The 53,748-nt window shown below is 47.6% G+C and overlaps 3 protein-coding genes across 6 annotated transcripts; 2 read left to right on the top strand and 1 right to left on the bottom strand.

Moving 5' to 3' along the window:
* Positions 1-1,247: 1,247 nt before the first annotated feature.
* On the top strand, positions 1,248-27,954 carry LOC103064028 (SEC14-like protein 2). Its single transcript, XM_088143870.1, has 12 exons — positions 1,248-1,304; positions 9,150-9,225; positions 16,780-16,823; positions 17,687-17,746; positions 17,960-18,148; positions 18,390-18,485; positions 19,644-19,704; positions 19,824-19,907; positions 20,787-20,893; positions 21,485-21,624; positions 23,501-23,670; positions 24,462-27,954. The coding sequence occupies exons 1-12, from the start codon at positions 1,251-1,253 to the stop codon at positions 24,596-24,598; spliced, it is 1,218 nt and encodes a 405-aa protein (XP_087999996.1). The 5' UTR covers positions 1,248-1,250; the 3' UTR covers positions 24,599-27,954.
* A 2,439-nt stretch (positions 27,955-30,393) lies between these two features.
* Positions 30,394-37,073, top strand: MTFP1 (mitochondrial fission process 1). 3 transcript variants are annotated; one of them, XR_015796685.1, is made up of 5 exons: positions 30,394-30,737; positions 33,192-33,322; positions 33,972-34,204; positions 34,510-34,623; positions 36,382-37,073. XR_015796685.1 is itself a non-coding variant. In XM_088143869.1 (4 exons), the coding sequence occupies exons 1-4, from the start codon at positions 30,671-30,673 to the stop codon at positions 36,452-36,454; spliced, it is 504 nt and encodes a 167-aa protein (XP_087999995.1). In that variant the 5' UTR covers positions 30,508-30,670; the 3' UTR covers positions 36,455-37,073. The 3 variants fall into 3 exon arrangements, 2 of the variants coding, with proteins under 2 accessions (XP_087999995.1, XP_025030487.2); XM_088143869.1 differs by lacking the exon at positions 34,510-34,623 and having other exon boundaries at positions 30,508-30,737; XM_025174719.2 differs by lacking the exons at positions 30,394-30,737; positions 34,510-34,623 and adding an exon at positions 32,568-32,716.
* Positions 37,074-37,791: 718 nt separating this feature from the next.
* Positions 37,792-50,523, bottom strand: LOC112542272 (uncharacterized). 2 transcript variants are annotated; one of them, XM_025174715.2, is made up of 9 exons: positions 49,668-50,523; positions 46,961-47,071; positions 45,793-45,966; positions 44,339-44,519; positions 43,902-44,004; positions 42,503-42,594; positions 40,835-40,926; positions 40,355-40,426; positions 38,201-38,722 (listed from the first exon to the last, which is right to left on the bottom strand). In XM_025174715.2, exons 1-9 carry the CDS (start codon positions 49,783-49,785, stop codon positions 38,436-38,438), a joined length of 1,230 nt encoding a protein of 409 aa, XP_025030483.1. In that variant the 5' UTR covers positions 49,786-50,523; the 3' UTR covers positions 38,201-38,435. The 2 variants fall into 2 exon arrangements, with proteins under 2 accessions (XP_087999994.1, XP_025030483.1); XM_088143868.1 differs by lacking the exon at positions 45,793-45,966 and having other exon boundaries at positions 37,792-38,722.
* Positions 50,524-53,748: the final 3,225 nt, after the last annotated feature.

The raw sequence follows: 53,748 nt of genomic DNA, 5'->3' as shown, positions 1-53,748 counted from the left end.
GAAACCCAAATGGCCAGGTTGACACAACATGCTACATTAAAACCAGTCAAACCCCATGAAGGATGAGGCTCGCCCGTGGGTGAACTCAGCCTGCAAGTCCATCTGGTCCGGTGGGGACTTTTCTTAGAAAGAGCTCATCAGTCTTTAAAGTGATCGTTCTGAAAATGGGCTACTCCAGAAGTGAGGGCAGAGCAGTTCCTGAGGTCGTGCAAATGTCCTGGGTCTCTGGCTGGCCACCCTGGCAGCAGGACACTGGAGAGGAAGGTTGGTGGTCAGGTCCATCCGGATTCCTTCTTTAGTTCTTATCCCTACAGGATTACGTGCAGTCAGTGCAATTCTCTAAAGCAGTGCTTCTCAACCTTGGCCACTTGAAGATGGGTGGACTTCACTGGGTTAGACACGCAGTAGACCGTCATGGAGCACATCTATCTACGTGGTCGCTAGGAGTCGACAATGACTTGGTGGCACGTCATTTATCCATCCATCCATCCATCCATCCATCCATCCATCCATCCATCCGCACAGGACAGCTGGCGGTGGGGCGACAGGGTGGGACATCCATCCATCCATCCATCCATCCATCCATCCATCCGCGCAGAACAGCTGGCGGTGGGGCGACAGGGTGGGACATCCATCCATCCATCCATCCATCCATCCATCCATCCATCCGCACACAGGACAGCTGGCGGTGGGCTGCCCAGGGTGGGACATCCATCCATCCATCCATCCATCCATCCATCCATCCATCCATCCATCCATCCATCCATCCGCGCAGGACAGCTGGCGGTGGGGCGACAGGGTGGGACATCCATCCATCCATCCATCCATCCATCCACCCACCCACCCACCCACCCACCCACCCACCCATCCATCCATCCATCCATCCATCCACCCATCCGCCCGCGCAGGACAGCTGGCGGTGGGGCGACAGGGTGGGACAGCCCCTGGCTCTCCAGGCTCAGTCACTGACGGCTTCTTGCAACCTTCCTGGCGACGCCCAGCGAGCCGCCCGCCCTGCTGCTCCTCCCTACCTGCAAGCCCGCCCCACTTCCGTGGGGGAGCCAGCTAGTGGCACTACGTCTCCCAGACTTCCTGCCGGGCCGGCGCGCTGGCGGGACTGCTGGGATTAGTAGAGGCCCTCCCCGCCGGCGCGCCGCCCCCTCCGGGGGTGGGGCGGTGGGGCGGGGGCGTGGCCCGCGAGCCCGCAGCCCCTGAAAGCCGCCGGCGCGGCGCGCGGCGCAGACGCGGTCATGAGCGGCTTCGTGGGCGACCTGAGCGCCAAGCAGGAGGCGGCGCTGGCCAAGGTGAGCGGGGCGGCCGCCCCCGGCAGAGAGGTGCCCCCCCCCGATTGCGCTCCGTCCTCGCCTGCCCGCTCGGCGGCCGCGCACGGACCTCTTCCCCGCGCCGCCCGGACGCGCACCCCGGCGCCGCGCACCCGCAGCCGGCCCGCGCTCGAGCGAGCGAGCGAGCGAGAGCGGAGCGCTGGGGCTGGGGCTGGCCCGGGCCCGGCGGGGCTGCAGCAGGGCCCCCCTCCGCCCCCCCTCCGCCCCCCCCGCGGGCTTCCAAGGGACAGCCTCGCAAGGAGCCGCCGCCGCCGCCTTGCGCGTCTCGCCTCCGGGCAGCGTTCCCCAGCCGGCTCCTTCGCGTGCAAGTTTGCACTCGCCTCTCGGGAGACCGAGCCCTCGGCGCGGTGGCTGTCCGTCTTGCGCCCTACCTTGCGGGGTCGTTGGGCGGAAGCGCGGGAGGGGTGAAGCGGGGTCACGGGCTGGTCTGCGGGCAGCGGAGAAGCGCTCCGAGCAGCTCGGGGTCCCTCTCGGGAGAGTGGTGAGCCCCGTTGCGCTCAGCCGCTGTGGGTGATGGCGGTTGTAGTGGCAGGAGGGACGGGGGTCGTTCGCCCGGCGGGCAGCTGACGGCAAGGCCGGGAAAGGTCCTCGGCTCCAGGCGCGATTGCCGAGGGGCAGGGCGAGGAAGCCGCATCGCCTTTCTGCACCTCCGGAGGGAGCAGACGAAGCCGCGTCAAAGGCGCTCCGTGGCGCGGATTCTTGCGATTCTTGGCAGCGACATACCTGCGATGGGACCCTCTCCAAATCCCTCCAAGAGGGTCTTTTATTTTATTTTATTTTATTTGAAGTCAGTTGGGGGAGCACAGCGTCTGGCGGCAGAAGGGTGCCCTCTCCGCGCAGCGCCATGCTCACCTCTGCGCAGGGTCCGGTTAGCCGTGCCCAAGGCAGGGTTGAGCCCGGACGCGTCTGCGTCTTCGGCGCGCATCTCAGCCCGTTCCCTTCCCTGTAAACTAAGGCGATCCTTTTCCTTCCTGTATCCAATTGGGAGTTCCTTGGGGGGCATCTTTGCTTCCCGTTGCAAATGCAGAAGCGCAAGGATTCTCAAAGGGCCCTTTGGGGATTTTAAAAATGGATAAGCAGATTTATGTCTGCTCACCAAGGGAATCTGCTTAACGTGTTGAAACGAGCTCCCTTATTTTAGGATGATGTTTCTAAAGGGGATGAAGCATTTCTGAGTCCAGAACCACCTGATAACATTTGGAAGGGGCTCAGAGAGACAGCCAGGGGAATTCTGGGAGTTGAAGTCCACACATCTTCAGGCTGCCAAGGTTGAGAAACACTGCACTGGAGTATAAGAAGGGGTTAGCACGATCAGACTTGCAAGATTCTGTTAGTATAGCCCATCTGCACCAAAGGAGTTTTAGCCTCCCTATGAAGTTGATTCCTGGTCTGCCCCCCTAGCAGGGCTGACGCCAGCAGCCTGTTCATCATATCTCTCGATGGTTCATAATTGTTTCAATGGTTTTCATGACTGAAATTGTTCGCTGCCCAGAGTCACCCGGATTGAGAGGGGTGGCTGTGGACATTGCATAAATAAATAAAAAAATACATACATAGGCTGAAACGCTGCTGGGGTCTGCTCCTTGCCATTAAATGCCTTGTATGTAGAGAACTAGCTGCTACGGACAGAGCTTACAAGCTGGCTTTCTCTCTGACGTCTGGATTCCTATTCCGAACATGGTCTGGCCCACCAGATGTTGCTGAGCCAGTTAGGGCTGATGGGGAAGGATGTCGGGAGAGTCCATTCATTGGATGCCGGTCAGGCTGCAGAATGGGCAAGTAAAACCAGCAGGTGGCTGGAAAGGTTGATGTTCCAGGATGACTTGGGAATAAGTTGTGCTTTTCACCCTTCACTCCCACTCTTGACTCAGTTTGCACATCTGTAATGGGCAGAAGGAATAACCCTGTGGAACAGGAGGAAGAGCTGCAACCAAGACAACAGTGAGATAAAAGAAATCTGAGCCTGGGGCAGAAATGTAATTTGAGAAAGCGTCTCAAGCTTGACTCTCCCTGGTTCTCACGAAGATAAAGGGAGGGACAGATGGAGGAAGCACATTCAGACTTGCAAGATTCAACCTTATAATAAAAGTAGCATTGGTCTGCACGACTTAGGCTTCCTAGTCTGGTCTACCTCAAAGGGCTGGCAACATCACGCTAAATCGTATGTGCTTTGTTTAAATTCCTGGAGATGTGTGAATCCAGCTGTTCTGGTTTGTAAACTATAATTGTGGCTATCTAAATAAATATACCACTTACTTTTAGCAATGACACTTTAATCTTTATGTTCATTACTAGATTTACACCCCACCTTTCGTTCAGGACCTCAAAGCAGTGAATGTAGCGCTCTGCCTTCCCGTTCTTCTCCCACAACAACCCAGTGAGGTAGGATGGGCTGAGAGTGACTGGCCCAAAGCTACCAGAACGCTTCTCGACTGAAGGTAGACTTGAACCTGGGTCTCCCCGGTTCCAGTTTATCGCCTTAACCACAGAGAACCCGTCTGGGTTTCTAAGGAAAGAGATGTGCATTATCAGAGGTTGGCAAAACAGGGACCAAGCCCAAATTTGAAGGCCCCTGGCCTAGACTGCTGTACAACCCAGGATATTGGGTGGATTTACTTACTTGCCAGAACTATCCTACAAGATGGGTTGTGGTGCTTGGAAATACACCGACTCCTCATTTAGTGACCATATTCCATTTCAACAACTTGGTCATTAAGTGAAATGGTCACTAAGTGAACCCCTGACAGAGAGAGGGAGAGATGCTGCAAAGATCGCTGGTTGCTGCGGTCTCATTCAGATAAAGTTCACTACAGTGTCCTCTGCCTGACCTGTTTTTTCCCTTTTTTCGCCCCTTGCAGGGTAGAGAGATTGTTTAAACAAACTATCTCTTCCTGAACTGCTTTCCCTAAAAAGTACTAACAAGTTTAACAAGCTCATCTCTGTGACTTTAATTAGTTGATTAGATCCTTTCAGCTCCCCTACTGCTTGAAACTGACCAGATCTTAATCAGTTTCACACTGAAGGCTTTTGTGGCCAGGCCCACAAAAATTAGTCCTAAATGCACCCATTGGTCAGAAAATGAATCCTTTATTACTGTCATATTTGCGAAAGGTCGCTAACTGAGGTAGTCGCTAAACGAGGAGTGGCTGTAGGCTGAATTCCCAGACTCACTTTCTGTGGATGCCATGTGCAAAATTTAAAGGCAACTTTCAATCAGTCTGGCACCAGTGGGTGTAGTGGGGAAGGTGCTGGACTGGGAGTGGGGAGATCCAGGTTCTAGTCCCCTTCGGCCACCGATGCTCCCTGGGACTCTGGGCCAGTCCCTCCAACTCAGCCCATGTGGCACAGTGGTGAAGGGCCCAGTCTTCCCTTAGGTACCGAAGCTGCCTTCTGTACCTTCGAGGTAGGCCAGGTCACAAACAGACACTGCAAGAATTCCAGGAATGCTACTTTATTGTTGGAGGGTATAACAAGAGAACCTTGAAAGGCTGTCGGAGTTCCTCTCTACTCCCTCTTATACCAAACAGAATCCAGGTGGGCTTATTTTGAGTTTCTTTCTCGCACTTTCCACTTTCCTAGGACTGAGCTGTCTTTTATTCTCTCTTAATGGTTCATCCGTTCCTTCATCAAGGTTATCTCCTCGTTCTTCTCCACTGGGTGACTTGGGGCCACTCACTCTCTCGGCCCAACCTACCTCTCGGGATGGCTGTTGGAGCAACGTCAGAGGAAGGAATACGGTGTGTCTCCTTTTGAGTTCCTGCAGGAAGGTCAAGGATAGAAATCTAACATATTCCCAGAATCGCCAGCTGATGTTTGAGGGCACCGGGTTGGGAAAAGCAGTAGCAGGTTTTTTCCTCATGCTGAAGCTTTGGATTAGTGGTCAGTTCAGGAAGCTCTTCCAGCAGTTTCATTGAACTGCAAAGTCAGAAAATACTTGGATGGGAGACCACCAGGAGACACCTGCACTTTTAATCTAGACCTACAAGTAAAAAGAAAAAAACAATTCTGGGAGAAGGCACTGCAAAGCGCATCTAAAGTGCTGCCAAGAAAGCTGTGGGGAGATTCAGTATCTGTGAAATCTTTAGAGCTGACTTGAAGGGAACTTTACTGAAGTGACCAGGGAGGCCTCTGCTTCTTCAGGAAAGTTCATGCTAGTAAGTGCTCCCAGTTGGGTTGACGACAGCCCTTTCTGTTTAGCTGGAGACCATTAAGTCTCCCTTCCAACATGGAGATCTGGAGATACGATGCAAAGCTTCTCCAGGTGGATCCCAGTGGAGTTGAGGCAGATAATTTCCTGGGAGTTTAGCGATTCCAACCCGCCTTACATATGGAGGACCAGCCTCAGTTCCAGAGCACATCTGGGCAGGTACTTGTTCTGAGGCCACCCTCTACATTAGCGCTTCTCTAACTGGCAGTCTTCCAGATGTTTGGGGGCTACAGCTCCCATCATTCCCTGCAGGTGCTAGCAATTCTGGGACTCCGAGTTCCCCAAAATTTAGGAGGGCATCCAGCTAGAGGAAACACAGCATGAGAAGCTGAACGTTTTGGAGAGGATTTTTGACCTGTAAAAATTGTATTTATTATGTTTACATTAATAATAATTCTTTTATTATTTTATTCCCTCTTCTCTTAACCTGTCACTGTAATAACTTTCTCTTAGTGGCCTTGAGGACAACAGAGGTTTATCCCTGGAGTCTATTGAGAATTATGCATATATTTTTGCAATCCTCCATGGCGATGAGAAATTTTATTTAAAAAATATGGAGGTTCCTAGCCACCACCGACGCTACCTTTGGCATTTATAGACTCTGAGGAATATTTGAAAATACTTAACGGTATTTGGCACACCTTAAATGCAAAACTAAATGAGGGGAATTAAATATCAAGGCGCATACAGATCTGTGCAAGTATGCACCCTGGGGCTTAAAAGTTAAGTCTGGGAGGGCTGACTAGACTGCATTGCAAAATGTTGCTAATCTCTGATAGTCAAGAAAGGTATTATCATTCCCTTCACGGGGAAGTTAAAAATTTACTTTCCACACTTGATCATTCTAAACCACTTTTTTCACAGCAGGACCAATATATTAACAAACTACAGTTTCTTGCTGATTCCCAGTAACGGTATGCTTTATTTTTTCAAAGAAACAAATCTTTTCGCGTTGAAATAAATGCATTTATTTTTTTAAAAGCATTCTTTTATTTCCGTTATTTCAAGGCTGTCGCTTCTAGATGGAAAACGTACATCTGTATGCGTTGGTAGTCCACCTACCTTTCTGGGAGTTGAAGTCCGCACATCTTAATTTCCAGGGCTGAGAAACACTGATCTAACTCAGTGTTTCTCAACTGCTGGCTGGGGGATTCTGGGAGTTGAAGTCCACGCGTCTTAAAGTTGCCAAGGTTGAGAAACATTGATCTAGCTTATCTGCTTGGCCCCCTTTTGAGCGTGCAATGATGCCTCTTCCCAACTTGGGTGTGAAGTCATAATAGTTCATAAGAGCCTCTTCAGGGCGCCATGTATCACCTCAATGTCTCTGCCTTTTTCCTGGGGAGGTGAATATATTTCCAAATAGGAGGGGACTTTATTCACCTATTAGATTTATCTCTGCTATTCTGCCAAGAGCGCAAGGTGATATGCGGAGAAATCCCTTCTCCACTTTTTTTCCACCACAACAGCCCTGTGAGGTAGCTCACCCTAAAAATATCTGGGGGGGCTTTGCTTTGCAAAAAACCAGGTTTTAAAATGGAAAGTGCATGTTTTTTTAAAAAGCGAAGGTTCGAGGGATGGCGCTCCCAGACTGCTTCTGCTGACCTAATTTTCTTTTGCAGCCGATCCGTTCCTGCCGGAGCACGGACACTCCTTTCTTAAAGAAAATGCTTATTAACTGTTTTCGTAATAGGTGATGTTAGAAGAAGTGTATAGCATTGAAAGAGTTAATAATCAAGGTGTAATAATGTTGTGTTCATCTCAAAGATTATGACCTTGTAAAGATCTTGCATGATAAGGTGAAACCAGGAGTAAATGAACTAGAATAACCTCATTTAATGTGGAGAGAAAGATGATGTTTTCCTTGGAAGCCGTCAGGTGTGACTAAATTGGATTAAGTGTATTTGGGCAGCCAGGTTCACTCCCAACTCCGCAATCCCTGGGCTGCGTTCACACATGCAGCTTGACATCACAAAGGGTCGATTCACACACGTGTGTCTTCCTTGATCACTGCAGCATCCAATAGAGCAATGTTTCTTAGTGTAGTCTGAGGGCCCTTGAGGGTCCCAAAACCCTCCCAAGGGTCCGCGAAATCAAAATTATTCGCCAGATATTGAAGATATTTGCAAAAATTTAAACCGTCACTCTTCTCGTTATTCTTTATTTGTTACAAATATAAGGTTTTTTTCACAAAAATATTTTATGATAATATCTAATGGGTTTAATATTGTTATTTTGACATGGTTCAATAAATAAACATTCTATGAATGCATCTGTTTTAATTTGGTAATATGGTAAATATGGGTAAATGTAGCCCTAACCAACAAAAACTCTTTTGGGCTCCTCCACGATTTTTAAAAGTGGGAAGGGGTCCTGAGAGCAAAAATTTTAAATTGAAATGCAATTGAGGTTTGCATTTGCAAAGGGGGCCTTTCCAGAAACAGCTTCTATCACTCGCTAGGTTGCAGAGATAAAGTATCTGAGCATGTTCTAGCTGCACAATCCTGTCTGTGTTCCTGGCCAATTAAGTCCCTGTAATCTGGTTCAACTGAGGGGTTTGCCTTGAATAAAGAATGATTGGCTGGGATCGCACAGCAGCAAAGAGCCATGATTTGCAAAGTTCAGGGGTTGCTTTCATAAAACACCTTTCATGGGGCCATTCTCAGTCCAACATACGTCACAGATTGATGGTTGTAAGCTGAATCAAACAGAGATTTAAGATAAGATTTATCTTCTCACCCCCAGAAAATAAACGTTCTCTGGAATCAAGCTGGACTCCTGGAATGTTCATGGAGACGTCCATGTCATTTTCTTGGCTCTGTCTTCTTTAGGGATTTTTTTTCTTTATTTCACTGATGTCAGGTCAGAGAACAGACGGGGCAAGGATTACTGGAACTCTACTTAATTGTTATCCGGTGTAATAGCACGATCTGGAAAGCCTGCCAGAGTTTCTCTCTCCCTGCTCTTGCAGCAAGGAGGATCAAGACAAGGCAACCCGGGGTTTCTTTCTCACCCTCTGTTCCTTTTCAAGGCTCTGTTGATGTTTACTGACTGGTTCATGCATTTCTTCTTCAAGTCTACCTCTTCTATACCACTATAACCCTGAGCATTGCCTGGTGGTCTCCCACCCTAGAACCTGTTTAGACCGTGCTTAGGTTTTTGAGATCATTTCAGCTCCTGATGACTATCTGGACAAAAGCAGACGATATTATGGAAGTTATGGCTTCCCAAGATGTTTTTTTCAACTTCCCAGTCTAACCTTAACCCTAACCCTGACCCTAACCCTGGGATTTTCTATCCTATGTAAATAGGATATTGTTAAGTGCCCCCCAACGCTAATCAAGGGTGCCCTTTGCTTCCCAGCCTCCCAGCAGCTGGCAGTTTGATTTGACTTTATTTAATGTTCCTTCCGTTGTGAGGTATAAATGAACTATATACCATCAAAGAAAAATCAGGATGGCCTGGTCCGGCACCTAAATCCAGCCACTGTTTTTTATTTTGGCTCATTCCCAAGAAAGCATTAAGTGGCTTGAACAAGAAACGAAAGATTCCAGCTGGAGTGTAATCACCGCCTCCATATTTTTCTTTTTCCTTTTCTATAGTTCCGTGAGAATATCCAAGATGTCTTACCAAGTCTCCCCGTCCAGGATGACTACTATTTGTTGAAGTGGCTTCGAGGTAAGAAGGAAAACCGTAACGTGTTTGTAGTAAGCCTGGATGCATTTCCTGTAGCCAGGGGTTAGCTTCTGTCCAAGGCCACAGGGTTTGGTCATGCCTGGAAAATTTGGCGGTGGCAAGCGACGCTCCCTTTGCAAGGATGACCCATTAAGTGGCAAAGCAGGGCCGCCTAATGGAGTGATTCAACACTTAGGGAAAACCGGTGCAAGATGTTTGCTGGAAATGCAGTAATGAGGTTGGAGCATTGTTCTGTATTTGGTGGCAATGTTACAAAGCTGAACAATTCTGGAAGACAATTTATCACAGAAGGAAAACAAATCTTAAAGGAGGAATTCTCTTTTCTGCCCACTGTTTTTCTGTTAGACATCACTAAATGTTAGGGGTTCGGAGTTTATGTTACATGTACAGGTAGTCCTCCTTTAGTGACCACATTGGGACCCACAACTTGGTGGTTAAGTGAAGCGGTCGCTAAGTGAAACCATGACTGTGCTTATGATCTTGCTTCAGCTTTCCTTTGCTTTACAGACCTGCAAAGGTGGTAAATGCAAGGACTGGTCGTAGAGTTATTTTTCATCGCTGTTGTAATTGCCCCTCTAAACAAGACCCCTTCATGGATCACTGCCTTGTTGTGGCGAAGGGGCTTGCGTAACTCAGTGAAGCCATGAGCTATACCGTGCAGGGCCACCCAAGACGGACAGGTCATGACAGAGAGTTCTGACAAAATGTGGTCCACTGGAGAAGGAAATGGCAACCCACTCCAGTGTCCTTGCCAAGAAAACCCCATGGACGATGTTAAAAGGCTAAAAGATATGATGCCGGAAGATGAGCCCCTCAGGTCGGAAGGTGTCCAATATGCTGCTGGGGAAGAGCAGAGGGCAATTCCAAGTAGCTCCAGAAAGAGTGAAGCGGCTGGGCTAAAGCCGAAAGGACGTTCAGCTGTGGATGTATCTGGAAGCGAAAAGAAGGTCCGATGCTGTAAAGAACAATATTGTATAGGTACCTGGAATGTAAGATCTATGAACCAAGGCAAGCTGGATGTGGTCAAACATGAGATGACAAGATTGAACGTCGACATCTTGGGAATCAGCGAACTGAAATGGACGGGAATGGGTGAATTTAATTCGGGTGACCATTATATCTACTACTGTGGGCAAGAAACCCCTAGAAGAAATGGAGTTGCACTCATAGTGAATAAGAGAGTGGGAAAGGCAGTAATGGGGTACAACCTCAAAAACGACAGAATGATCTCAGTGCGTATCCAAGGCAAACCATTCAACATCACAGTCATCCAAGTCTATGCCCCAACCACTGATGCTGAAGAAGCTGAAGTTGACCGCTTCTATGAAGACCTACAACACCTTCTAGAACTAGCACCAAAAAAAGATGTCCTTTTCATCATAGGGGATTGGAATGCTAAAGTAGGAAGTCAAGGAGTAATCGGAATAACAGGCAAGTTTGGCCTTGGAGTACAAAATGAAGCAGGGCAAAGGCTAATAGAGTTCTGTCAAGAGAACAAGCTGGTCATAGCAAACACTCTTTTCCAACAACACAAGAGACGACTCTACACATGGACATCACCAGATGGTCAATACCGAAACCAGATTGATTACATACTTTGCAGCCAAAGATGGAGAAGCTCTATACAGACAGCAAAAACAAGACCAGGAGCTGACTGTGGCTCAGATCATGAGCTTCTCACTGCAAAATTTAGGCTTAAATTGAAGAATGTAGGGAAAACCACTAGACCACTCAGGTATGACTTAGATCATATTCCTTGTGAGTACATAGTGAAGGTGATGAATAGATTTAGAGGATTAGATTTGGTAGACAGAGTGCCTGAAGAACTATGGACGGAGGTCCGTAACATTGTACAGGAGGCAGCAACTAAAACCATCCCAAAGAAAAAGAAATGCAAGAAAGCAAAATGGCTGTCTGATGAGGCTTTACAAATAGCTGTGGAAAGAAGGAATGCGAAAAGCAAGGGTGAAAGGGAAAGATATAGGCAATTGAATGCAGATTTCCAGAGAATAGCAAGGAGAGATAAGAAGGCCTTCTTAAATGAACAATGCAAAGAAATCGAGGAAAACAATAGAATGGGGAAGACTAGAGATCTCTACAAGAAAATTGGAGATATGAAAGGAACGTTTAGTGCAAAGATGGGCATGATAAAGGACAAAAAAGGCAGGGACCTAACAGAAGCAGAAGAGATTAAGAAGAGGTGGCAAGAATACACAGAAGAACTATACAAGAAAGATCTTAATGTCCCTGATGTCCATGCTGGTGTGATCACTGACCTTGAGCCAGACATCCTAGAGAGTGAAGTCAAGTGGGCCTTAGGAAGCATTGCTAACAACAAAGCTAGTGGAGATGACAGTATTCCAGCTGAGTTATTTAAAATACTAAAAGACGATGGTGTTAAAGTGCTGCACTCAATATGCCAGCAAGTTTGGAAAACGCAACAGTGGCCACGGGATTGGAAAAGTTCAGTTTACGTTCCAATTCCAAAGAAGGGCAATGCCAAAGAATGCTCAAACTATCGCACAATTGCACTCATTTCACATGCTAGCAAGGTTATGCTCAAAATCCTACGAGCTAGGCTTCAGCAGTACGTGAACCGAGAACTACCGGATGTACAAGCTGGGTTTCGAAGAGGCAGAGGAACTAGAGATCAAATCGCCAACATTCGCTGGATCATGGAGAAAGCACGAGAGTTCCAGAAAAATATCTACTTCTGCTTCATTGACTATGCAAAAGCCTTTGATTGTGTGGATCACAACAAACTGTGGCAAATTCTTAAAGAGATGGGGGTACCAGGCCACCTTACCTGTCTCCTGAGAAATCTGTATGCGGGCCAAGAAGCAACAGTTAGAACCGGTCATGGAACAACCGATTGGTTCAAAATAGGGAAAGGTGTACGACAAGGCTGTATACTGTCACCCTGCTTATTTAACCTATATGCAGAGTACATCATGAGAAATGCCAGGCTGGAAGAATCACAAGCCGGAATTAAGATTGCAGGGAGAATCATCAACAACCTCAGATATGCGGACGATACCACCCTCATGGCAGAAAGTGAAGAAGAACTAAAGAGCCTCTTGATGAGGGTGAAAGAGGAGAGTGCAAAAGCTGGCTTGAAACTCAACATTAAAAAAACTAAGATCATGGCATCTGGACCCATCAATTCCTGGCAAATAGAAGGGGTAGAAATGGAAGCAGTAACAGACTTCATTTATTTGGGCTCCAAGATCACCGCAGACGGAGACTGCAGCCATGAAATTAAAAGACGCTTGCTCCTTGGGAGGAAAGCTATGGCAAGCCTAGACAGCATATTAAAAAGCAGAGACGTCACCTTGCCGACAAAGATCCGCATAGTCAAAGCTATGGTTTTTCCAGTAGTAATGTATGGCTGTGAGAGCTGGACCATAAAAAAGGCCGAGCGCCGAAGAATTGATGCCTTTGAACTGTGGTGCTGGAGAAGACTCTTAAGAGTCCCCTGGACTGCTAGGAGGTCAAACCAGTCAGTCTTAAAGGAAATCAACCCTGATTGCTCATTGGAAGGATCGATAATGAAGCTCAAGCTCAGATATTTTGGCCACCTAATGCGAAGAGAGATCTCTTTGGAGAAGACCCTGATGCTGGGAAAGATTGAAGGCAAAAGGAGAAGAGGACGGCAGAGGATGAGATGGTTAGATAGCATCACTGAAGCAATGAGCATGAAACTGAGCAAACTCAGGGAGGCAGTGAAGGACAGGAAGGCCTGGCGCAATATGGTTCATGGGGTCACGAAGAGTTGGACATGGCTTAACGACGGAACAACAACAACAACAAACAAGACAGTCACTGATAAAAATCAAATAAACACATACATTCTACAGAGTATATAGAGTTAGCTTTATATATGATAACAGCTGCCAGAATAGTATATGCCCCATATAGGAAATCCCATATAATTCTCTCTTTAGGAGGATAACTGGAGGTTTGCAGAGAAAGATGATCATAAAATTACAAAAGGACCAACTGGCGTGGCTCAAGAGCAAGATTATACAAGAATAAAAGTTAAAGTGCAAAAAACACTGTGGGGCTTCATCTGGGACTTTTGTGCCAGCATCGATAGATTTTGGTTAATTCAACAGGTCACTTATAACCGCAACGTGGTGCAAAATTCCGAGCCTGGGCTCTGGATACGGAGTGTTCTGGCCCCCCGTGAGAAAACACGTTTGTGAAAGAGGTTGCCACGGCTGTGGTCAAAGCCCAGGGCCTGTTTTCTACGCATCTTTTCTTGTTCAACCCTTTAGCACAAAGAGATCAGTGTGCAAGGTCTGTTACTTCCACGTATCACACGGTCACCCTTTTTGAAAACAGGGAAAAAAAATAAAAAATGAAATATTTCACATTTTTAGAAATGGCACGGCCTTTCTAAATACCTCTGATGTAATAGAGCACTCTTTTAAATTGTCTGTTTTGCAATAAAAACAACACACAGGAAAAGGAGAATCCAGAAGAAGAGGAGTGTGGGTGTGTATATGTGTGTTAGTTCCTATAGAGCTATCTTTGTTTCCTATTTAAAGTTGTATTTGAGCACAGCTTTCCCCGACACCCCCCTTGTAAGTATATTGGATTCCAGCCCCTGTAATTGCTAATCAACCAAATTCCCATCCAAAATACCTGGAGGGTACCAGATTAGGGAGCACAGTGTTATCTGTGAACCCAGTCAATTATGGCTTACTCTGTAAACTAAGTTAAGCAAACCAGGCTTTTGTGTGATATGTAACGCCAGACAGCAGGTTGACGTTTCCATGACCTCACTAACACTGGAAGTGGAGAAGCTAGCCCAGAGTTTCTCCACCTTGGCAGCTTCCAGATGGGTGAACTCGAACTCCCAGAATTCCCCAGCCAGCCATCAGCTAGCCAGTGATTGGAATTCACACATCCTGCTAGGCCATAAACCATTGTTTGGCTGAGTTCAGGGACCATAATAAGCCAGACCAACTGCACAAGAACTTAACTATACAAGCCCCACCACTGCAGATTTTCTCCAGGGAGAAAGGTCTATCATTCTAGGTGTGAACTCACCAGTGTGTGTGGGTGAGCTATAGAAAGGTTTCCTCCACCACCCATATTTTCTTGGCACCCACAGAATTGCCAACTGCTGGCACCCACGTTGACTGCGATGTGAGTCCTTCAGATTCTTCAAAGTGTCTGTCAGCTAGGTCTGCCTCTAGACCCCCTGTCTGGGTATTGCAGAGAATAAAGCTTCTGCGGAGGGGTCTTCAGCCGCTCATAGAAGGTTGCAGGCCAGGAGGGTGGGTGAGTGGGAGAAGACCAGGCTTGAGAACGTCCAGATCATGCTAAAGCTGGGTGGAGGTTACTGTCGGTGGTTTGCAATCTAGAGGAGGATGCTGGGATGAAGCGGGAGAGAAAATGTGTTAACTCCTATCCCAGCAAGAATTTATAACCTGTTATAAAAAGGTCAGCGGTAACTCTTATCCCAGCAAGAATCTATAACCTGTTATAAAAAGGTTTTGAGGGAACACAGCAGGTGAGGGTCTGGTTTGCACTTGGATGGAAGGTTGGAGAAACAGAGAAGTCAAAGACTCATCTCAGAAGAACGCCCCGGCAAGTCATTTCTGTACTTTTGTAGAGACATTTACCTGGATGTGTCGCCAAATCAGGTGGCTCCTGGTAGCCCCTTTTCCACCCCACCCATTTTATTAAAAGGCAGACAGGTTCACAGGTCCCTTTTCTACATTGCTGAGTAGTCCAGAACCTCAGCACGGTTGGTCCATCCAGCTCTCACACAGACGGTCCGGTGCAGTTTCTTTTAATTGTACGAGGAAAGGCACGGCAGTCCACGGTATCCAAAGGTCGGAAGGAGTCCAGCAGCACTTTTTTGGGGAAAACACTTATGCCTTTCAATAAAATTGGCCGGGTGGAAAAGGGGCTACCAGACTTCTCCTGATGTTTGGACCCCGTGGAATGACACCGCTCTTCTCCTACCATGGACGTGTCTAGAAAGCCACAAGGTGTTGAACTGACTTGAAGAACGCTTTAGCTTGGTTATGAAAAAGCACAAGAGATGTTGCAGCTCCATCCGTCTCTTCCCCAGGTCTTTTTGGAAAGGGTGTGGGTGGAAAGAGTAAGGGGATGGTGGCAACGAAGCCATCTTCTCTTCCAGGTAAATGGGCCATAAGAGAGCAACCATCAGCAGTACATGAGAATATAGTAAGATTTCTCCTTGAGGTTATGGTGGTATCTATTCCGACCACCCAAGAATAGTTCTCATTCTTGTCTATTTTTCACATTTCTATCCTGCTGCTGAGAGCGTTTGGATTGCGGCAGGCTGGAAGTATGAAAAATAAATCCTTTTCTTGAGTTCTGAAAAAGCGTGGAAACTTTTCAGGCTGCACCTTTGGAACGGCCCGTCCTTGGCTGGCTAATGGGGACCAAGAAAGAGGAGGTGAAGGAATTGGGTTGGAAGAGGCTCGTGTTAGACAAAACCGGGCTCGTCCCATTTCCTTGCAGGCAACCCATTCAGGGTGAGAAGTCAAGCGAGTTCACGTTTGTTTTCCAAGGCTCAGGTGATGGACTGGATAAGAGCTGTAAATTGCACAAGGCAACGAGTCCGGGCAAATCTGTGCCAGCAGAGAGCCAAGGCCAACGGAGCTAACCGAGTGGCACCCTGCCCCCAAAAGTGCCTTTGAGAACAGTGGCCTTTGGACGTGACTCTGGGCTGCAATCTAGGGTTGGTTAGTTTCAGTTGGCACATGAGCCAAGAGAGTGTGCTTTCTGAATCAAGGTTATGCCGTTGTGCAAGATGCTGAATTAACAAAGGCAAGAGAAGCGTAATATGAAAGGTCAGGTTTCCTTCAGGTCCAGCTCCGTTCTTGGTGGACACATCTGTATGGCTTCCTTCCCTGAATTCCTCCAGGATTTCAGCCACAACTACGGAGACCCATTTCCTTCCTAAGGGCCACCAAGGTCAACTCGGTGAAGGAAGGAATGAACAGACCGAAGAAGGAAAAAAGACCACAGTAAAACATTGCATTAGCATTAACGGTGGCAATGAGAGCAGGGCAGGGTTGACCCAGGATGTAACAAATCTTAGCCATGGCTTAGGGACACAGAATTGTCATTGTGGTCTAATAGGTAATGCCAGTAAAATAAGTCAAATTGCTCTGGGAATTCTGAGGAGAGGGAGATCAACTGCAAACGAGGGTCTCTCCAGAATTGGCAACACAACAAGACGTGGGTGGTAGTTTCTTCTGTGGTTCACGATGCTACCCTGGTTCAGCAACTGGGATTTTCCTACATTTGCCTTCCGGTGCTGCCAAGAGCATTAAAGCGAGCCAAGGAGAAGGTCAACCGCCTTCTGCGAGTGAAAGTGGCAATTGATTGCTCTCTTAAGCATGGACCCAAATCTAGCTGTCTTGCTTGGTTAGCGGAAGAACCAACCCTTCTGAAAGATGCGGGTGCAGCGACAGAGCATTCCCACCATTGGTGCCTGTGGGAGGGTAGTGTGAAATTTCATTCCTAACCGGCATGATCTTGTTCCAGCCCGGTGTTTTGACCTGCAGAAATCGGAAGCTATGCTCAGGAAGGTAAGAGGCAGCTTTCTCTCCCATTATTTTTTATAAACACAGGACAAGGCTGGGTTTGCACCCTCCCATTCGCCTGGATCTGTTTTTTGGTCCACACAACACATTGAACCATGAACTAACCCAAACAGGCTGCTTCATCCTGCATGCTAAGCTGTCAGTGAACTAGCCGAGGTCGATCCTAAGCAAGCTGAGCAGGTTGGCAACTGGAGTAGAATTGCTCTTTAAGTGACTTGCCTAAACCTTTGTGCAAACTGAGCCCAATCAATTGAACGTGACTTTCCTTTTGTTTAGCGCTCACGAGAAACCAATGGAGGTGTCAGTTCGGGTGCCAGACAAGGAGTGGGAGATGCAGGTTCTAACCTACCATCACCGTGGAGGGTCCCTGGGGGCCTCTGAGCCGTCCCTCCCTCTCAGCCTATCCTCCCTTGGCAGAAGAGGGCCACCTGAGGTCCTGCATGAAAGGCAGGATATAAATCTAATCAATAAAGTGAATAAACATGGCAGAAGATTGGGAAAAAACGTTCTACTGGGGGTAGAGAGGAAGGAAGATGACCTTGATGGAGATAGGCAGGAACCGTTTCCTAGGCAAAAGGGGATGAAGCACTTTTAAGGCCAGAAGATCCAGAGAACTTTTGGAAGTGGCTCAGAGAATCACCTCCCTAATTCACGGTAGTATAAGAGGGGGAAGGAGGACCAGCACAATCAGACTTGCGAGATTCTGCTATTGTAGCCCATCTCCATCACAGTAGTTTTAGCCTTCCTGCGAAGTTGAATTCCTGGTCTGGTCTACGTGGTGGGGCCGACATAGGATTTCCCTCTCTCACCGCTTTGTGGTTTGTTCTCTCTTGTTTCTCGGTGAACAGCACGTTGAGTACCGCAAGCATATGGATGCCGAACACATTAAAGAATGGAAGGCCCCAGAGGTGAGTCTCAGGTGATCTCAGGTGATGGCGGTTCCTCCCACTCTCACCTGTCTCTCTCCTTCAATGGTGCCCAGTCTTGGTTGCTTCAAAAATGTTGCGAAAGGAATGGTGCCATCACGTTTACGGGGTCAGGTATCTTTAATTGGGCATTAAGTTGGCCCTGTCCGCTGCTTGGAGGCTGGCCCGTCTGACCTGACTGTGTGCTTCTCGTAGGTTATCCTGAAGTACGTGGCTGGAGGAACATGTGGGTTTGATCGAGAAGGCTGCCCTGTTCAGTATGAGATCGTTGGGGCCCTCGATGCCAAAGGGATCCTCTTCTCTGCTTCGAAGCAGGATCTGCTCAAGCATAAATTCAAGGAGTGCGAGAAGTTGCGGGAAATATGTGAGGGACAGTCTGAAAAAGTAAGTCAGGCTGTCTGCAGAGTCAGCAGACTGGGCCAGATGGCATGATCCAGAAGTTTTGACTTTTTTTCAGGCTGTGGAACGTGTTCATTGTAAAATAAAATAAAAAATAATTCTAGAGCCCCTGATCAAAAGGCAAAGCGTGGGTGATACAAAAGGGGCTGCTGATGTTCCTATTTAAATCATTGCTTTATTTTTTCTCCCCATCTCTCTCTCTTCCCCCTACTCCCCTTTTCTCAAGCTGGGGAAAAGAGTTGAAACTGCTGTGATGATTTATGATTTTGAAGGGCTGGGTTTGAGGCATCTCTGGAAGCCAGCCATTGACGTCTACAGAGAGGTGAGATGGGCAAAGAGGCTTGCGGGTCGTGCACTGAGAATTTTCCCCCTTGTTTGACCTAGAGTCGTGTTTTTGACCTTGGCAAGTGTAAGAGGTGTGGACTTCAACTCCCAGAATTCCCCAGCTAGCCATGCTGGCTGGGCAATTCTGGGAGTTGAAGTCCACCCGTCTTAAAGTTGCCAAGGTTGAGAAACACTGGCCCAGATTTGGGCCAATGAGGAAGTGGGGAAAAAGTACCCTCTATAAACATCACATAAGACAAACCTAAGGAGTCTGTTAGCCCCTTTTCCAGTTAACAAATGTTATTAAAAGGCATCAGCGTTTTTCATGGAAAAAGGCTACTTAGACTCCTGATTTTTGGCAACCATGGATTACCATGGCTTTCTTCCTACAAACTGCATCTGATCATCCGTGCAAGAACTGGATGGTCAATCGTGCCGAGGGTTTGGTACACTCAGCAGTGTAGGAAAGGGCCCCGGGAGCGTGTCCCCGTACAGCACGTATATAGAAATCTAGCATGACAGGAAGGCGGAGTTAAAGGCTTTCGTCCTGACATGCTAGCTTTCTACATCTGTAAAAGAAAGGGTGTGTTTTAAACCCAAAGCCCCATCAATGTCCCTGCTTTCTTTGCGTTCTGCCCGTTTCCTCATCCTGGGAGGGCCATCATCTTTTGGAATATGTATTTCGGTTCTGCTCTGGAAAACCCTCTTGTTCAGGGGCCTGGTTCCTGCGTTACGTGGAAAAGGTTGGGACTCCAACCCTCGGGTCTCAGTGATGGCTGAGAAAGTCTTCGGTCAGTGTAGCTGAAAGAGTGCGCAGCCTGAGCTCGAGAGATTTGCCTGACTTAACGCGGCTGTTACTAGCGCAGTGGTGGAGCTCAAGCTCGGGTCTGCAACCCATCTTTATACACTGAATGTCTCAATTGCTGTTAAGGGAGGTTGGGATTGAAACATGATCTGTCATGCTATAAAGCAGAGTTTCTCAACCTTTGCTATTTTAAGATAGGTGGACTTCAACTCCCAGAATTCCCCAGCCAGTATGGCTCACTGGGGAATTCTGGGAGTTGAAGTCCACCTATCTTAAAGTGGTAACGGTTGAGAAACACGGCTATAAACTTTTGCAATTTTCTATGGTTCGATTCTTTCTGCACCCTTCCAGCTTCTTGCCATGTTCGAAGCGAACTATCCTGAGTGCCTTAAACATTTATTTGTTATTAAAGGTGAGTCTCAATCCCTCTCTGTGGGGGCATGTATTTTTTTATTTTTTATTTTTTGGGGGGGAAAGACATCCCCTTACCCCTTGATTAATGCTGGTTTGTTTTTCCTGCCCACAATACAGCACCGAAACTGTTCCCTGTAGCTTACAACCTGGTGAAGCACCTTCTGAGTGAAGATACTCGCAAGAAGTTAATTGTCTTGGGAGGTAGGCGGCTTTGTTGTGAATCTTTGATTTCTAGCAGGAAAAAAAGGGTTGGTCAAGCGAAGCCCAGAACAAAAGGGAAGGCAAAACCAATTAAACACGCAGCTATTGCCAAAATTCTCCTTTTTGGACTGGAGATGCAAAACTCCTTCAATGTGATGCCAGACGTCCCTTTTGATAGATCCACATTTCCTCCTGATCAGCTGATTCAAAGGTCCCTTTGTGTATTCCCAAACTTCTGAATTTTTTTAGGTGTGCTTTGGTTCTTCATTATGATTTTGTAAATGTTCAAAGTTTCATTGAGGCATGCGGTTTAATTAAACATGCTAAATTATATTTAACACAGAGTTGGGTCCTGACCTTCTGGTTCAGTCCCATCCATGTTGGAGTTTTCTCTGAGTTTTTGCCATACTTCTGAAATTGGATGCAAATCGAAGAAATGATCTGTTCTATGCAGGGTTGACCTGATGGCTGCGTTCACACACACATGCTTTAACCTGGTTACTGAGTTTGTTTCTGCATGTAAATAACCGAGAGTCCACATTCCTTCCATTACTGCAAATCATCAGAGATCTAACAGGCTCCACATGTTCTTTTATTTTGTATTTATTTTAATTCATTTACTTTAATGTTTGAGGTGTGCCTTTTTCATTTACAGCTCTTTTATGTGCAATATATTTCAATTTTATTTTGTTGAAAAACACCTAGGCTTCTAGCCCACAGACTCGTGGAGGTTTTAAAGAAATTATTATTAATTTATTAGGGCCGGTAGACAACCGGGCTGTGCAACGCTCCAGTGCAATTCCAGGAAGGGGGTTTGGAGCACACAACAGCCACGAACGAGTATCTATTGAAAACAGTGTCCTTCTTACTTCTCCCTAGCAAATTGGAAAGAAGACTTACACAAATATATTGACCCTGCAGAGATCCCCGTGTTATATGGGGGGACCCTCACGGACCCTGATGGAAACCCCAAATGTGAGACCAAGGTATGGATATTTGTCAGGCGCTTAAGACCAGAAATTTTGGCAAAATTAGCCCCCAGCAGTTAGAAAGTGTGGCTGCCAAAATCACCATTTACAGAATGAATGAAAGAGCAAGAAAGCACCAAAACCAGCTGGAGAGGCATAGAAGCAGCTGGAGAAATAGGCAATCCTTGGATTTACTCATGCTAAACCAGGGTTTGTTGAGTAAGTGCCAGTGGCGGGATTCAAGCAACACACAAAGCCATAAACATGGTTTTGCCAGCTACAGTATCCACACAGAAATACGCCACACACAAGGCCACCGAAGGGGTTGTGTGCAGTCTTAGCCCGGCAGACCTGGCTGTCGTGGCTCAGAAACCCTGTGGTTTGGGGCTGAACGAGTTGTGTAAATCCAGCCAGTTGAGGTTCGTTCGTGAAACCATGGTTGAACAAACCCTTCTGGAAAGTGACACGTGAGGGACATCAGGAGAACGAAGAGATGGGCCAGTGTTTTTCAGACTTGGCAACTTTCAGGTGTATGGACTTCAACTCCCAGAATTCCTGGCTGGTTGCTTCTAGGCTTGCTTCTGGCTGTTCATGATCTCCGTTTTATAGATAAACCATGGTGGTGATATCCCCAAAAAGTACTACGTGCGGGATCAGCTGAAGCAACAGTATGAGCATTCGGTCATCGTGAACTGGGGCTCTACCCAGCAGCTGGAATACGAAATCCTCTTTCCCGGCTGCGTCTTGAGGTAGGTCAGGGTGGACCTCAGCAGCGTGGGGAGAAGAGGAAGGAGGGTGTAGAGCTGGTGGTCTTCCACCCGAGCTTCCACACCTTCCACACCTGCGAGGTAGGCTGGCTCAGAAGTGTCAGTTCAGCAGCACCCAGGGAGCCCCAGGGCTGACCAGGTTCTGACCCCGTGATTCTTCTACAGGTATTCCTCGCTATCCGACCACAATAGGGACCGGAATTTAGGTCGCTAAGAGATTTGGTCGTTAAGCGAATCGGAGCTGATTTTACATCCTTCTTACAAGGGTTGTTAAGCGAATTCAGCTTCCCTAATGGACGTGTTTTGCTGGAATTTGCTTAACGGCCAAGTGATTTGCTTAATGACCATGTGACTCGCTTAATGACCATTGTAAAAAAGGTCGCAAATTGCGATCGCGTGACCGCAGGGGTCATAAAGCATTTTTCCCAAGGCTGTCATAACTCTGGACCATCGTTAAATGAAGAGTTGTTAAGCAAGGACTACCTGTACCAGCGTTCTGACCCTGGCTTCAGGGGCACCTCACGTTTTGCATTTCAAGCTTTCCCCTTAAGTGGCAAGCCAGGACAGGTAGCATGGGACAAAGAAGTGGGCAGGTGAGAAGCAAAGCCAAATTTCGCCTAGACCTTTCCCATGGTTCGCGTCTGAGTTTGAAGTCTCTGCTCTTTTTTGCTTTCCATCGTTTCCTTGTTTTTAAACATTTTTAACAATTTGTAAACCACCCAATTTGTTTTGCGTGGTTTCCTTGTTTTTAACAATTTGTAAACCACCCAGAGTTCCTGGGAGTCGGATGGCAAATGCATTGAATACATGAGTATTTATTTATTAAATTTGGTTCCTTTTCGGGCCTGCGAAGAGAAAATGAAATGTCGTTAATGCGATCGCTTGGTGACTAGCTTGAAACGACACGCTTAGCTTGCTGGCTTTAAGCACTTGGCGGTTCACCCATCATATCCCCTGTGACTGGCTCAGTGGGATGGGAGTCCTGCAAAGGGGTCAGTCGAGCCTATTATTTAACTCTGAAGTTATTAAATTTGGCCATAAGCCATCCCGGTCTTGCAGTGGGTTAGACGAACCCCACCCCGTCAGCCTTGGTTTGGGAACACCAAAACGCAGTCAAGGGACGCCAAGCGCTTCGTCAAGAGGGCGGGTCGCGGCCTCAGGGTCCCCAGGCGGAGACTTTGGACCAGGCTAAGGTGGCTGTGTGCTGCCAGCAGATCGCCTGGCTTAGCAATGCCCGGGATAAATGTGTCTTCAGAACAGGGGCCTGAATCCCAAAGCAACCAAACGGGGTGGATTTTTACCATCCGCTAAGCTACCCACAGTGATCAAGCATTGTGAGTTTTGCAAACACATTTGCTAAGTTTAACTGACCCGATGCCACCCAGAGTTGTCTGCCCCGGGCACAAGAGAGGGCAGACGATTTCCACACTACCCTTATCCCATTCTCACAAGTGCTCTGGTGTGTTTCTCCAGGAGCTGCCTTCGCACAACCCACTAAACCTTGTTTAACAAACGAGAGTGGCTGGGTTCACAGGACAGGCAATCCCCAAATAAACCATCTGGTGGTGGAAGGGGGAGGCATGGTTCCCCCCCCCTCCAAATGAGAAAGCGGCTGGTTCCCACAGCACAAGCAATTCAGCCCCACTTTAGCCTTACCTACCCGGTGGAACAAACCCAGCCAGCTGGAGTGACAGACATTCCCCCCATTTTGCTCTCTTAGGTCTACATGGAGGGGTCGTTCTCACAAACACCCGTTTGCAATCGTTCCTGCATTTTAGGAGTAGGAATCTGAATGCCCGAACGCTCTTCCCTGCTTTAGAAAAATGCTTGTGGGTTTGTCTTCTGCCCTGAATTCAAGGTGGCAGTTCATGTCGGACGGGGCCGATATAGGCTTTGGCGTCTACCTGAAGACCAAAGTGGGGGCACGCCAGCACGCCGGGGAGATGACCGAGGTGTACCCCAACCAGCGCTACAACGCCCACCTGGTCCCCGAAGACGGCAGCCTCACCTGCGCGGATGCCGGCATCTGTGAGTGGCCTCGGCCGGCTCCTTTCCCTTTCCCTTTTCCTGCTCCTGCGGATTTCATATTTAATGTTCTTCCTTGTATTTCTATCGGGGTGTCTTATCTTTGTCTATTCATTTAAAAGATTGTATGGCTGCTGTCACAGGCGCCCCCAGGTCCGGCTTATGGCCACTCACTCGCACCCTCCCAGCCTGTTGGGCCGGGCGGATCCCGTAAGCCCCCCTTGCTGTCCAAAGCGCTTTCGCCACTTTGGGGGAGCCGGGCTAGCCGATGGTTCGGGGTTTGGGCAACGCCGGGAATTGCTGAACGGAGCTTTTCAGTTTTTTCACGGTTTCCCAGAGAGCAGGCGAGACACGCAGCCCTGGTCAACAGCTGGGAAAGAATGATTATAAATAATTATTATAAGTAAAGTAATAATTAGGGACACGCACGGATCACGTCCAACCGAGCACTGAGGCAGAAGCGGTTCTTTGGAATACACGGAGAGCCAGTGAATTTAGAGTAACGGCAACACTTTTCTGCTTACGATGTGCACTTGCTCTTTCTCACACACACTCATCACGCTTACCCACATCCTTCTCCAGTAGGCGGGTCGTTTCTGGACCCCTAGGATCGTCCCCTCGGCCCCTGGGGATCGATATGGGCCAGTTTGGGGAACCCGGGCTAGTCGACGGTTCAGGGGTTGGGCAACGCCGGGAATTGCTGAGTGGGGTCCCTGGGAAAGGGCACGGTCTCCAGCTGCTGAGCAGGGCCGGTGGTCCTGGGTGACAACGGTCTCTCTCTTCTGCCCGCGCAGACGTCCTTCGCTTTGACAATACCTACAGCTACCTCCACGCCAAGAAGATCAGCTACACGGTGGAGGTCTTGCTCCCGGATAAGAAATCAGAGCAGAAGATCCAGGAGTTGGAGGAGCTCCAGATTAACCACGCCTGATGAAGACGGCGTCCCCAGGGGCCTCTCCGCTGCCCTCCCCGCCCCCCGGGAGTGGCAGGGGTGGGCACCATCCTCAGAGGTCCTCTCTGGGGGCGAATTCATGCTTTGGCAGTCAGTGGGGTGCAGGAGGTTCCAAAGACGCTTGCCTCAAGGTGGCGGGTCGCGAATCGGTTCCTTCCGGCCCTGTGGGCTTACGAAAGGGCACCCGTGCCTCCCCACCGCCCGTCGGTGCGGGACGCAGGAGGGGCATCGTAGTCAAGCTTGTGCGGGAATCGGCTGCCTACTCTCTAGTTTAGGGCTACGGGAGAGGATGGGGCTGCCTTGCCTCTTTGCGGGTGGGTGCTTTGGACCCTGGGGGTAATCGTGGGATTGAGGACAGCCCCCCGGTCCTCACAAAGGGGAGGCCATTGAGACCGAGCGTTGGCTTCCACCGGGGGCCTCCCAGGTCCAAAGACAGTAGGGTTCTCTGTCCTTGGCAGAGGTATACTGTGCCTGTATCGGGAGGCTCTGCTTCAAAAGTCACTGAAAGACCCGTCCTAGATCCATTTTAATCCCCTTCCCCGGGGTTAAACTGGGCAAGCTTCTGGTTGGGAAGTAGAAGCAAAATCTGTCCTTGCTCAGCTTGAAGGCAGCCAACAGCGCTGCACGTTGATCCTCCTGTTCTGGCGATGCCAAAGACCACCGTCTCTCAAACCACCCTTGCAATGTGCAAGCAGAAACTGCGCCAGGAAATGAGGGGCCTGGGGGTCCCCCACCATGCTGTGCTGCTCACCGACTGCCTTAAACGGTCACCTCAATTCCTGCCTGCCTTAGTTCCTTTGCTGCTTCTGGGACTTTGACAGGACTGGCAGCCACCGGCCCCAACAGGACTCTTTGTACAAAATCCTACCCGAGATTGACAGACGTATCTTTGCTGTGGGTCATTCTGTCCTTTGCACAACGGGACATTTTCCACCCCACACTCCGGACTTGGGGAGGTCACGGAACAGTTAAGAGGGGATTCATCTCCCTTACCTGCTCCCGTCTTTGGAACTTCTCTGCTGGATATTTTGAGCGCTTGGCCAGAAGTGGGCACCGGGGCCAGCCGGTGCCCTCACCCAAAGGACACGCATTTGCTTTTCTTCCAGGTGGGGAGGGGCCACCCAAAAGCCGCTATGCCCTTTGGTTTCCTCTGCAGCCCTCACAAATAATTTTTTTAATTTTATTTTTGAAAGAACGTTAAGAGACCAGAAGGAAGAAAGAAGAAAAAAGCAACAGAGGGATTTACAAACTGTAAAAATTAGATAATGAATTTACAAAATGGTAAGCAAAAAATAAAACATTCCTCGGGTCTAATAATATTAGGATGGTACATCTTTCACTTTTTAAGTTGATGCTGACAATGAGTATTTGTAATTAATCTTCCTGTTGAGACTGCCTGGCTACATTTGGCAGAGTTCATTAGAAAATTTTGCACAGGGATTCATGATTCCTTTAATTCAAGCTGTTTTATATCAAGCTGTTTTATCTAGCCCTTCTGCCCAAGTGAATTCCCAACCACATAAAAATAATACTGTTGCAATTCTCAAGACGCAGCACAAAAGGAAAACTGCACAGGAAGGAAGAGGAAAAGCAAGCAAACCCAGGCCTCAATTCTATTTTATCCCAGTCGAGATTTTTAAACCGGCTTGAAAAGTGGTTTATCCTGAGAGGTGGTTTTAAATAATCTGTGTGCTATGGTGGGTACAGCCAGCTCCAGAAGACCCAGAAGAGAGATGGGCATGTCTTAAACGATCGGAATAAAAGGACTAAACTGCAGCCACAGCTGGAGAACAGTGGTGTTTTTGCACAGGCTTCTCCAGGATTGTTTTTTGCAGAATGCCCTCCCCCCCGCTAAGCTATTCTGTATAACCATCCCCACAGAGCAAAAATGAAAAGAAAACGAAAATGAAACCTAAGAACAATTTTAAAAAGAGCTGAATATAATTGTATAAGTGTACTATATACAGTATACGTGGTCTTGAGGAGAAATACAAGCCATATTCGATATTTCTCTCCAAAATGACTACCGTACAGGGAAAGAGAATGTAATTAAGAAAAAAAAATCAAGGGAGCTAATAAATGGTGAGCAAATAGGTCTGAGTTTGTCCTGCACTATAGAGAATTTTGGAACTGCTGTCTTAAATTTTTGGCAGAGTTTTCTCACATTTTACATACGAGTCGCTTGTTCTAGGATGGAATTTTGAACGTTCACACCAACCTCCGTACTTGGGACCCACAGAACCCCCTTCGCCATGCTTTCCATAGGTCTTTCTAACGGCTATCCCTTCTTTTTTTCAGACCTCCGCTCTTAACCAGTCCCTTCCGTCCATCCATCTCTCTCTTCTCTCCTTCCTTCCTTCCTTCCTTCCACCCACCCACCTCTCTCCTTTCTTCTCCCTCCTTCCTTCCTTTTTCAGATCTCCACTGTTAACCAGTCCTGCCTGCCTGCCTCCTTCCTTCCTTCCTTCCGTCCATCTCCCTTCCGTCTCCTTCCTTCTCTCTCCTTCCATCTGTCCGCCTGTCAGTCCATCCATCTCTCCCCTTCCTGCCTGCCTGCCTCCATCTGGTAGCCCCTCTTCCGGCCAACCAATTGCATTAAAAGGCACAAGGTTTCATGACCTGCAGCTCGCTTCATCCGATGCCCGGAGTGGCTGGACCGAAAGGGGATTTACTGAGGAGTGGGGGGAAGAAGAGAAGGCCGTTATACGCATGTGCAGGTTGCCTGTTCAGGTTACCAGTGAACAGTCCTGATGGGCTAAAACCCCCTGGGAGGGTTTGTCGGGACCTTCCGAGGTTGCCCGAAACCTTTTGCGGCTTGTGGGCTCAGCAATCTCTCGCTCCCTCGTGCTGGAGGAGTTTTCCCCCGTTAGCTCCTCTGCGTCTGACGAAGCGAGCTGCAGTTCGGAAGCTTTTGCTGTTTAACCAGGTGGGTCGGCCTGAAACGCTGCGGGAAGAGTCCTTCCTGCTTCTCTAGCCTAGCCCGGCGTTCCTCCCACCGCGTCTTCGTTGCAAGCGGCCGCAACGAGGAAGCTACAAAGAGGGCTGCAAATGTCCAGCACACCACTGGGTGACAGCAAAGAGGGACCGAAAACCATATTCCTTGCTCCATCTAGCAATCGCTCCAATTCCTGCCGTCCCGAAATGAAAAAAAAAGAAGATGCTTGGTCGGTTGCTGGTGTAGATAGCCACAAAAGGGGCAGGCAGATAGAAATCAGAACTCTTTATTTACTGTACTGTATTTATTTAAATTTATTAGCCCCCCAACTCCTGCGGACTCTGGGCGGCGTACAAAACTAGGAAAAAAACATAAAAACAGCTAAAAGCATCAAATCAGACAGACGCCCCAGACTAAAATGATTTTCCATGTCATGCTAAGCTACACTTGTGGAAGAAATTGCAATTGGTTGGGTTCACATAGCATACAAAACCGTAAACCCTGATTTACAAGCCCCAGGGGTGCAATTCACGTAACATGTGAAGCCATGATCAAATGCCGTGGCTTAATGCATCCTGTGAGCCCAGGTCAAGTCTAATTGTGGATTTCCTATTTAAAGAAAATAACAAATATTAAAAAGAAAAAATTCACTGTTTTGCCATGAAAACTACCTCTGTCCACGTAGTAAAGTCTTTGCTCTTATTTTACTCTGCAGGCCCGGTTAGCGTCCTGTTCCTTTTTTCCCCGATATCGGAAAACTAGCGCAGGGCTATTATATGCGGCAGAAGTTTGAATTACAAGCAGAAAGCGTGAAAATGCTTCTTCTGCATAACTCTTTTTCCGAGCAGGGAACCAGACAGGTGCTCTAGAAAATGGTTGTTTAAATTGGCTGGCTTTGACACCCAGGATTAAAAAGAAAAGTATCTGTCAAGAGGAGGCCAGGCAAAACCTGAGAGTGGCGGAACCAGTGAAATGGGTTCATTAATGCCAGCTGGCCAGCGTAAAGCAAACAGCAACGACTGTGGGTTATACGCTAAGACTGAGCTACCCAAAAATCTGGTGTGAAGTTGCAATGTTTGAGATTGATTAGGTGCCATTAAGTTGCTGTCGACTCTTAGCAACCACGTAGATTTTTCTCCATGGTGATCTGTCCCTCACCTGGTCCTTCAGGTCTCCCAACCGTGCACTCATTGGCACTCTGCGTCAATGCCTCTTGCTGCTGGTCATCTTCTCTTTCCTTCCACCTCTCCCAGTGTTAGGCCCTTGCCTTTGTTTATTTGTTTACCCAAGTTCCAAGAGCCGAATAGAACTTGAGATGAGGCTTTTTAGCTAACGGACGTTTTATTGGCCAAGAAACATTCTGGATGGCTCAGTGAACACCGTGGCAGGAGTGTTGCCCAGAACCACACCTTGCAAAGGAAACATCAGAAATGTATAGGCATTATCAAATGTATCAAACTTTTAATCAGATAGTACATCCCCTCATACCCATACAAGGAAATACAGGGATAGTCTAAGGAGGGGGAAAAGGTAAATCCCAGAAAGAGAAAGTCAGCTCAACTCTCTTCTCCTGTTACCAAGAGAATAGCACATGTTAGCACATCCTTATCTCTTGTGGAATTCAGGGCCTCTTTCTTTGCAACTTTTATCAAGCTAATTGTTTATTCATTCAAAGACAATCAGGCATGCAACAAAGAGATAAGGTGGGGGGAGAAAACACTGTTCTCTTTAGGAGGCAAAAGCAAGTTAACCCTTTGGAAATAAGATAGAGTGCACTGTTACATGTATGTTTATACATTATGTGAAAAATATATACAATATAAAAATTGTGTATTAAAATAATGCCCTTCACCAGCATCAGAGCCTTCTCCAGAGAGCTGGGTCTTCGCATCATGTGTCCAAAATAGGATCATTTGAGTCTGGTCATTTGTGGCCGGGACAGTTGAAGTATGAAATGTGAACTGAACCGAGTTTGGGGTGATCCTTTTTGTCCATGCAGCGTATCTTGGGTGACTCCAAAAGATATTAAGGGATAAATCAACGCTAAATATAACTCTTTTATTATTTGTTTGTTCGTTTAAGATTAGAGGACAACCAGCAGCAAGGTGGATGGACTCAGTTATACAGTAATGGCAATGGGCGCACCATTGGGAGATCAGAAGGACCAGGTTGGGGACAGGTCATGTCAGTCTTTCTCAACTTCGGCGACTCTAAGATGCGTGGACTTCAGCTCCCAGAATTTCCCTGCCAGCACTGGGGAATTCTGGGAGTTGAAGTCCACACATCCTAAAGTTGCTGAGGTTGAAACACTGATCTACTGTATATGGTCGCTAGGAGTTGAACATGACCCCCTGGCACCTAATCAGTCAACCAAAGATAATTCCTCCTTGTGGTGAAAGTCTATGGCTGTATTCACACAACTCAGTTCATCGGTGAAAGGAAAATGTAGCGGCTGGATGTGAGGACGGGAAAGCTTGGTTAGTGTAAACCTTGGCTAGGCTTTCTCGAGGCTAGCATGTTGCATGACGTTTTGGTCTGCTTGTTATGGTCGGACCCAATGCAGGAACCCCGTTCCCCGCTGGGCTCTCAGCTGGGCCACAGGGCGCGCCAAGCCCGAAACAGGCCCTGCCCACGACCTCTGTTCGCGGGACTTGCCCGGCCCGGCCCGCTCTCGTCACTGCGCAGCGGCCTCCCGAGGCGGCGGCGACGACCCCCAGCCCCACCCGGGCGCCTCCCCGCCTGCCGCCGCCCGCGCAGCCCGCCCGGCTGCTCCCGCCTCGGCCGGGGCTGGCAGCTCCGCACAGCCGCACAGCCGCTGCCAGGGACGGGCGGCGCGCTTCGACCCTCCGGCGGCGTCCCCGCCGCCCCAGGCTCGGGGGAGCGGCGCAGCGGAAGCGGAGTCGGCCCCGCCGGCGGCTGGCCGGGCGCCCGGCCCCTCCTCCGGCCGGCCCGCCCAACCGCCCTCTCCGCGGCCAGTGGGCAGGCGGCTGGGCCGGGCTTCGGCCGGCTCCCTCTGCGCGCCGTGCGCCCAGGGCGCGCCGTGGAGAGGCGGCGTGTTGCGCCTCCCGCCTCCCCCCGCCGCCGCCGCGCTGGGCGAGGGAGGGAGGGAGGGAGGGATGGCCGGGCCCGGCGCCGCGGAGCCCCCGCCGGACCTCTACCGGGACACCTGGGTGCGCTACCTAGGTGAGTGCCCGCGGGCGCCCTCCCGCGCAGGGGAGCCGCGCCCGGAGGCCCTGCCGCGTGCCCGGCGCGCGGCGCCCCCTCCTCCCCCGCCGCCCGGAAGGCAGCGCGTCCCGGCTGAGCCCGCAGGCTGGCGCTGGCGGAGCGGGCGCCTCGTGCCCGGCTCCCGCCCTGGAGCGCTGGAAGGGCGCCGGGGCTCGCCCGCGGGAGGAGAGCCGCCGCCGCCCCGCGGGGCTGGGGGGGGGCGAGACGGCGGCGGTGGTGGGGGCGTCCTCCCAGAGCAGGGGGTTCTTCTGCGGCCCCCCGCCCGGAAGCCAGAGCGGGGCTCGCTGCTCCCCTTGGAGCAAAAGCGGGCGGCGGAGCTTCCCCTTTCGCCCGCGGAGAAGCGCGTGGCTGCCCTTCGCGCGGCGGGCAGGAACCCTGAGTTCAGCCGGCCTCCCGCCTGCTCGGTTGGGCAGACAGCTGCTGCCGCACCGCCCGTCTTAAACCGGCCTCGTGTTAACCTTCAGGGGCTCTTTTTGCGGGGTGGTGTGTCGTGTGAACCCCTTTGGTGAGCTTACCCGGGGAATCCCGAACCCGGTGACCCGGTGGGCTGTGTGAATGCAGTCCCCTTTGCAGTTGCTTTTAAATGCAGTTGCTTTTAATGCAGTTGCTTTTAAAGAGTGCAGTTGCTTTTAAAGAGAATCTCAGAGGAGGAAGCTTCACCTGACAAGCAAGACGCACAGCTGGGGGCATGAGACAGGTCCCTGGATGGCCTTGGGCAGCAGTTGGGGGTCCCCGCTGAGAAGGCCCTGGAGGTCTGAGAATTGGGGTCTCAAATTGGAGTGAAACAGGACAGCGGGATGTGGGAGGGTGGCTCAAGGTGACTTTCTGGATCCCGGGAAGGGGACTGCCGGACAGGAGGAGGGAAAGGCTGCGCTTTGAAGGGCACGGCGGAGTGCAGAGATGACAAGTTTCCACCCTTTGCGCAGCAGCAGCATCGCGAAATTTAATCTGGAGCAGACAGCTGCTCTTACCCTAAAATTCAAGGGTGGGGAGCTGATTGCCGAGTTGGGATAAAGCCAATTAAATTAGGTATGGAGACTGGAGCGGCCTGCCTACCTGTATTGTATCTGCCTATTCAAACTGATGGTTGTTTTTTATTATTATTATTTTGTGGTTTAATTGCCACTATATTTTCAACCGCCCTGACACCTTGGAAGTATATCCACTTTTGTCTAAACAAATTCAGGTAAAACAGTGGCCAGAGTCAAGTCTAAACGGTGATGGGAATGGTGATAGGGGAATATATGTTTGATTAATAAGAAGTTGGGGGTCCACGTTGAGAAGGCCCCGAAGGTCTGAGAATTGGGGTTCTGAGTGAAACAAGACAGCTGGACGTGGGAGGGTGGCTCAAGGTGACTTTCTGGATCCTGGGTTTCATTTCATGAAAGAAATCTATCTGTGTGCTCGCTACGAGTCCACACTGGCTTGATGGCACTTAGTCAATCAGTGAGCATTATTGTGCATACGGTAGAACATCTACGCATAGAGCCTGCAGGTTCTCCACCTTTGGGAGATTTTAAGAGGTGGTCCTCTCAAGGAGGATTTAAATGCTTTTTCTGCATATTGGAGAGAGTTGCACTGCAACAGATCAGCGTTTCTCAACCTTGGTGACTTTAAGATGGGTGGACTTCAACTCCCAGAATTCCCCAGCCAGCCTTGCTGGCTGGGGAATTCTGGGAGTTGAAGTCCACCCATCTTAAAGTCGCCAAGGTTGAGAAACACTGGACCAGATCATCCTTGTGGCCCCTTCCAGCTTCACAATTCTATGATTCTATGAAATTAACACAATCCTTTTTTTTTTTTAATTCTGGGAGGTAGATGAGGCCCAGAGGTGCTCAAGGTTGGCTGGGACTAGAATGAGAAAGCACCAGGATTAAATTCCCATTCAACGATCTCTAATAGCTTTCCGTCGTTAATGTCCCCGGAACCAGCGGGAGGTTAGGAAACTTGAGCATGTGTTATGCGCGCGTTTATAAAATGGATGCCTCAATGGACGTGGCTAATCCCAAAACACCCGTGTACCAGAAAGTAAAGAAAACTCTAGGCTGTAATCAGCCCACCATTGAATTAATTCAAGAACGCCCCTGGAGTCTGTGTGCTTCATAAGAAGCGGAGATATTATTCTTTAAATTAAAGAAAAATTAAATTAAATTAAAAAAAAATATGTAGGCTTGGTAGACCCAAGGGACAGGTTGGCAGGCCTGTTGCCCCCCACGTTGGGCAGCCAGGTGCTCATTCATCATTGGCTTAATCATGGTTTGTTCAATAAGCCACAATTAGTAGGGCGCACGTGGCACTTTGAACCATGGAGGGGCTAGCTTTACGCCCCACGCAAACTTTGGTATGGCATAGCCAGTAGGATGAACCAGGGCTGGAAAGAGGGTTAAAAGTGGGCTTTGCTGTTCATTGCAGGCTACGCTAATGAGGTGGGGGAATCCTTCAGGGCTCTGGTGCCCGTCTCAGTGGTCTGGGCCAGTTACGGGGTGGCAACCGCCTACGTGACAGCAGACGCGGTCGACAAGGGTAAAAAAGCCGCAGCAGCTGTAAGTACAACCACTGGGGGGGGGGTCACATTCTAGCTTCAGACATTTTTTCCTTGTGCAGGAAAATAAAGTAGATGGGTGTTGTCCAAACTTGGCCACTTTAACATGGGTGGACTTCAACTCCCAGAATTCCCCAGCCAGCCTGCTGGCTGGGGAATTCTGGGAGTTGAAGTCCACACAGCTTAGAGGTTGAGAAACACTGGGCTAGAGAATGAACATATTACTCTGTTTCTGTGTTTGGCTAACACCCTATGGCCAAACCACTACCCCGTCTTTAAGGCCTAATGTGACAGTTTAGTTTACCCCACCTGCTAAGCCCAGGTTTGAGTCTCCGATTGGGAGCCACAAACTACCCAGGGTCTGTTTAAGTCAAGCCTAAGGAGGTTGTATGACTCCAAAGCCACGCCAGTAGGTTGGCGCCTCCTTTGAAGCCACAGCAAAGCCAGGGGTGTGGTGGCTTAGTGTGATGGGCAACCATTCGTGTGATACACACAAATGATATCCCGTAGTTCTGATAAATTCAGTCCCTTCCCCTCCGATTTCGAATGAAGAACATGTTCAGAACTTGACAGTCTCGACAGGATGAAGGGGAAGTTTGTGATGATCTCAGGTTCTCGTGTTGGAAGTTTCTTCTGTCTGTGACCACCAGGCACAACCTCAGGAGGAAGGAAGAACCACCCGGGCAGCCGTGGCGGTGGTGGACACGTTCATCTGGCAAGGCTTGGCCTCCGTGGTCATCCCTGGATTCACCATCAACCGCATCTGTGCAGGGTCCCTCTACCTCATGGGCAGCTTGACCCGCTGGCCCCTTCCTGTTAGGAAGTGGACAACGACGGCTGTCGGGCTTGCAGCCATTCCTTTCATCATCAAGCCTATCGACAGGTACGGGCTGGGTCAGGTTAGAGGGCAGAGCCGAGTCGGCAAAATAAAACACGAGCCCCTTTGCAGAGGGTCCGTCAGCACGAGGGGTGTGCAATTTAAATCCGCTTTTCTCAACCAAAGCTATGGGGGTCTTCCAGAACTTCCAGGGTTCCCTAACCAGCATGGCCATTGTGGAGAATTTGGGGAGTTTGGGGACCTCTGGAAGTGGAGAAAAAGGGATTTCAAAAGGAAATGAGCTCCGTAAGACACAATTGCATTTATATTTTATTTATATTTCAAATTTGTCACCGCCTGTCTCACCGCAGAGCGACTCTGGGCGGTGATGGATGGATGGATTGACCCTAGAGAGAGAAAAGTTGAGGTTAACATCACAAAAATTGGCAATCATTCGCTGTTGTATTGGAGAGATCCTACTGGATGTGAGTTTCTTGGGTGTCTTCTGGGAAACAGAGGTGTGGGTTGCACGTTGCATTATAGGAGCGTGATGTATAAATAAATAACTCGTAATAAATAGCTTGGAACTCATGGTTTACAAACAACAGTGGCCAGGTTCATACGGTACGCTAAGCGGGAATCAAACCAGCTACAATATGGTTTGTCGTCTTTGAGCCCAATCACTACATCCCTGGCTGTAATTGACCACCTTGTTCTAGAACAAGTCCCCTGCGTTGGTCTTTGTTCTAGAACAGGGTTCTGTAGCGTGATGTGGTTGGGACCAATCTGGAAAACAGCTCCCTGGATACCCAGGAGAGAGGAGTTATGTTCTCAACATTTCTGGAGAACACCGAGATACGGGAGAGAGGGTTGTTTTAGATAAATCCCACCAAGTTGGGTTCGATTGCTGGTGATTTAGGCTAATTGCTTACGACTGCCAATAAAGAGAATAAACCTCTCTTATTAGAAGGCAGATATTTGGAGTATCATACAAGCTGGCCGAGACAGCAGTCTTGGGCAGCCTGGCACTTGCCAGATGTGTTAGACTACGTTTACCATCATCCCTTGCAAGCCTGTTGGCTGAGGATGGTGGCAGGCCCAGGGTTGGCCAAGGGATGCTTCTGAAAAGGACATTTTAACGTGGGGATTTGGGGCTTTATAAATGCCCTGTCTTTTTATCACAGCCCAACACGAGTTTTTGCAACGCGATGGTGCTTCGTTTCTCTCATTGAAGATGCACGTCTGCTGCCCTTTAAATAGCATTCATGAATTAGTAAAGACCTGGGCCAGGAACAAACGTAACACTCAAGGACACAGCAGTATTTTGTTTTTTTCCATTAATCCGGAACGTCACAATCACCTTCCTTGTCCGGCTCTGCCTTTCAGTCTCCTCCAGATTGGGGGAACGATAGCCAAGGCCAGCCCCTTTCACTGACAGTAGCCACAGATGCCCACCCCGGCTTCCTTATTGGCCTGGTTGCACTGATGCTCAAGTTCCTGAGATTGTGATGTACAGACTAGAGCAGTGTTTCTCAACCTTGGCCACTTTAAGATGTGTGGACTTCAACTCCCAGAATTGCTGGCTGGGGAATTCTGGGAGTTGAAGTCCACACATCTTAAAGTGGCCAAGGTTGAGAAACACTGGATTAAAAGGGGGAAAAAAATCTTGCCGATGTGATTTTTCTCCCAACGCTGTTGTGTCACTTTTCACTGCACATTCTGTTCCAGAACCTGTTGCACACTTGTGTTCTACCTCAAAACATTTTGCACATCTGTTTTCGGGACGTGGTCCCTGAGTCTTTTCAGCTTTAAAAGTTAATAGTGTAACTAGAGACGGGCCTTCGACTCGTCACCAATGCACGCTGTGTGAACATGGCGCTCTAAGAGAAACGCAGTTAAAATAGCCTAACCTGTTCTGCCAGAACTACAGAAGAGCAGCAGTCAATATTTCCAACTTGTTCATGCACAATGGAATAAAAATGTGTTTTGCCTGGTATGCAAAAGGCTTTAAGAAATCAGGCACGGCCTTCTCTGAGGAGTAAATTTTACTGCTTTAGGATTAGCTTAGAAGAGATCCTGTACCCTGTAAGCCAAAGTGTGATTCCAGACCCTGGAATTTATAGTACGGTGTGGATATTTAAAATATATATATATATATATATTGGCAGAGTTTGCCTTTCTGGAAATATGAATACCTTTTAAGAGAAGATTAAATTGTTTTTCCATTCCCCCCCATTATACAGGTCAGTGGATTTCTTATTAGATTCCAGCCTTCGCAAACTTTACAAGAGTGAAGAGAAGCCCCCTTCCTTTTGAAATGGCTGGCCCTGTCCGCACTACCTCTCCCTCCAGATTCGATGACCCAGATTTGGAATTGGTTAAACCTGGGTCCGGGGAAAAGACCCGCACCCATCTTGGGTGTGGGGGAAGGTGAGAATCACACAAGGGACAGATATTCCTTCAAGGTCTGTTCAGGTACTGGGGAGCAAACCAAGAGCTGGACATTTATTTAAACTTGATCGTCAGATCTTGTTTCAAAAAACGGGTCTTATTTACTAAAAATAAAGGAAGAGTTCCTAGAACAAGCTTGGATTTTAGAGCAGCTGTTCCCACACGCTTGTGTTTTTTTTTTTAAGTTTTTACTTTTTTTTTTAATGTAAGCCACCCAACGTTATCTGGAGTTGGTGGCCTCTAAGCTGTATTAAATAAATAGTAGCAAGGACTAGCAAACGAAAACTGCTCGCTCTTTTCTCCTGCACTGTGAAGCCCACGGGTGAATTGTACTAGATAATTAGCTAGTGATTAATTGCACTGAGATTTGCAACAAATGGTCAGACTGTTGTTCCACTGAATTCTCACCGACCTGTCCTGGGTGACAGCTCACTGTAGTCACTTCTCTTTTGCCTATCTTAAAAATAAAGGGGAAGCAAGTTGATGTCTATTGTTCGTTGTGTTATAGTACCACAGTTCAGAATTACAGCTTTATGGCGTTAGGTACAAGAGTGCTTCTTGAAAGCCATCAACTTGGAAGGCGGCTTTAGCAATAATTAAAAAATGTCTTCCACACACAAATGTTTCACGTAATGTCGGTGCCGTGCAAGGACCCGCAGATGTCGCTTAGCTAGCCCAACTGATGGTGGGGAAGGATGGGAGCTCAGCACGATGAGCCAAGCCTACCTTCTGAGGACAGATCATGCTAGAAGACTCCAGACCATCCCGTTTCTCCTCTGCTCCATGCCAGTCCAGCTGTTCTGAGGATGGTGTGATGGTTTTCTAGAAGTTGGTTCTCCAGACCACAAACACACAAGGTTAGCTTCCCAGAAAGCAGCTGGACCATCCTCAGAACAGCAAGATGGGCAGGACCAGGAGGAGAAACAGAACCAACTTGAGGTTAGCAACATCCTACTTGGGCTGCAGATGAAGGAGGCGGCCAGTTCCGTTTCTCTTGGCCACGTTAATGTAGGTCACGTACCCCGAGATCATTTGCAATGTGTAGGCACTCCTTTTCCTACTGGAGCAGTCCAAATTATGGATCTTTTTATTACATTTATACTTGTAATGAATAATTTTATAGATATCAAAACACATTTTTACTTAGCAATTGGCCTGTCAAGTTTAACAATGGGGTGCCCCATAATGCCCCTCTTGAGAAAATGGTTCCTATCTGGATCCCCACCTTGTTTGTTGACCAAGCCATAGTACCATCATTTAGATAGGATGCTGTGCCCTAAGCCAGGTTTAGTAACAATATTGGCTGAGTTTAACATCACATCAAAGGCAAAACCAAACCACCAATGTTTTAACTTAAGCTGCGGTGCCTCTCCAGCTGTTTGCAACCTCTGGAACCAAACCGATGAAGAATGGGGAGCGTGAATTCCTACCACAGAGGGGGGAAACTAATGTAATATAATACAGAAAAGGAAAGATCAAACTCTGACCCCCCCCCAAGTTAAAAGGCCCTGAATGTCTTTTAGACACGTGCACTTTCGAAGACCCCCAGCCACCCCAAAAATGTTAAGTGGGACGTGTGAACCAGGCTAGTCCAAAGCAGCAGCCCTCACTGGAAGACCCAAGCAGAGAAAAACCTGGTGCACGCATGGCAGTATATTGATGGTCGATTGAATAAACCACAGTTGGCTGCCTTCATCCAAGCTGTTCAGCAAAAAAAGGGCTTCTGGTTGCACGAGCCCAGCCAAAGTGACGCAAGAGCCATCAAGCTACCGGGGATTTAACACTAGCCAGTAATGACAGAGTGCGACTTTGGTAGCACTTTTTAATTCTCAGATTAAGGATCCGGTTAGTTTTTCTCTGGGGTGTTGCGGTTAAGCTTGCAGTAGTCCATGTTGGATTCTTTCTCGATCTCGTCGGTCTCAGTGCAGGCTCCGACCACCGTCTGTAGCTCCGTGTGGAAACTCCGCTGCGCCTTCCGGTTCCTCAGGCGCCTGTGCCTCCTACCCACTCCAGAATAGCGCAGCACAGCCAGGGCCAGAGCTATGAGGACCCCAACAAAGAGAGCAGCCAAGATGCAGCTGCAGACGAAGGCCGCGCTCACCAACAACATCCTCTTCATGGTGTGGCACTTCCCTGGAGAAGAGAAGAATGGAGGAGCGCGCCCTCACTTAACAGACGCTACGTCATCCTTCTCCAGCTTTGACGTCTCCTGGAGTGTGGACTTCAATTCCCAGAATCCTTTCCAGTGGCCATGCTGGCTGAGGGATTCTGGGAGTTTGAAGTCCACCCATCTGGAGGATAGCCAAGTTGAGAAAGGTGTGCCCAATCAAGTACTCTTCAAAAACCCTTGGAGGGTTTTACTACATAGCAGCACCACGTTCAGCTTTCCAGATACAGTGGGCCACAACTTACTTTCCTCTACAGCAGTGTTTCTCAACCTTAGCAACTTTAAGATGTCTGGACTTCAACTCCCAGAATTCCCTGGCTGGGGAATTCTGGGAGTTGAAGTCCAGACATCTTAAAGATGCTAAGGTTGAGAAACACTCCTCAGCCATGCCTTTTGGGTGCATATGTATCTGCACTTCAACCAGGGTGTTGTTTTATTACTTACTGAATTTACACGGCCACCCAACTTTCAAAAGTGGTTCTGGGCGGTTTGCAATTGGTTTAGAAGCCCAAAACAAAGGAACTAAAAAGCACCCACCGCAGAAAAACAGGATAATGGAGGTCAATTATTGCATTCAAAATCTTTCGTTCCTGGATGGGTTCATCCCACACGCTGGCCTGATGCGAGGGAAGAACTGTCAAATCTTAGCAGGAACGTTCTATCTTATTACATCTTCTCAGGCTGAGAAATTAACTAAAGAGCAAAGGACCAAGGAAAACAACAGGACAGGTGGGGGGCCCTCACTGTCTGCTGCTCCCAACATCATTTTGACTTTTTCCTTTCTGTTTCAAAGAACTACCTCAAACGTGGAGGAATTCAAACCAGTGCTCATCTGCGCCTAGCAAGTTGGACTAGAACACAACAAGCCAGAATCTGTTCCCATCACCTCCTCCTGTAACCCAAGAAGCAAGCTCTGATGCTCACGTTCTCTTGATGTTGTGCCATCAAGTCAGGGTCAACTCTTAGAGATCACATGGATAGATTTTTCGCTGTGATCCCATTCTGTGGCTAGCCGATATTGAGCAGGATCGTCATGCTCTCCGTGATTAGCAAAGGCTCTGGAATATGACTAGTCACTGTGATTCCTCATGTGTGAAAAAAGGCCCGTGTAGGTTCTACACAAGTCTTGAGGCAACTTCATTGGAGCGTGAGCTTCCACAGACCAGAATGTAGCTTAGAATGTAAAGATAGTCTGTACAGCACGAACAACCAGATAATCGTGCTCTGAACTGGAAGCTCCACTTGATTGGCTGCACCATCTCCACCTCTTTCTACAATTTCAGGTAGCTCTCCTAAATACTAGTTGGCTTTGATGCGAACATTCAAAATTATTTGAAAAAATGGGTCCAAATCAGTCAGTCACGTTGATTCTGATTGAACATCTCAGTCAAACCCAAAGGGGGATCATTAAACTCCGTGTGCTGAAAGGGGTCTCAACTGAATCAGGTGCAGATCCAAGCAATGGGTCATCTTGCTATGTCAGAAAAATCTAACCCTCCAGTGGTCTCTGTGTCCTCACTTGGGCCTCTTAGTTCGATCTTTTTTTCTCCGTCTTGCCCCATAACCAACTATAAGTAAGAAGCTGGGGAAAAGCCAACCTTCCAGCCATGGGGCGTCTTCTTTGCGCACTCTCAGAGGACCAAGGAGTTCTCTGTGTGATATCCTTTCACCTAGGAACACCGATTGGGACAAAGCATATCATGATCAGTGGCAGGAAGGGGAAGCTCTGGAAATCACAACAGCAAATACATTTCTCCAAATTTCTGCAGGAACTGAAGCTGCATCGGAGCTCCAAGCGTGGGCAATCTGTAGTCTTTCAGAAAGCTCTGGAGCCACCTCTATGCTGAGCCATGGAGCCAGCTCTATGGCTTAACCACCTTTGGCTACCCCGCCCATGATTAGCTAGATGCAAATATCATGACAAGCCATAAACCATGATTTACAAACCACAGGCGTGAGGTTCACACCACGCACAACGTTCAAAACATGGAAACCACGTTATAACTTTGCACGTTGGGTGAAACTTGTCAGTCTTTGGCTTAAAGGTGATAAAATATAAGAGACTGGCCAACGGGTACCTTTAAGATTTCCATGAGGGGATTCCTGGTGGCAATAGCTGTCACAACAGTTGCAGATTGAAGACTTGGATAGTTCATCTAGATTCTTCCACCTTTCAAAAACCATCAGAGCAACCGTTCTACTACTTCTAGGCTGTTGTCAAACAACTGCACAGACAGAACATCCTCAGGAACAGCACCCCCCCCAAAGCACATACAATCCCCACCCTTGTGGCCCTCCAGAAGTTGGTGGAAACATGGCTCTTCTGGAGGTTCTTTGGAAATTGACGTACCATGACACGACTTCTTAATTTGACCGTTTTTGAGTTTTGCAAGCTAATTCAATTCTGGATTTGTATCTTGCCTTTAACACTTAATTTCTGTAAACTGCCTAGAATCCAGATGTTTCAGGCAGATAAATTTTACAAGTAAAATAAATGAAGCCCCCGAAAGTCAAGCTCAACTTGAAGAGACTTGAACATCTCTTTTCTGCTGTATCTCTGTAACCTTAGCTTGATTTCATCATTCTTAGCTGTATCCCTATTAAAGTAGCATTTCCCTCTTATTCCAACATAGCCCCTGGGCAGACATGACATGGGTAAAGTGTATTTTTGTCTCCCATAACCTTAGATGATAAGAAAGATACAGGACTGGCGTTAGCAAGTGGACAGGAAAACTCGCACTGGTATATTTTCCCCTGCTTGGGGATGGGTGCAGAGTCCTTTAGTGAGGACTGGCACCTGGCTGTGTATTGCCACACCTGGCAATGAAAGGTCAATTGCCAGACTATGAGGAAGCCGTTGGTGAAAAGGGCAACTTATAAAAGAGAGGGGAAGTTTTGTCTAGTGGTGAAGGCCCCAGGCTAGAAAGCAGGAGACGGCGAGTTCTAGTCTCGCCTTAGGCATGAAAGTCGTCTGGGTGACTTTGGACCAGTCGCGCTCTCTCAGCCCAGCCCACCTCACAGGGTGGTTGTTGTGGGGAAAATAGGAGGAGGAAGGAGCATCAGGTATGTTCAGCCCCTTGAGTTATTTATAAAAATAAGGCGGGATAAAAAAAAAGGAGTTGGCATCTCATTTTTCCATTGCTCCTCTCAGTTGCATTTGCCCCATGCAAAGATGCAGGTGGGAAAAGGGGGTTAGTCACCCCCAAACCCTCAGCAATGTAGTGCTTAAGGTAATGGATGGGGACCAGGGGACCAATGTTTACCGATCAGCCGCAGAGCTCTCTGGGTGACTTACGCGGCTCACAGGCGTGTGGCAGGAATAAAACAGAGACGCTCACGCGCCGGCTGCGTTGAGCTGCCAAGCAAAAGCCAGGATATGCTCAACCCACTCCAGCGTTTCCAAATTTTTCTCAGAGTTGGCTCACCATCCAATTTTATCTCTCACCAAGCTCCCACAAGCTTGGCTGATCTCGAAAGCTAAGCAGGGTCAGGCCTGGTTGATACTCAGAGGGGAAACACCGGGGAGTCTCTGGGCTGTTGGCCAGACTGGGAAATCAAAAAACATCTTGGAAAAAGATGGTAGCAAGCTGCTTCCACGTGGTTGCTAACAAAACTTCATTGATGGGACCGCTGAGTTATCAGGAGCTGAGTTTGGCCCATGGGAGTCTTACCTTCTCATGCAGCTGCAAGGCACTCGGTTGGCTCAGAAACGGAGGGACAAGAAGTGCTCAGGGCTTGGAGCTCACCTGGAGGAGATGCTGTCAAAGACGCACATTTTCTTGCCAGGATTTGTGGGGAGCTTCTGACTCCAGGCTGTGAGAAGGCAATGGATATAGATCTAGAAGAGAAGAGAATTATCACGTGGGGTAAAGAGACGCCGGTTCCCAGGCCCAAATCCATCCTACAACCGAGGCAACACATGGGTATTTTCATCCCTGCCTCTTAACTTAGGGCAGTGTTTCTCAACCTTAGCAGCTTTAAGATGTGTGGACTTCAACTCCCAGAATTCCCCAGCCAGCATGGCTGGCTGGGGAATTCTGGGAGTTGAAGTCCACACATCTTAAAGCTGCTAAGGTTGAGAAACACTGTTTTGGAGTATTCCAGGGCCAAAACACCACCTTTTCCCTTGGCAGAATTCAGTGTTCTCTCCTCAGCACTATTAATGGACAGATAGACTTGCTCAAGTATCTCTGAAAAAGGTGGACTCAACATGCATGCTTTTATGCTGTCCCTTCTAGAGAGATGCCCATGAGTTTTGCTTACATCTCTGCTACCAGGCTGGCCAGGAAGGGAGCAGGAAAGTGTGTTCTTCATTATAAATTTAAGAACGGGTGGATGGATGAATGAATGATCAGGCTTTAATCTGAACATTTCCAGCACCGCGGCTCTGTTTGGCACCATCCCTTGCTCCAGACAACCACCGCTGGCCAAAACTGCTTCAGGTGTTTGGGTAGGGAATTCCACATTAAGGATTTGCCAGGTCAGCCTCAACAAGCATCGACTGTGTTTGAAAAAGCCTTCTGCATTTTTGCAGGTATCCCCTTTGGCTGGGTTGGGAGAGTATAACACTAGTCTGATGTTTCTGTAGTTGTATAAGCACATACACATCCTATTTTTGGAGCATCTGATAACTGAGCAGATGGTCAGCATCCTACCCCCGTTCTTCCCTTTCCCCAGTTGCTCCTCACTGCAGAGAAAAATCCAACTGGCTGCTGTTGGAGGGGAACAGATGACCTCCTTTGGGTGCAAGCTGGCAGGGCATCATGGCATCTTGGCAATGGGAGGGAGGGGGCTGTTCCTGGAGCTAGGAGTTCCTCCCCGGGCCCACCCTGCGAATCCAGAGAATGCGTTGCAGAACGAGCGTGAATCTCTTCTGGAGCAGAATCTCTTCTTGCTCCACAGTCAAACGGAGGCACGGAGGCTTTGGGGATCAAGCACCCCTCTCAGGCTGGGGGACTCTGCTGCAGATATGCACCTTCAGAAGATGGTGGTTGGAAGTGGTCCAGTACAGCTTGCAATATCACCATCCCAGGTGGTTGTAAAGGGCTGTGCTCAAGAAGAATTCGTGCTCCCCGGCCACTCCATTTTGTGTATCTTTCCCAAGGTCCATCTGAGAATAGACCTACATGCCCAGCCAATGCCTACCTCCTCTGAGTCATCCGTCATCAAAAAAGCAGGCAGCTTGAAGACAATCACGGAGTCTGTTTTACGAAACCACATTACTTCTGGGTCCCCGGCATGCAGGCACCTGCCAAGTCCAAGGAGCAATGTCAACACTCTTTAGAGCACTGTTTCTCAACCTTGGCAACATGAAGATGAGTGGACTTCAACTGCCAGAATTCCCCAGCCAGCCATGCTGGGGATTGAAGTCCATACCTCTTAAAGTGTCTGACGTTGAGAAACACTGCACTAGACCATTATGTGATTCCTCTCATATGCTTTTCCCAGCAGCTCATTTCTATTTTAGAAAAAGGGGAGCTTCAGGGCACTTCACCAAGAGCTACCTTGTTGGGGAATATTTAGAGGGAAAGTTCTCCCCGAGCCTGGCCCCATCATGCACAGTACAGCCCACCTGCCCTCACCCGTGGTTGTTCACAATTATGTAGATCTTCCTGGTATGGCTGTGGTGTGGGGCATTTGCTCCATAGCACTCCTCAATAAAAAGTTTAGGGAACATGCTTGGGCTAGCCTGGATTCTCGCTTCAATGTGAATCACAGAACCTTCAATGTAGACCTCTGGAACAGCTTCAACACTGAAGTCCTCTGCAGGGCGAGACAAAAAAAACACACACCTTAAACTCCACAAACAATCAATCAGTATCCAGGCCACAAGCTTAAAATTCCCCATTCCCAGAATCTTGGATAGAGCAGTTATGAGAGGTGAACACAAATGGGCTTTTTCACATTTTCCAAAGTGATGGGCAGAAAAATGAGGGGGGTAGTTCCTCTGAATTTCTCCAGAGGAAGGAGAAATTCTCCAACTGTGTCTCAAGGGCAGGGGAAGAGAGTAAGGATGACGACCATGACAGGGATAGGCCAGATCCGTTACCAAAGCAACAATGGGAAAAACATGGCTTAAGTCCCAAACAAGAAGGGATACACCACCGACTCAGTCAGACACCTCCCTAAGTCACATGAGTATAAGGGGATGGGGGAAAGTAAAGCAGAGTCAGACTTGGAAGATTGATGTCAGTTCTACTAATGTAGTCCAAACCAAGAAATCAACTTCGCAAGAAGGCTAAAACAACTTTTATTAACATTGGCTCTTGTAACAGAAATTTGCAAGTCTGCTTTACTCCCCCCACCCTCTCCTTTATACTCATGTGAATGAGGGAGGGGTCTGCCTGAGTCGCTTGTGCATACCTTCCTGTTGTTTTGGACTTAAGCCATGTTTTTCCCCTTGCTGCTTTGGTAATGGATGTGGCCTATCCCTGTCAAGGTCAACTTCTTTACCCTCTACACAGAGGTCCCCCTTAGCAGTGACCAGGCAGCAGCAGAAAAAGAGCCTCCAGGAAAGATGTTTCTTCCCAGTGTTGTTCCTTGGGATTGAACAGAAGGGTGGGCAATTAGAGAGGCTGCAGATGGCTGGAGAGAGGAATGTCACGAGAAGGGCAGGATATTCACATCTATCCTTTGACTGCCTTATCCTTAAATAAGTCCAAAACACCCATTCCACATGTGACAGTTTTCTCCAAGTTCTCTTCTCTGAAAGAAATGTTCAACAGGGTTACTCCCCAACGTACATAACTATTTTGCTCCACAAAGCCTTCCCTAACCTAAATTTTGTGCAAATCAGCCAGGCATTCATCCATGCACCGTACCACCTTCCATTGGGTGCATAATGCAAATGTGTGCCCACCTGGAAAATTTGGGACGTGACTTATGGAAAGGTGTCTATGAAGTTGTAAGTCAGATTTTATGCAATTTGGGGGTCCTGTCTACAATTCAGCCCTATCAAATGGAATGAGAAGTTGCAGGGAAAAATGCCTTTGTGCAGCACTGATAATCCTATATAATCCAAGGTCTCTGGCCTTACCGCTCAGGACCCTTAGGGAGAAATTCAAATTGGCCACTGCGTTGACTTCAATAGCTTGCAAGATGTGGCTTTCTGTTAGTTTCCTGGCCACTGCGGGGCTTGGCGGAGTTGGCAACCTGTTCACTGCAGTTTTTGTGGTGTTGGCAGAGCCGTGCCACATCAGTCCTCTTGCAGCTAGAAGCAAGAGAGAGAAGGTTGACTGGCCAGATGTCCATGACGGTTTTCCTAGCCGTGGGAGCAAAGGCTAGCAGCAGCAGGCCCACAGAGATGGGAGACTACATCCCTAGGGCCCCTCTCCCGGTTGCTACGCTATCCAAGGTTGCAACCCAACCACAGATACAGGATCACAAAAATCTAAAACAAAGTCTAACTTTCCCCAAGATGAGGATAGCATAACATCTTATTATCCCCAACTGCTGCAAGGCAGATACTCCAACACCCCATTAACTGAACGTACCTGACAAGGTGGGGACTAGGAGACTGGATACCTTTCTCACGTATTATTATCAGCTGTAAATTCTAGAGAGATATTAGGTCTGCTTACATCTGCCCCTAATGTGTAAATTTCCAGGAAGGCCAGACAATTTCTATATGAACCCTTTTCTAGAAGATTTGAAACCCTTCATCACTTGTGCAGTAGCCAAATTCTGTGCTGCTGCGATTAAAACAAGGCGTAACAGTCACAGGAATAACCCCCTCTGTTTTGTTCATCCCTTCAGGTTTATTATGGGTTAGCTATCTTGTTTTAGGTGACCTGTATTTTTACTTCATAGGTTGCAATACTTTAGATTTATACTTGCAAAGGTAATTAATATACCATTATAGTAGCATATGTTATACTGTTATTATACAGACTCCTTGTTATGCTAGCATTTTGTCTCACCCATCTTTTTACTTTTGGGTTGTATATTTTTAAATTTTGCTGGTCATTGACCAATAATTATTACTACTACTACAAAGGATCACAAGCATGGCTGGCTGGGGAATTCTGGGAGTTGAAGTCTACTCTTCTTAAAGTTGCCAAGGTTGAGAAACACTGGACTCAGTGGTCTCCCATCCCTTCCCTGCTGGTCCTTCACCGCCTTGAGATGCATCTCAGGTTATCAGCCAGTGTTGACCGCTGCACACATGACTAGCATCCCTCATGCCAGTAAAACAGGCTCCTTACCATGATATATTTTTTTGAAGAAGCCCATTTGCTCGGTTGTCTCAGGAAGAGAGCTGGGAACTGCAGCTGGGGAGAAAAAGCCATCCTTTCCTTGGGTCAAAACCTGGGTTGCTGAAGGATAAAGGGACAAAGTGGCCGATCAGGAATCTGTGCTTAACTCTTGGAGCTGCATCCTTGAGTCCTGCTTCTCACATAACCCTCAGCTGAACCTGAATTTAAGCTTGTTTGTTTAGCGTCCACAGGCAAACCCAACCACCGTGGTTTATAAAGGAGGATTTCTTTCTTGAGGTGGGTTTTCACATCAAACTAAGCCAAAGGCAACCAGCTCGCACACACTACAGCATTGTATGTGCAAACCGGGATGAGTGGCAAGCTTAACAAGCTGAATGGAAGGAAGCTCAAAGAAGCCAATTCCTTAATTTTAAAAGTCAGAAAATAAGGAAGTTGTCTAAACAAAGATGCTACAGATAAACCACCAAAGAGCCACTTGGGGGAGGAATCGATTTGGACAAAGGCAGGATGTCTTTCTATCACCATACCAGCGCAGGAGGCAAACTGGGTGTTAAAAAGTTGCATTTCGTTGCAAACCCAGCAACTGCATTCACACAACGATTGTTAGAGCTGGGTTGGGTTAATTGGAGCTTCTGGCACAAGGATCATAGAATCATGCTCAAAGGGTTCAAAGATCCCAAGAGTTCAAGGGCACAAGGATCATAGAATCATGCTCAAAGAGTTCAAAGATCCCAAGAGTTCAAGGGCACAAGGATCATAGAAGCATGATCAAAGCATTCAAGGATCATAGAATCATGATCAAAGGGTTCAAAGGGTTCAAAGGGACCCAAGAGGTCACCAAGTCCAACTTCCTGCACACTGCAGTATTCCCTACACCAGTGTTTCTCAACCTGGGTCATTCAAAGATGTGTGGACTTCAACTCCCAGAATTCCCCAGCCAGCATACTGGCTGGGGAATTCTGGGAGTTGAAGTCCACACATCTTTGAATGGCCCAGGTTGAGAAACACTGCCCTACACCATTTGAATAGAGGACCATCAAGCCTCTGTTTGAAAGCCTCCAGTGAAGGGGAAGAAACCACTCTATGCAAAAACCTGTCCATTGATTGACAACTCTTACTGTCAAGAAGTTCTTCTGAATGCCCAATCCGAATTTACATCCTTGAAGTTTCATCCCATTTGTTCTACTCTTACCCTCTGGAGTAAGGGAGGATAAAGTGTCAAAACTTGCAAAGCTTCCTTCAACCAAACCAGGTCATACCCCTTTACTTACTGGAGCATCCCGCAGTGAGCTTAAAGCCCCACACACGGATGATGATGCACATTAAAAAGGGGGGTGCTTTGATCACACCAGTGTGGCCCCCATTTTGACTCCCAGGATACCCCCAGTGATGACTTTCAATGGTGAAATTATTTTGGCAAAGGTTTCTTACAATAGTAATTAGCAGTTCCCCTTCTGTGCAAGCATTACTTGTCCAATATTCATTGTAGACTTTGTCAGCCTGTCCTTCCCAAGTGAGTAATTGTTGGGCAGATGTACAGAAGGGGACTTGCATTCAAAATGTGAGCTCCCAGAAAAAAGGTGAATATCATTCAAATCACTACTACTAACTTTAGCTGGGGGGGGGAGGCTTAACTTGTATAAATCCATCCCATTTTGGTCAGCTTACGGTGGAGTGGATTGTGAAAATCCAGAAGATGGGTCATCCAGTAACCCAACTAAATCGATTCTTCTAACACATCCAGGTCACATCCGCTCTGTGTATCAGAAGGGGATGGAAACTGTTGTAGTTCAGAACAAGGCTAGCTAGAAGATGGGACCAGAACAGAGTGCAATCTGGTTTTCCTTTTGATTGGACTTAGGTAGACCCAGCCACTGTGGTTTTATAAGCCCCATTTTTAAGCTAGCAAACCAAGCCACCATTTGTAAATCCAGCTTGGTACTCCAAGTATCTAGAGAGGACCAGGTTTCTAGCCCTGATAAGAAGTTCTCTGACAATAGCTGGTTTTTGTTTTTTTAAATATGGTTAATTTTTTCTACTTAATTGGCAAACCCAACCAATTAAGGTCTCCAGCCCCACCTGATTTCTCTACAAATGACCTTAAGTGGTGAAAAAACAGACCTGCAGCTGCTCCGCTTCTCTTCAGGGAGTCAGAAGCCAGAAAGAAAGGTCAGCAGCCATGGTGGAAATGAAAAACACTCCCTGGAAAGGTGGTTGGGGAGACTTGAAGGGAAGGGAGATGTGTGATCATGGGCTTGAGAGAAAGGGTCAAAGCAGCCGATGGGTGCCATGGTGTTTCCTCAAAAGCACCAATAACCCCAAAAGTGGGGCAAGATCCCAGCACAACCCATCTTGTTTTCATCAAAGATAGCACCTGCCAACCATTGTTTCCATTTTACTATTGCAGTTTCAAGAAACCAAGATCTCCTCTAATTAGACAGAATAGAGAGATACAACTACAGATCCTGGTGGCTGTCTAACACAAAATCCTACTGATCTACATCAAGCTTTTGGTTTGCCCCCCAAAGTCCCCATTTACAGAAAAACTAGGTCCAAAATTATATAATACACAAATAACAAAGAACTGGGACACACCAATAGGCATCTCCCAGTTAAGTTCAGAACTTGCTGAGAAGTCAAGAAATCTCATCTCTGGAAGACAACAGCTGTGATCACAACCCCTTCTTGGACTCACCCAGCAACACCACACCCCAAAGTCCATAGAGTCCTCTTCTGCAAAGCACCATCTTGCCTCTAAAGGAGGGTGCAACCACCCAAATCCAGCTGTTCCCAGACCTTCTTAAATGGTCCATTGATCAGTGACTGGCTGGCACAAAATCAGGCCCAGCTGATGCTGCCTGTTTCAGTTCTGATTGGCCAGACACTCCATATTGACACCTATCCCAGAGTCGCAATCCAACCCAGCCCTCTACTTTCCTGATGGCTCAGGTTAATGGGAGCTGTAGTCCAATATAGCTGGAGGAGCTTTCTTCCTTAATGTGCTAGCTTGGCCAGGGATCAGATTACAGCAGCTGCAAGGTCAGAAGCTGCTGAGATCCGGCGTCCAAAGAGCGTAGTCCAAACACAAGCCGTGGGTCAGGAATACAGAGGTCAGAAAGTCGGAGTCCAGTCTAAGGGTCAAGAAGCCAGGGAGTCAGATTCAGAGTGTCAGCAGTTCAGCTCAGGAATGCATGAGTTTGTGTCCATAACCGGCTCTCTGTCTTCCTCGTGCTTATCTTCAGCTGGCAGACTGTCAGATGCATCCTGGAAAGACTCAGCGTCCTGTGTCAGCTGTCTGCGTGCCATAAGCCACCACTACGTCACCTCTCCTTTAACTCAGCCCTCAGCCGATGCCTGCATCTCCCCACAGGTGATTCTGGAGCCCTGAGGGGCTGAGTAGGTTCAGCTGGATGCTGGCTGAGAGCTGGAGATGAGCTGTGAGGCTGAAGTGCTTCTGTGGCCACTTCTTCCTCAGCCTCCTGAGAGTCCAACAGGGAGAGCTTGTCTGCTGACTCCTCACCGGAGTCCCGAGGAAGAGACTGACCCAGGACACTTAAACGGCAGGTGTGCAAATATACAAGAGACCCGCTACTTTATGTAGACGTTTGCTGTTACAGCGGAGCAAGACAAGGTGACTCTGCCCCTTCCAAAAAGGTTGGACTTCATCTCCCATTGTTCCTAGCCAGCATGGCCAATGTGAAGAAATTGTGGGAATCGTAATCCAAGTATCTGGAGAGGACCAGGTTTCTAGCCCTGATAAGTCATCTCTGACAGTAGCTGGTTTTTGGTTTTTTACCTATGGTTAATTTTTTCTACTAAAAAGGCATTTTCCCACTAATTAAAAAATGATGCGCCATGTTTCCCTTTGGCACAGATTTCATTATATTTGACATCTTGTTTAAAAATCTGAATGTTCATATATTGTTCAATTTGATAGATAACTGTGGCTTGTTCATGCTTGCTTTGCTTGTTACTGTTAACTGTCATTTCTGTTTTTTGAAATTAGTTCATTTTTTGTATTTTTGTGTTTTTCTTTTAAAAAAACATGAAATAAAATGTGAAAAAACTATAGTTCATTGAATGCCGGAATTGGCTGCCTTCACAGAGTGCACTAAACTATGATCTACAAGCTACACTGATTGGGTTCATCAACATGGTACCAAAGTACATTGTTGTCTTCATGACACACCAAACCACAAATCCAGTAACCAAATATTTTACGTCTCACGTGCACCCAACCAGTGGATTTCCATTTATTCTTTGCTGTGTAATACCAACTCACAAAATTGGGTTGAGTACATGAATGCAGGCAGGCATGTCATGTAAAGATTGTGCTCTGATGTTGGTTTAATTTGCCAAGGAAGCACAGAACATTGGGTGCATTGTATAATGATGGTTTTATGGTTCAATCACATGTGGATATGTGATTTATCACTGGTTTTTGGGGTAGAAAGCTGACCCTGTAGAGCAGTGTTTCTCAACCTTGGCAACTTTAAGATGCGTGGACTTCAACTCCCAGAATTCCCCAGCCAACCCATGCTGGCTGGGGAATTCTGGGAGTTGAAGTCCACGCATCTTAAAGTTGCCAAGGTTGAGAAACACTGCTCTAGAGAAAGATCAGGTAACTTCAAGATTATCTACTTTTGTGTGGTGGCTATCAGAGTTCCCTCCTAGCAACCTGACCTGAAAACGGTTAACCTAAGGGGGAGAAAAAGAATCTCTCAGAGCTCTGATTAGTGTTATTTCTCAGAAGGAAGATTAAGGTTACAATACAAGAATTCCAGTGAATATACTGCTGTCAAAGGAGAAACCAATATATAGAAAATTGAATACAAAATTCTAATCCATCCTCTGCATTTTCTGCTTCACTTTTTGCAAAAGTTTGCATCTGTCAAGTGGTTTCTTCTGCTAGACTTATCAATAAACAAAATTACTCATACTGAGAGTCATGCAGATTTAATAACTTTAATAACTTAAAAAACATCTTCAATAGCATTGAATATTCTCAAACACCCCACCACCATGAATGACAGGCCCTTTTTGGTAATTTTATATAGTTTTAAAAATATTCACTGTTACCACTGAGAGTACCAAACCCCCAGCAATGCTGGCCTATGAAGAGGTTTAGAGACCATCTTTCACCCTGGCTAGGAAACCTGGCATGAGAATGTCGTGGTGCTACGGCAACTGCATGAAAGAAGACAAGTCGTGGGGGGAAATCCCACTGGTGGAAAACTGCCACCCCCTCCAAGTTCTGTAGAGGGCCTGATGGCAACGTCCAAAATGGATGTTTTGCCATTCTTCCTAAGCCTTAAATCAAATCAACTCAGTTGCTCAAAAGCAACAAGGATGTGAGAACACAAGAGCAGGTCACAATCTGAGACCAGCTCCAAGGGCTCTGGGTCTTCCCAGTCCAGGAAATTCAGTATATTGGCTCTACGTTAGTGCTTAAAACTGAGATCCCCACTTGACCTACAGGCTTCTTAATATACTGGGTGGGGCAACCCCAAACTGGATGCCACCTTGTATCTCAGCCCTGCTTGTGGGACTCATAGAGCCATCTAGCTGCCAAATGGACCATTTATTCTGAGGATCAGGACAGACAATGAGATTATGGCCACCTTTCCAACTTGCTCAGTCCTCAACTTTTCTGAAGGAGCTAATAGCCCAATAGCCTTTCTTCAGTGGACAGGTCACCAAGGCTAAAACAGATGTTGCCCTCAGTCACTTACTTTGTTACTTCTTACTTACTTTTATGTTAGGGCTGAAACACCCAACTACAAATGTGGGAATCAATCACTTTCTTTTTTTTCTCAAGTTCTCATTTTTGGCTATTTAACTTTAAAAAAAATAATCTCCTGGTTTTACATTTTTCCATGGATAACTTTGGTTCACCCCATTCTGTATTTAATGCAGTACTTACAAACTAATGCAATCGGTTTTTTTTAGCTGCATCACATTTCTCTAAATACAGGTATTTCGGTTAGCACCTTTTGCTTCATTTCTTCACTGAATACATTTTTACACCTTATTTTTGTTAATATATGCACGCCTTCTCTAATATGAAGTTTTATATATTGCTTTTTGTTTTGCAGAGGTCCCAGGAGGGGGGCTGAAATTCAGTTGGTGAATCAGTTTGAAAGTGCAGGAATTAAGCAAGGCTGCATTTCACCAAATTCTAAAATTCTAGCCAATTTCTTTTTTCCAGCGCAAGTGGGAGACATCAGATCAGGTAGCTACCACATCTTTTTTTATAGATGATAACCGCAGCTAGACTTTTATATGCTCAACGTGAACAGATCTGACACTATCTGCAATGGAAGAAAGGATGGCGAAATTGACAGCTTTGCTTGGAGAAAAAACTTCAACTAACTTTAATGCTAATCGGAAGCCCCTTTTAGATTTGTTGCGGGGAACAGGAAAAAATGAAATTATGATATATGGATTTGATGATTAGTAAAATTAATAACTATGCAAAAATGTACATTAAAATGTAGTTTTACAGTAAGAGGTTATTTTATGTTTCATTTATATCTGCTGTAGAAGAAGTCGGAAGTCATTCTTCTTGTATTTCTGTATTTCTCCTTTTCTTTTTAGCACTTTTGCTTTCTTTAACTCTAGCTTTCTTTCTATTCTTTTTATTGATTATTAGTTTGTGTTTTTCATCTTCCTGCTTTTTAAAATTTAATAAAGCTATTATTAAAAAAAGGAAGCTACCACATCTTTTTCAAGGGGAGACACTTCAGAGGTGGAAAGGACTTTTTACTCTAAATTCC

The sequence above is a fragment of the Python bivittatus genome, unplaced genomic scaffold, assembly GCF_059951505.1.
Source record: "Python bivittatus isolate LINGU-HERP-01145 unplaced genomic scaffold, Pbiv_v1 ctg000390_np1212, whole genome shotgun sequence".
Lineage (NCBI taxonomy): Eukaryota > Metazoa > Chordata > Lepidosauria > Squamata > Pythonidae > Python > Python bivittatus.
Note: the sequence above shows the minus strand (reverse complement) of the source record. Positions and strands in the feature narration are given on the sequence as shown.

What these genes read in the sequence shown, in the direction of transcription:
- MTFP1 (XM_088143869.1), top strand. Translation starts at nt 30,671, where the DNA reads ATGGCCGGGCCCGGCGCCGCGGAGCCCCCGCCGGACCTCTACCGGGAC. An exon ending in CACCTGGGTGCGCTACCTAG is followed by an intron (nt 30,738 to 33,191) that starts GTGAGTGCCCGC and finishes TGTTCATTGCAG; the next exon opens with GCTACGCTAATGAGGTGGGG. An exon ending in ATCATCAAGCCTATCGACAG is followed by an intron (nt 34,205 to 36,381) that starts GTACGGGCTGGG and finishes CCCATTATACAG; the next exon opens with GTCAGTGGATTTCTTATTAG.
- LOC112542272 (XM_025174715.2), bottom strand. Translation starts at nt 49,785, where the DNA reads ATGGACCATTTAAGAAGGTCTGGGAACAGCTGGATTTGGGTGGTTGCA. An exon ending in CTTCAAAAAAATATATCATG is followed by an intron (nt 45,967 to 46,960) that starts GTAAGGAGCCTG and finishes TCTTGCTTCTAG; the next exon opens with CTGCAAGAGGACTGATGTGG. An exon ending in CCCTCATGGAAATCTTAAAG is followed by an intron (nt 40,427 to 40,834) that starts GTACCCGTTGGC and finishes CGGTGTTCCTAG; the next exon opens with GTGAAAGGATATCACACAGA.
- LOC103064028 (XM_088143870.1), top strand. Translation starts at nt 1,251, where the DNA reads ATGAGCGGCTTCGTGGGCGACCTGAGCGCCAAGCAGGAGGCGGCGCTG. An exon ending in GTGAGGGACAGTCTGAAAAA is followed by an intron (nt 18,149 to 18,389) that starts GTAAGTCAGGCT and finishes CCTTTTCTCAAG; the next exon opens with CTGGGGAAAAGAGTTGAAAC. An exon ending in ACCCCAAATGTGAGACCAAG is followed by an intron (nt 20,894 to 21,484) that starts GTATGGATATTT and finishes TCCGTTTTATAG; the next exon opens with ATAAACCATGGTGGTGATAT.